Below are 55,851 nucleotides of genomic sequence, written 5' to 3' on the forward strand. Positions count from 1 at the left end.
GGAGATCCAATCGGTCCATTCTGAAGGAGATCAGCCCTGGGATTTCTTTGGAAGGAATGATGCTAAAGCTGAAGCTCCAGTAGTTTGGCCACCTCATGCGAAGAGTTGACTCATTGGAAAAGATTCTGATGCTGGGAGGGATTGGGGGCAGGAGGAGAAGGGACGACAGAGGATGAGATGGTTGGATGGCATCACAGACTCAATGGATGTGAGTCTGAGTGAACTCCGGGAGTTGGAGATGGACAGGGAGGCCTGGCATGCTGCGATTCATGGGGTCGCAAAGAGTCGGACACGACTGAGCGACTGAACTGAACTGAAAATTACTGAGACCCCTAGGTACTATGCTTCTTGTGCCCAGTGGATAAATCAGCCCAAATGATTAACACCATTAAAGGAATAACTGGAAAATTCTTCAAGAGATGGGAATACCACAGCACCTTACCTGCCTCCTGAGAAATCTGAATGCAGGTCAAGAAGCAATGGTTAGAAGCAGACATGGAACAACAGACTGGTTTCAAATTGGGAAAGGAGTACATCAAGGGTGTATATTGTCACCCTGCTTATTTAACTTATATGCAGAGTACATCATGCGATGTGCCAGGCTGGATGAAGCACAAGCTGGAATCAAGATTGCTGGGAGAAATATCAATAACCTCAGATATGCAGATGACATCAACCTTACGGCAGAAAGTAAAGAGGAACTGAAGAGCCTCTTGATGTAAGTGAAAGAGGAGTGTGAAAAAGCTGGCTTAAAACTCAACATTCAGAATACTAAAATCATGGCATCCAGTCCTATCACTTCATGGCAAATAGATGGGGAAACAAAATGGAAACAATGAGAGACTTTATTTTTCTGGGCTCCAAAATCACTGCAGATGGTAATTGCAGCCATGAAATTAAAAGACACTTACTCCTTGCAAAAAACGCTATGACCAACCTAGACAGCATATTAAAAAACAGAGACATTACTTTGCTGACTAGTCAAAACTATGGTTTTTCCAGTAGTCATGTATGCATATGAGAGCTGGACCATAAAGAAAGCTGAGCACAGAAGAATTGATGCTTTTGAACTGTGGTGTTGGAGAAGACTCTTGAGAGTCCCTTGGACTGCAAGGAGCTCAAACCAGTCAGTCCTAAAGGAAATCAGTCCTGAATATTCATTGGAAGGACTGATGCTGAAGCTGAAACTCCAATACTTTGGCCACCTGATGCAAAGAACTGACTCATTGGAAAATACTCTGATGTTAGGCAAGGATGAAGGCAGGAGAAGGAGACAACAGAGGATGAGATGGTTGGATGGCATCACCGACTCCATGGACGTGAGTTTGAGCAAGCTTCAGGAGACAGTGAAGGACAGGGAAGCCTGGCATGCTGCAGCCCATGGGGTCACAAAGAGTCAGACACAACTGAATGACTGAACTGAAAGGAACGGTTAACACCATTTTCAGAATATTTTTCTCTGGAAGGATGAGGAAAAGGGAGGCCACGGAGGAGGATCATACAGAGGGATACAGAGGGCTTCAAAAGTACTAAAATGTCCCATTAAACTAGCAGTGAGTATCTTCATTTTTACTCTGTAAACAATACATATATTTTTATATGTGTGTATATGTACATGGATATACGCAATATATTCTTCTATACATATAAGACATTTCACAGTAAAGATTTTACAACAAAAAATGTAAGGACAAGGACTTCCCTGGTGGTCCAGTGGCTAAGACTCCATGCTCCCAACGCAGGGGGCCTGGGTTCAATCCTTGGTCAGTGAACTGGATCCCACATGCCACAACTAAAAATCCCAAGTGTCACAAGTAAGACCCAGCACACCCAAATAAATAAATAAATAATTTTAAAACAATGTATGGACCAGGAGGGAGGGGGAGTCCGTCTTAAAGATCAGGGTAGGGCCTCGCCCACCACAGCACACAGAAATTCGCTCTGAATCATTTAACGACCATCTGGTTCTGGATGAAGACCCTCGTGCTCACACTGAAGCTCCAGCTCTGCCTGCCTGTCTGCCACAGCCCCCCACCATCACAGGCATGGCTGATGGAGGTTCTGGGGATCCTCCTCCAGGCTCCAGAAGGATGCAGGGTTGGCCCCAGCTGCTCAGCTGTAGGATGCTAAGGAACAAGGACTCTGCTAAGGGATGGATTCCCAGATCCAGAGGGATACAAGGGTCTGGCTCTGGGACAGAAAACCAGCCAGATCTTCTAGGGACCACAGTCAGAGGCTCTTTCCCAACCTCTTAGATAAGGGGTGAGGGTGTCAGTTCAGGCTTCCTGAACCCAGGAAAAGGATAGATCTAGGCCCTGGGTTCAAGGGGACAAGTGGCATTCAGAAGACTGGACCCCACACTGAATGTGCCGTAGAGGACCAAAGATTCTGCATGCCCAGCATGGCTGGCACTGAATGGCACAGTCCCTGACCTGATAGGGTCATGCTGGTCAGGTGACCAGGGAGGCCTGGTGACCAGACTGAAGGACCTTGTTCACGTCTGATTCTGTAATACCCCTGGGTCTTGGCCCAACCCTAAGTGCTGTTCTGTGTCGAGAGTCCAGCACTAATGGAAACTGGATTTCCCACCAGCTAGATGGCAGAAGAGCTCTGAGTGGGTTTTTGAAAAACAGCCTGTATCTTCCCTACCTGTCTGTGTGTGCCCATATTCATACTCACACCTGCTTCTGCCTTTTTTTCTCAGTTCTGTCTCTTTCTGACTCTCTCTGGGTCTGTCTCTATCTCCATTTCCAGGTCTTTCTCTGATTCTGCCTTCCCCTTCCCCAGCCTCCCACCTACTAGAGAGAGCTCTGGTTCCAAGAAAAGAAGCTTTTGCTGTGAGTGCATCAGATGCCAGGACCTCCCCTTGCCACTCCTTCCATCATTTCCATGCCCCCTTCCTGCTGTATCTGAGACCTGAACTCAGCAGCCACCCTCACCCCCACCGCCACCCCCAGACAAGCCGGACGGGAGGAAGAATAGAGCTCCGGCTGGACTGGATCGGCTTGGACGTGGGGCTGCCTTTCCTTTTGGAGGGGAGGCCAGAGCTCAGATGGCTCATGAATTATTGAGCTCCTGTGCTGGCGGCTCCACTTGGCAGAGTGCTGGGACACTCGCCACCAGTCTAGAAGAGTAGGACAAACTCAAGGTCATTCAGGCTGAGCTAGGCGAAGCACTAAGCTCCCAGCCTCCTTCCTATCCCCTCACCTGAGCCCCCAGGGCTAAACCTGGCAACTCCACCCTTACTCACTTTATAGGGAACCCAGCCTGGCCCTAGGATTGCCCTGGTGGCTCAGACCACAAAGAGTCTGCCTGCAATGCAGCAGACCCGAGTTCGATCCCTGGGTCGGGAAGACGCCCTAGAGAAGGAAATAGAAACCCACTCCAGTATTCTCGCCCGGGAAATCCCATGGATCATGGAGCCTGGTTGGGCTACAAGTCCATGGGCTCGCCAAGAGTCAGACATGACTTAGCGATTAAACAACAACAGCCCAGCCCTAGTCAGAAGTACCCCAAGCTCTCTCCCCTGGCCCTGACCTCTGACCTCCATACAACTCAGTCAGTTCAGCTCAGTTGTGTTCGACTTTTTGCGACCCCATGGACTACAGCACTCGGGCTTTCCCACGGACTACAGCACTCCAGGCTTCCCTGTCCATCGCCAACTCCCGGAGCTTGCTCAAACTCATGTCCATTGAGTCGGTGATGCCATCCAACCATCTCATCCTCTGTTGTCCCCACAATTACCCTCCATCTTTCATCCCTTAGACAGGGGCCCCTGAGAGTGGGACTCCACAGGAAGGGCCTGAGGGCCAGACGGCTCAGACTGGGGGCTTCAAGTCTGGATCTGGCCAACCCCCATCCGCGTCACCACTCCCCTTAATGTCTCCTCACAGGGCTCTGCCTTCCTTAGGGGAGGTGATACAGACCCAGGATCCAGGGAGGGGCGTTCCATCCACAGCAGCTCTCAGGCCAGCCCCAAGGCACATCCCTGCAAGGGAGAGAGAGAGCCCTCCCCTCCCCCACCGTCCCTATGATTTCAGCAAGAACTGAAGAGGGTGGAAAGAAGCCCAGGATGTGATGAGCTGGATCTGGCTTGAACAGCCTACCCACCCTGACTTTCAGTTTGCTCATCCATACAATGGGAAGAATAATGTCTGCAGCTGGTCTTCCCAGCACCTGCTGGTGGAGCTGCTTTCATCTCTGTGCTGTCAGGGCTGGAAGGCAGCTACAAGGCGCGGGCTGGGGCCCTGGCTGACCTCTACCTGCTCCAGCTCCACCCTCTTGTCTATTTACTCCCAAGTACTCCTCCCCTGGGGCCCCCCGAAGGCCCTGGACAACTTTCCACTGCAGCACTAAGCTGCCATCTCGCACACTGGGTTGGAACCTGTGGGTACGGTCTGTCTTCCTCAAACCCTTTGGGTCCCCCAAGGTCACACACCGAGTCTTCTTCCTCTCTGTGCTCTGCAGCAGTCAGACCAGGACCAGGCACAGAGGGGCTCAGTGAGGCTGCCAAATGAGGGGATGGCCTGGAGACTTCCCAGGACCTCTGCCTTGATTACTGCCTCCTACCCGCCCTCACCATACTTGCCAGGGACTTTGAGTGTTCACTGCTGCCGGTTCTCCCGAGCCTCCTCAGTGGCTCACTTGGAAAATCCAGGAGCAGGACACTGTACCACCACCCCACCACTTCCAGCAAACCCTGCTTTCTGCCTTCTACCCTTGAATTTCACCCATATCCTCAGACCACAGACCCAGGGGTTTGTGCTGAACTGTTATGCTGGCAGCCTCCAACGAAGCAGGCCTCCAGACATCCATGCCCCGTGCATCTCTTCCGTGCTGACTCTGGCCTTGGCTATACGACTTGCTCTCTCCAGTGGGATGTCAAGAAGTGTGAAGCAAGCAAAGGTTCAATAAGCACTTGCACAGTGGGCCCTGTCCTCTTGGAAGTCCGCTGCTTCGCTGTGAAGGTCAGCTAGACTCCTTTTTTTTAGTCTTTTTTTTTTTTTCCCTCTAATTTTATGAAAGAATTTTATTCCAAAGTGGCTCTAGTAGTACTGGAGACATTGATGTAGAGTTTGAATATTGTTTCAGGTAAAGTGAAAATGGGTAAAAGTAGTATTTCTAGTTAATATATTTTTAGATGATAGGATTTTCAATGTGTCAGTTATAATAAACATTAATGAACTTATTTATGAAACAGAAACAGACTCATGGACATAAAAAGCAAACCCATGATTACCAGAGGGGGAAAAAATCAGATAAACAAGGTCCTACCATATATTTAGCACAGGGTACTATATTCAATATTTTGAAGTAAATTATAATGGAAAAGAAAAAATGCAAAGAATATTAAGAATAGATGTTTTACTATTTTATGTATTTTGAAAGGTTTATATATTCAGAATTATAGGGGAGATTTTTTTTTTCCTTAAGGAGAACCGCTTTATATTGAATAGCAAACAAAACTCTATTTATGACATAGTAAACAAAATTTCCATCAACTTCTTCAGTTAAGTCCAAAGAACAAAACCTCTGGCTTAATCAGAATTTACATTTAACCTTAAATATTCTAAAATTCATCCATGTCAACTCTGGAATTTTGATCTCACCTAATACTATGAAATAGAGCAAACCTCAACCGATAGTCAAATTCCTAACTTTCTCCGTTTAGCCACTTTTTTGATCTTGCTTTCTGATTATATTCCACAGTGTTCAATGGATTTGTAATAAACTTCCAAGATGAAGGGGGATTTCTTGCTCGAAATCTTGACTTGTGTTCATCTTTTTAAACAAAAAATATGCTCCAGAAAATGGCCACGTGTTCACCTACTAAAACTTCTTTAAAGATGTTCTTTGCCAGTGGATCCATGCTATGGGCCATCCTGAGGCGGGTACTCACGAGGCTCTGCATCGAGACTTCTGAACGAGATGAGAGGCCACGTGGAGAGGGGCCCAGGGAGAGGGGACACCATCGAGATAATCCAGCCCCACTGCTCCCAGGTGAGTGCAGCCCCATGAGTGACACCAGGCAAAACCAGCAGAACTGGCCAACCGATGCCAGCTGAACCACAGAATTTCTAGAAATAATATGTCATTTTAAGCCACTACGTTTTGGGGTGGTTTGTTTCTCAGCAAGGGCTTCCCAGGTGGCTCAGAGGTAAAGAATCTGCCAATGCAGGAGACTCAGGTTTGATCCCTGGGTCAAGAAGATCCCCTAGAGAAGGAAATGGCAACCCACTCCAGTATTCTTGTCTGGGAAATCCCACGGACAGAGGAGCCTGGTAGGCTACAGTCCATGGGGTTGCAAGAGTCAGACACGACTTAGCAGCTAAACAATGATCATTTCTCAGCAAACGATAACTGAAATCATGGGCCGATCCCGAGTCCTCTCTGCCCACGTCTTGCATATCCAGTCTTGTGGGGTCCACTTCCAGAATATATCATGTTTCTGAGCACTTCTCTCATTCCCAGGCACCACTCTAGTCCAGGCCACCGTTCCCCCTCACCTGGATTATTCCCAAAGATCTCCTCACTGGACTCCCTGCCTCCACTCTTACTCTCCTGCACTCATCACACAGGGGCCAGAATGAAACTTTGAGGGTATTAGTCAGATCAAGTGACCCACCTGCTTAAGACCTTCCAGGTACCTCCTACATCACTTAGATTAAAAGAAAGACCCAGGAATTCTCTGGTGGTCTAGTGGTTAGAAGACCACCTGCAGGGGACCCGGGTTCTATTCTTGGTCTGGGAAGATTCCACATGCAGGGCAGGGGGGCAACTAAGCCCATGTGCCACAACTTCTGAGTTCACGCACCCTAAAGCCCACGCTCTCCAACAAGAGAAGCCACCACAAGGAGAAGCCCATGCACCACCGCTGAAGAGTAGCCACCACCTGCCGCAACTAGAGAAAGTCCACACACAGCAACCAAGACCCGGCGCAGCCATACATAATTAATAAAATAAACCCCAGACTCCTTGAGGCCCTGTGCAGCCCAGGGCCTGCACATCTCCACCCCCACCTCCAGTCACCCATTGCTCAGTGCGCTCCAGCCATGCTGGTTTCCTTTCTGTTTCTTGAACACGCCAGGCTTATCTCCATCTTGGGGCCTTCGCATCAGTTCTTTACTCTGCCCAGAAGACTCTTCCTCTAGGTCTTTCCATCTAAGTCTTCCAGTTCTCAGCTTACATGTCCCCTCCCCTAAAAGGCTATTTACAGAAGAGAGGACTGAGGCTTGGAGAAGTGAGGTCATTTCCCAAGTACACACAATTAGGGAGAGTCTGGGCTGAGTTTTCACCCTAGGTTTGTGTGAGTCCCCCCTCCAGGGCTCTTTCTGCCACATCAGTGGTTTGGGAAAGTGAAGGACATGGGCTTCTAAAAAGGAGAGGGGTTGGAGGGGCTTCTTTCACTGACTCCTTCCACAAACACTCCCAGCTGTAGCCTTTGGACCCTGCCCTGGGCTGAGTGCTGGGGACTCAGAGAGATGAATTGGACTAGATTTTTCTCTCTGGGAGCTCCAGTCTAGGGACAGGGAAAGAAGCAGAGGAGGTCAAGGCCATCAGAGGGGCTCAGACAGCCTTTTGGGAAGGCATCCCATGGAGTATGAGGCTGGCTGGGGGGAAGGGCATGGGGGACAGAAAGTGGGGGTGTTTTTTCAGGGGTCAGAGCTGCCTATTGTCCCCTGCAAGTGACCAGGAGACTTAGCATCAGACATGTGTGTCCAAGCTGCTGTGAGTGTGTGTGTGTGTGTGCGTGTATAAGAGAGTAAGGGAGAGTACGAGGGGTAAGGTGGACTTTAGGCAGGAGAAAGCTGAATGAACAGAATTTACTGATGTGGAATCTAAAGCCCAGAAAGGCTGAGTCACTTGCCCAGTTCACCATAAAGGCAGAATTTGAACCAAGCCTATCCTGACACCACCTCCTCCAGGGCCCACTGCTTCTTCACTATGTGACCTCAGCTAAAGCCATTCTCCTCAGGGGCCTTATTTCCTCATCAGTAAACTGAAGGAGTTGGATCAAGTTTCCTTCAGCATGAAGATTCTGCAGAAAATATCACTACTAGAACTTGGAACCAAATTCAGAACCTGCCTCAACCAGTACAGGATGGTTTCTCAGCCTGCAGCTCCCTCCAGGCCTAAACTGGGCGTCATACAAGCTAAAGTCAGGGAGCCCCAGTAATTGCCCCTGTGTCAGACCCCCTGGGGTCTCTCTTTCAACAGCCCAATCTACAGTTCCAGAATCCATACAGCCCAGCTCCTTAGAGTTCCGGAGCTCCTAGTACACCTCGACTTCATTATTAGCCCAGCCTGGATCCCAGCTTATCCGTCCACCATTCTCCAGGGTAACTCTGGGACTCCCCTGGTTCTCTCCAGCCTCCAGGAAACACCATCCTTTAGCCAATGAAGGAAAGGGGATAGGCAGCTCTAAATGATCATTGGCCCATTGTCTGACCAATAGATAGACCTGACCAATCAGAAGAACCAGTTCAGTTCAGTCGCTCAGTCGTGTCCAACTGTTTGCGACCCCATGGACTGCAGCATGCCAGGCTTCCCTGTCCATCGCCAACACCCCGAGTTTACTCAAACTCATATCCATTGTGTCAGTGATGCCATCCAACCCTCTCATCTTCTGTCGTCCCCTTCTCCTCCTGCCCTCAATCTTTCCCAGCATAAAGGTCTTTTCAAATGATGTTCTTCACATGATGTGGCCAAAGTATTGGAGTTTCAGCTTCAGCATCAGTCCTTCCAATGAATATTCAGGACTGATTTCCTTTAGGATGGACTGGTTGGATCCAAGATAGCCTCAACTTCCATGTTCCAGTTCTGCTCATCCTCCACCATTCTGTGCCCACAGGGTTCCCTTTCAGGTGGTTCCATCCCATTTACTACATTCAGAATTCCAGGAAATTATATCTGGGAAAGAGAAGTATGGTGAGTAGGATTAGAGCTGATTACAGCAGGAGGATTCCCCCATTCTGCTGCAGCCTGGGGCATCCTCTGGGGCCAGGTTTCAGTGGTACCCAGAGGAGCCACTGCAAAGAGCTCAGGCTCTGAATAGGAGGAACTTGGGCTCAGTTCCGGGCTTTGCCCCTTACTAGTTGCGTGACTTTGGGCAAGAGTCTTAAATCTCTAAACCTCTGTTTTCTTAGCTACAAAATAAGGATTTGGGATCTATTCACTGAATTACTGTGAGGATTATATGGGAATAAGGCTCATAATATATCTAAGACATAGTAGGTGATCATAGTAGTCATAGCAATTTGTTCTGCTTATTCTCAGAGGCAGTGATCTGGCCTCTAAGAGTCCTGGCCTCATAATGGGGGGGGGGGGGGGGGGAGGGTAGAGAAGGGGCAAGAAGAAGAGGTTAAAATAAAATAGCCACCATCTAACTACCATGTGCCAGCCCCTGTAGTGATCACCGTATGAAACTATTACTAATTTAACTTTATGAACAAGGCGCGTCCGAAGCACAAAGAAGTTCTGTAACTTGGCCAAAGTCACACAGCTAGTAAGTGGCAGAGTTGGGGCATAAATTCAGGCTCTCTTGCTCCAGAGTTCAAACTCTGAACCACTGCTCTATCCTACCTCATGTTAATCCCATTTTAGGATGAGAAAGGCTGAGGTTCAGAGAAATAAGTTCTTGATGCTGCTCAACAGGGGTGCATTTGGGACTTCATTTGATTAATAGATGGATCCTGTGACTCGGAGAAGGCAATGGCAACCCACTCCAGTATTCTTGCCTGGAAAATCCCATGGGCGGAGGAGCCTGGTAGGCTGCATTCCATGGGGTCGCAAAGAGTCGGACACGACTGAGCGACTTCACTTTCACTTTTCACTTTCATGCATTGGAGAAGGAAATGGCAACCCACTCCAGTGTTCTTGCCTGGAGAATCCCAGGGACGGGGGAGCCTGGTGGGCTGCCCTCTATGGGGTCGCACAGAGTGGGACACGACTGAAGCGACTTAGCAGCAGCAGCAGCAGTGACTCAAGTTCTGGCAATTTCTGCTGTTGAGTGCTGCCCTCTAGTGCCCTCCATGGGAGAAGCACACCAGAGGCAAGCCGCAGATACCACGGACCCACAGTCCATTGCCCACACTCCTCTGAACCACTGCTTCTCCCCACCCCCAGAGCTGCAGGTCTTAAGAGCCTCTAAATATCATTCTGAACGTCATCCATATATACAATCGTGACATTTCTTGGTTGTCTCACAAATCCTTAAATTCAACTGATCCAGTATTCTTGCCTGGAGAATCCCGTGGACAGAGGAGCCTGGCAGGCTACTGTCCAAGGGGTCGCAAGAGTCGGACACGACTTAGCGACTAAGGAGAGAGACAATACCAAGTTTACACTTTCATACCCCAAACCTGCCCTGCCCAGTCATTTCCATCCATCCCAGCAGCACAAGCCAGAACCCCAGCCGTCCTCGACACCTCCCTCTCCTCATTCTGTCTCCATCCCAGGGACAAAATGGCGGCCGAGGAAGCAGACCCGGAAAATAAACATCAATCAGAACAGAGCAAAGATGTGGAAGCGGAATCAGAACAACGGTCTCCTATTGTGGCCAAGAGGAAAAACTGAGCTCAGGTGGTTAGAGAGAAAGCAGTGGCACCCCACTCCAGTACTCTTGCCTGGAAAATCTCATGGATGGAGGAGCCTGGTGGGCTGCAGTCCATGCGGTCGCGAAGAGTCGGACACGACTGAGCGACTTCACTTTCACTTTTCACTTTCATGCATTGGAGAAGGAAACGGCAACCCCCTCCAGTGTTCTTGCCTGGAGAATCCCAGGGACGGCGGAGCCTGGTGGGCTGCCGTCTATGGGGTCGCACAGGGTCGGACACGACTGACACGACTTGCAGCAGCAGCAGGTGGTTAGAAAGGCACAGAAAGAAGCCCGAACACAGCTTTAAGGGCCAGAAGAATGGCACAGTAAGAAACTGTGCAAGAAAAGAAGAGAAAGTGAAGTCGCTCAGTCGTGTCTGACTCGGCAAGTCCATGGACTCTAGCCCACCAGGCTCCTCTGCCCGTGGAGTTTTTCAGGCAAGAGTACTGGAGTGGGTTGCCATTTGAGCCAAAAGGACTGGATTCCTACCTAGCTCCACTATTTAGTGACAGTATGGCCTTGGGTCCTTGATGTGCCTCGGTTCCCCCATCTGCAAAATGAATATGACCACGGTTATGTCTAGTACTTCTGTAAGGATCAAATTTAAGTGTTTGCTTTGTAAACTGCACAGCAGAAGTGGGTTATTATCTGGAAATTTCATTCCAATAGACTTCTCTCTCCTTTGTTATATTGAATGCTGGACCTGTACGGTGACTTGTTTTGTTTTCAAAGAATGTCATCAGCTTGAGGGTTTTTTAATTGTGGTTTATATATATATATATAAAATATATATGATTTTTAAATTGTGGTATATATATATATATATATACACACACACACAGAAAATTTGCCATTTTATCTATTTGTAAGTTACAGTTCAGCACCATTATTTACATTCACACAATTGTGCAACCATCACCATTATCTAGTTCCAAAATTTTTCATCATTCCAAATAGAAACTCTGTACCCATTAACCAGTAACTCCCAACTCCTCCCTCTCTCCAGCCCCTGGAAACCTCTAATCCCTGTCTCTGTGAATTTGTTTGTTCTGAATATAAGTGGAATCACAATATTTGTTCTTCTGTGTCTGGCTTGTTTTACTTAGCATGATGTCTTCAAGGTTCATCTATGTTGTAGCATGTATCACAAAAATTTCATTCTTTTCATGGCTAAATAACACTCCATTGTGCATATATACCATATTTTGTTTATCCATTCATCTGTTGATAGACGCTTGAGTTTTCCACGTTTCTGCTCTTGTGAATAGTGCTGCAATGAATACTGGTGTATAAGTACCTATTTGAGTCCCTGATTTCAATTTGGGGGGTATATATTAATATCTATAATGTCATCAGTTTTTGACAAAGTTTTTCAGTATGCACTGCGGCAGGGGAATGGGCCCTTGGGAACAGGGCCCAGTGTGTTTGAGTGTGGGAGGGAGAAGGGCAGAAGACGAGAGAGGTTTCAGTGTGGCCATGCTTCCCAGGTGGCGCAGTAGTAAAGAATCTGCCTGCCAGTGCAGAGATGCAAGAGACACGGGTTTGATCCCTGGATCAGGAAGATTCCCTGAAAGAGGAAATGGCAACCCACTCTAGTATTCTTGCTTGCCTGGAAAATCCCAGGTAAGAATTTTCCTGGAATGGAAAATTCCATGGACAGAGGGGCCTGGCAGGCTTTAGTCCACGGGGTTGCAAAGAATTGGACACAACTGAACACATACACACACATGATTAGAATGCCAGCTAACTTGTGCTTTTTGCAAAGTACTCCACAAAACACACTAGAGGAAGAAATCTTATCATCTCCATTTTACAGATGAGGAGAAGGGAAGTGGCTTCTCCAGGGCCACACAGCTGGTGAAAGGCAGGACCTCCAGAGAAAGGATCCCCTCACACATCAGAGAATGCGGCCAGAGGTTCAGAGATTATATTTTCCTTCCTTCCCTCCCTGCTTTTTCCCTTTCTAGGCAGAGAAGGTAGTTCTGAGCTGCTTCAATCTTCATGTTGCTACTTATTAATCTGCCGTGTTTTAGGTACGACAGAATCAGAATTTTGTAGTGCACATTTACTAAACATGTTCTGGAAAAAGCAAAACTATGGAGACAGAAAAAAGATCAGTGGTTGCCAAGGGCTGAGATGGGGGGAGGAACAGCTTGCAGAAAAGTTTAGGGAAATTTGCGGGGGGTGGTGGTGATGAAACTGATCTAAATTTTGATTGTGGTGGTGGTTATGCCAATGTATGTATTTTTCAAAATTCACAGAGCTGTACACTAAAATGGATAAATTTCACTGTATGTAAATTATACCTTAATCTTTGAATGAATAAACAAATGGGGGAAAACTGAATAAGATTCTAGACTCTTAGATTTTTTGGTACCTTGAAATCTTGGCAAGGGACTTCCCTGGTAGTCCAGTGGTTAAGACTGCCTTCCAATTCAGGAGGCATGGGTTTGACCCCTGATTGAGGAAGTAAGGTCCCATGTGCTACCTGGGGTATGGCTAAAAATCATTTTTTAAAAAAGAAAGAAAACTTGACAAGTAACAATGTCCTTAATCATTTAGTTACAGCATAAATTGCTATTTTTTTCATGTACTCATTCATTTATGATAAAAATGAAAGCCCTAGAATCCAACCCAAGAATCAGAACACCACTAAAAGTGAAGTCTGCTTATGGATTTCCCTATCATTTCTTTTTTTTTCCCCAAGACTTTATTTAGTCAAGTAAATATTTATTTCATCATGCATAGAAATAAGAGCAATATGCAGTATTGTTTAGTTGCTAGATGGCGTCCAACTGTTTTGCTACCCCATGGATTGTGGCCCGCCAGGCTTCTCTGTCCATGGGATTTCCCAGGCAAGAACACTAGAGGGGATTGCCATTTCCTTCTCCAGGGTCCCTGTCATTTCTGATCCCTCCACTACCCCACCCCCAGATAATCATTATTCTGAATTTTGTGTTCCTCATTATCTTGCTTTTTTAAAAAAAAATTTTTTTTTCCACACATAAATTAGGCTGAAAGTGAAAGTTACTCAGTCGTGTTCAACTCTTTGTCACCCCAAGGACTGTAGCCTACCAGGCTCCTCTGTCCATGGGCTTAACCTTATGAACTATATATATATATATATATATATATATATATATATATATATATATATATATGTGTGTATATATATATATTAGATCAAAAGGGGCTTCCCCGGCGGTCCAGTGGTTAAGAATTCGCCTTACAATGCAGGGGACATGAGTTCAGTCCTCAGTCCAGGAAGATCCCATATGCCAGGGGGCAGCTAAGCCCATGCACCACAACAGGGTTCTGGAGCCTGTGTTCTGCAACAGTAGAAGCCACCACAAGGAGAAGGCTGAACACCACACCTAGAGAATAGCCCCTGCTCTCTGCAGCTAGAGAAAGCCCAGGCAGCAATAAAGCTCCAGCAGAGCCAAAAGTTAATCAATCAACTAATTTTTAAAAACTGGTCAAAAAATAGCTATGCAACATTGTTCAACTCAATATTATGCCTAAATATAGTACTTGCAGTTGTATTTGAACTTTATGAAAAGGATACCATTCCACATGCACTCTTCTCTGACTTGCAGTTTTTTCACTCAGTATTATATCACTGTGATCTAGCCATACTGCTATTTTCCATTCATTTTCTACTGCTATATAATTATTTCACATTTCTTTATCTCCTATCAACAGCATTTAGATGTTTTTGGTTTGAAGTAGCTGTGAACAATGTTTCTGCCACTGTTCTTGTACATGTCTCTTGGTATATATGTGAAATTCTCGTGACTGTATCCCAGAAATATACTTATTGGGTCTTACAGTACACAGATGTTCAACTGTACACGATATGACTCACTTTCTGAGGTCCAAATGAAGTTACAGTGGCCACTTGCCCCAGGTGAGAATGTGGACAAGATGTACTGAGAAGGACTGTCATGGAGGGTCTGTGGTGGACATTGAGCAACTACTCTCTGCACATGGCAGGGCACCTACAGAATAGACCACGGTGCCCTGAGAGGTGAGACAGGGAAGGAAACCCCCTCCCAGTCACCATGCTTCCAAGGAGTGTCTCTCCTGGCTGGGGAAGAGGAGGACTTGGCAAACCGAAGCGGGCAGACAAAGGGTTCTCTCCTAATTGGCGGTATCTCCATCTGGGATTAGGAGGTTGTGTATCTTTGGTGTATCTGGAGAGGAAGGGACTCAGTGGTACTGAATTCCACTTACTCATCCTACCTCAGTGGTCTCTTCCCATATCCTTTATCTCACTTTGCATCTGTACCCTTTTGAAATTCTCCCAGTTGGAGAGAGCTACTATTATTTCCACAGATGAGGTTTGGAGAAGGAAGTCTTGCCCGAAGTTACACCATTTGGGTCAAATGCCTGAGCAAATAATTTCCCCTTCCTAAGCCACAGTTTCCTCACTTGTAAAATGAAAATGATAACACCTGAGGTGTTATTCTCAGGTGGAAGGATTAAATAATACTATGCAAGTAAAGGGTTAAGCATGGATCCTGGAGATGCTCCCTAAAAGTCACTTGTTCACTGCTGCTATTGTTGCTATGAAGTTGGTATTAAGAGGAGTAGGAACCTAGAATAATCCGACCCCTGACATCTGCTGCCCAATGACATTGCCTCTTACAGAGACCCCGTGGGATGCAGTGATCATGGCCCATTTTGGCCACTTCTGCTCATCTGGGATGTATTTCATGACTGCACAGCCCAGCCTGCTCTTCCACCCTGCTCCTAGGCCCCAGAGCAGAGGCCCTTGTCTTCCTCTGCAGATTTCCTGGAACAGAGAAAGTGAACTGATCAGAACAGGCGAACCAGGCCCCCTCAGGACAAAGGGAGACATCAGAGCCCAGCGGTTCACTCAGCAGAGAATATCTGCTGAAAGTGTAAGTCACTCAGTCATGTCCAACTCTTTGCAACCCCATGGACTGTCCGTGGAATTCTCCAGGCCAGAATACTGGAGTAGGTAGCCTTTCCCTTCTCCAGGGGATCTTCCCAACCCAGGGATCGAGCACAGGTCTCCAGCACTGAGGGCAGATTCTTTACCAGTTGAGCCACAAGGGAAGCCCCTAATATCTGCTCAGCATCTACTATGTATCCGGTCCTGCTCTGGACACCCAGAACATTGGGGATCAGGACTATATGCTAGTCAGAGGCTAAAGGAGGAGACAGAAGAGAATAGTGTGCTGAATATTTTGATAAGGACTGCAGAGAACTGCTCTATATAACAGAAAACCAGACGGGCATAGCTGTAAAAGAGGAGGCTTCCCAGGTGGCCAGAGTGGTAAAGAACACGCATGCCAATGCAGGAGACATAAAAGATGTGGGTTCGATTCCTGGGTTGGGAAGATCCCCTGAAAAAGCGCATGACAACCCACTCCAGTATTCTTGCCTGGAGAATCCCATTTTCAGATGAGCCTGGCGGGGCTATAGTACACTGGGTTGCAGAGTTGGACACTGAAGCGAGTTAGCACGCAGGCCAAAAGGAAGGCGTCTTTGGAGACATGCCCTTTGGGCTGAGCCTTTAAGGCCTGGCAGGCGCTAGAGACTGCTAGGCCCATCTGCCCATTTAACAGAAAAGAAGACTGAGCCCAGCGTCTGTCCACGGTGCCCTCCAGGCCTCATTTAACCGGAGTAGGCCGAGCGCTGCTCTCCGAGACCGCAGGTCGAGCGCCAGAGCCCGACCAACTTGCCCGCCCAGCTCCCGGGGCGGGGCCTCGGCCCAGGTGCGCCGCGGAGACGCTTCGCGGAGGCAGGAAGTGTGTCCCCAGCGGCGGCCCGTGCAGCGCTCCCGCGAGACGCTCACCTGCGCCCCAGGTGAGCAGCGAGGGGGGGCGGGGGGAGGGGCTGAGCTGGAGGCGGCTCACCTGGCGGGACAGGTAAGCCCCGCGCGGGCCCGAGGGGGCGCGAATCAGGGCGGCCCCAGTGTGGGAAGACCCCCTCCCGAGGCTACGGCCGGGCGGGCGAGGGTCCCGGGGCCGGTTCCTCCGGGGCCACCCTCCCACTTCCGGGGTGCGCGGGCCGGGCCCGGCCAGGGAGCGGCCTGAGCGGGCGCCTAGGCTGGGCGGGCAGACTAGGGGGTGAGGGGGCCGGGTTCGCCCTTAGGGTGGCGCTGGCTTGAGGTGGGAGCCGTGCTTGCTGTGGAGGCGGGGGCGGGCGGGGAGCGGGGGCCATGCACACCCCAAGGGGCCCTGTCTATAGGCTGGATCCTCCCGCGGGCGGAGGGCCCCTGCAGCCGGAGAGTGTGGTGCTTGCCCCGAGGGCACCGCTGGTGTAGGGGCTGTGCTAGCCCGAGCGGCAGAGCCGGGATCTGGTTCTCCCTTGCCCCCAGGACTAGGTGCGGGAGTCGGGGGCTGAGACTTTGGGGCCGGAGATCAAGGGTGCACGGATGCCCGGGCACGCGAGTCGACGGCTGTTTTGGTGAGCAGGGTTGGGGAGACCCTCTCGGCCGGTTGGGTGTGCCAGACGAAGCTGGGCTGGTGCGGCCGGGCCTCTCCTGGTCACCTTCGGAGGAAGGGGATGGAACAGAGAGAGACCTCCGATGTGTGTGTTCTCAAGGATTAAGGGGGAGTGGGAGAGCCCCAGTTAGAAGTTTGGGGAGGGCGTGCCAGGGTCTGGGGGCTTCTGACCCTGAGGACGATCCCTGCAGTGCCTGGAGGTGCCCAGAGACCCAGCCCCTCCCAGGTGCCAGGCACAAACTCTAAGGCCCCTGAACGCAATATCTCATTTAAACCTGAAGGTGGCCCCTGAAGGTATTCTTCTCTCCCCTTGATAAAGATGAGAAAACAGGCCAGAAGCCTTACCCCAGGCACAGCAGGAACTCCTACTGAAGCAAGAGACTGCTGTTCCTAGGATTTTGGAGGTGGGGGCGAAAGCAGCAAGGGGGAAATAGAGCCAGGACGAAACGGCCTGAGATTGACTTCAGGAGGGTTCAGGGTCTAGAAAGAAGTGGGAAACTGAAGCCAGGCACTGTCCTTACCCCAGGTCTTGTCCCCTTTCCTCCATCCCACCCTCCCTTCTAGATGTGTGGTGTAGAACAAACTACAGGGGCTCCAGAGTCTGAGAGACCACAGTACAAATCCAGCTCCATCCCCTCCCTGGTCTCTGGGAAAGTCACTTCACCTCTCTAAGCTTCAGAGTCCTGATCTATAAAGTGGAGATATAATACTTACAGGGCAATTATGAGCACTTAAAGAAAGCAGAAATCCTCTTGAGCTGGAGCCTGTTTCTGGCCCATTTAGCCCAGCATTGGGCACATGGTAGGTGCTCAGTAAATATTTGTTGGATGAATTTGATGAATGGTGGTGGTGCTGTTCAGTCGCTCAGTCATGGCCAGCTCTTTGCAATCCCATGGACTGCATCACGCCAGGCTCCCCTGTCCTTCATGATCTCCTGGAGCTTGCTCAAACCCATGTCCATTGAGTCGGCGATGCCATCCAACCATCTCACCCTCTGTCGTCTCCTTCTCCTCCCCTCAATCTTTCCCAGCATCAGAGTGTTTTCCACTGAGTTGGCTCTTCGAATCAGATGGCCAAAGTATTGGAGCTTCAGTTTCACCATCAGTCCTTCCAGTGAATATTCAAGGTTGATTTCCCATAGGATTGATTGGTTTGATCTTGCTGTCCAAGGGATTCTCAAGAGTCTCCTCCAACACCATAACTCAAAAGCATCGATTGTTCAGCAATCATCCTTCTTTATGGTCCAACTCTCACATCCATACATGACTAGTGGAAAAGCCATAGTGTTGACTATACGGACCTTTGCTGGCAAAGTGATGTCTCTGCTTTTTAATATGCAGTCTAGGTTTGTCGTAGCTTTCCTTCCAAGAAGCAAGCGTCTTTTAATTTCATGGCTGCGGTCACTGTCCACAGTGATTTTGGAGACCAGGAAAATAGAGTCTGTCACTGTTTCCATTTTTTCCCCCATCTATTTGCTATGAAGTGATAGGACCAAATGCCATGATCTTAGTTTCGTGAATGTTGAGTGGGTTTTGTTTTGTTTTTTTGTCTTTATTGAATTTGTTACAATATTGTTTATGTTTTATGGTTTGGTTTTTTGAGGCATGAGGGATCTTAGCTCCCTGACCAGGGATGCGACCCACACCCCCTGTACTGGAAGGTGAAGTCTTAACTACTAGACTGCCAGGGAATTCATGGGTCTGGAGAATGTTGACTTTTAAGCCAAATTTTTTACTCTCCTCTTTCACCTTCATCAAGAGGCTCTTTTGTTCCTCTGCTTTCTTCCATACCAGTGGTGTCATCTACATATCTGAGATTATTGACATTTCTCTCTGCAGTCTTGATTCCAGCTTGAACTTTATCCAGCCTAGTATTTTACATGATGTACTCTGCATCTAAGTTAAATAAGCAGGGTGACAATATACATCCTTGACGATCTCCTTTCCCAATTTGGAACCAGTTTGTTGTTCCATGTCCAGTTTTAACTGTTGTTTCTTGACCTGCATACAGATTTCTCAGGAGGCAGGTAAAGTGGTCTGGTATTCCCATCTCTTTAAGAATTTTCCACAGTTTGTTGTGATCCACACAGTCAAAGGTTTTAGCATAGTCAATGAAGGATAAGTAGATGCTTTTCTGGAATTCCCTTGCTTTTTTTATGATCCAATGGATGTTGGCAATTTGATCTCTTGTTCCTCTGCCTTTTCCAAGCCCAGCTTGTACATCTGGAAGTTCTCAGTTCATATACTGTTGAAGCCTAGCCTAAGGATTTTGAGCTTTACCTTGCTAGCATGTGAAATGAGTGCAATTGTGCAGTAGTTTGAACATTCTTTGGCATTGTCCTTCTTTGGGATTCAAATGAAAACTGACCTTTTCCAGTCCCATGGCCTCTGCTGAGTTTTCCAAATTTGTTGCCATACCAAGTGCAGCACTTTCACAGCAGCATCTTTTAGGATTTGAAATAGCTCAGCTGGAATTCCATCACTTCCACTAGCTCTGACAACTCCTAAAACCTTGGAGGTAGAGGAAAAGACAGTAACCGAAACCATGAATAGAAACCTCTTGTTCTTACAAATCCTGGGTACCCCAGAGCTCAGTGTAGTTCAAACAGGGTAGATATGCCTACCCTCTTGATCCAAGGGCTAAGCCCAAGACTCAAGGCTCTCCCCATGCAAGCACTCCTTGGGCACAGGTTCATCCATAGAATTGGCAGCTGACCACTTTGACTGCCCCTTTCCTCTCAAATAATAGATGGGGTGGCATATGAATTGAAGTGGGCCACCTGCGTTCAAACAGATGTGTGGCTTTGACAATTTATTTAACCTCTCTTTAGCCTCAGTATAACGACAACAATAATACCTACAAATAGGGTTCTGAGAATTAATTGGTTGAGTACATTTAAGCATTGAGAACAAGGTAAGCTACAATAATTAACTCTTTCACTAGAATCAAACTCCTGAGGTTTGGAAATTTTGTCTGTTTTACCACTTCATCCACAGAATTTAGAATTGTCTGCCATACAGTAGGCTCTCAGTAAATATTCATTAATTGAGTGAATGAATAAATCCATACCCACCCCAGAATTGCTCAAACCAAGGCAGAGGGTTTTTAACCACTTGCCTCTCTGGACTGTGAGGGACTTTCAAGCCACCTATTACAGTTTCAGTTTGGGAACCTTTGGAGGGGGACTTCACCTTATTGTCACCAGACTGCTGTTTCCCCCACTCCGGTCAGCCTGGAGCCCAAGCCCTTTCTCTTTCTACCTAATGGACTTGGTTCTACTCAGAGGTCATGCAGAATGTATCAGTCTCCTGAAGTACTTACTGTGCCAACCCTGTTCTGGACACTGATGCGGAAAGGAGTCAGACACAGTCCCTGTCCCCTTGGGTCATATAGGCTTATCTTCAAACAATGGGTTCAAGGCCAACTCAGCTGACTCAGAGCCAAGCAGAATGCTGTGCGGGGAGGGGCTCCCATCTGACTTGAGGTTCTGGAGAGTCCTTGGAGAAGGAGCGCTGAGTGGAGCTGGGGGAATGGGTTGAAGAGTTGCAGGAATAAAGAACTGCTGTATCCTGCTCATCCGCATTCATCACACCTAACGTTCCCTCCCTTTCTCTGTCTACGCATACCTTTCCTTTTGGGAGGAACCCTTTGAGATTAGGTTGCAGACACCATGCGTCTTTATCCCTAAATGCTTCAGTGTACACTGCCTAAGAATCAGAACACTGTCTTATTTCACAGTGAATTTAACATTGGTGATTTAACATTGACATAATGGTATTAAATAATATGCAGTCTAGTTTTAAATTTTACCGATTATCTAGATTGAATCCAAGATTCAATCCAGGATTGCACATTCCATTTATTTATCATGTCTCTTAATTTGGGCTTGTCTGATGTCTTTTCATGACTAGATTCAGGTTATACATTTTTGGCAGGAATACTCCATAAGCGATGCTGTATCCTTTAACCGACAGGAGACACATCCTGTTGGTTTGTCCCATTATTAATAATGTTAACTTTGATCACTTGATTAAAGTGGTGTCTGCCTAGTTCCTCCAGATTCATGATTGTTGATCATTGTTGCTGCTTTTTAAATTGTCACTGGCTGCAGTGAGTAGAAGGGAATAGAGGTGGCCAGAATGGGGGCCTTGATAGTATCTGGGTGAGAGATGATGGCAGCTGTGTGTAGGGAGGTAGCATTGATCTGCCCAAAAAACATCACCTGTTAAAGCCAGAATTGGGACTTGAATACAGATAGCCTGAGATTCAGTCCCAGGTTCCCTTCACATCACCAGTTCTAGGACATTAGTAAAAGATTAATGTCTCAGAAAATCTAGGCCAAGGATAGTTACTGCCCAGCAAACCCTTCCATGTGATCAGAGAGAAAGAAAGGACGTGAAGTCACTCAGTCATGTCCAACTCTTTGCGATCCCATGGACTGTAGCCTACAATGCTCCTCCATCCATGGGATTTTCCAGGCAAGAGTACTGGAGTAGGTTGCCATTTCTTTCTCCAGATCTTCCTGATCCAGGGATTGAACCTGGGTCTCCCGCATTGTAGGTGGACGCTTTACTGTCTAAGCCACCAGGGAAGTCCTCCATGTGATCAGTTCAGTTCAGTTCAGTCGCTCAGTCATGTCCGACTCTTTGCGACCCCATGAATCGCAGCACGCCCGGCCTCCCTGTCCATCACCAACTCCAGGAGTTCACTCAGACTCATGTCCATCAAGTCGGTGATGCCATCCAACCATCTCATCCTCTGTCGTCCCCTTCTCCTCCTGCCCCCAATCTCTCCCAGCATCAGAGTCTTTTGCAATGGGTCAACTCTTCGTGTGAGGTGGCCAAAATATTGGAGTTTCAGCTTTAGCATCAGTCCTTCCAAAGAGCACACAGGACTGATCTCCTTTAGGATGGACTGGTTGGATCTCCTTGCAGTTCAAGGGACTCTCAAGAGTCTTCTCCAACACCACAGTTCAAAAGTATCAATTCTTCTGCGCTCAGCTCTCTTCACAGTCCAACTCTCACATCCATACATGACCACTGGAAAAACCATAGCCTTGACTAGACGGACCTTTGTTGGCAAAGTAATGTCTCTGCTTTTGAATATGCTATCTAGGTTGGTCATAACTTTCCTTCCAAGGAGTAAGCGTCTTTTAATTTCATGGCTGCAATCACCATCTGCCGTGATTTTGGAGCCCAAGAAAATAAAGTCTTGACACTGTTTCCACTGTTACCCCATCTAATTCCCATGAAGTGATGGGATCAGATGCCATGATCTTAGTTTTCTGAATGTTGAGCTTTAAGCCAACTTTTTCACTCTCCACTTTCACTTTCAAGAGGCTTTTTAGTTCCACTTCACTTTCTGCCATAAGGGTGGTGTTATCTGCATATCTGAGGTTATTGATATTTCTCCCGGCAATCTTGATTCCAGCCCAGCATTTCTCATGATGTACTCTGCATAGAAGTTAAATAAGCAGGGTGACAATATATAGCCTTGACAGACTCCTTTTCCTATTTGGAACCAGTCTGTTGTTCCATGTCCAGTTCTAACTGTTGCTTCCTGACCTGCATACAGATTTCTCAAGAGGCAGGTCAGGTGGTCTGGTATTCCCATCTCTTTCAGAATTTTCCATAGTTTATTGTGATCCACATAGTCAAAGGCTTTGGCATAGTCAATAAAGCAGAAATAGATGTTTTTCTGGAACTCTCTTGCTTTCTCCATGATCCAGAGAATGTTGGCAATTTGATCTCTGGTTCCTCTGCCTTTTCGAAAACCAGCTTCAACATCAGGAAGTTCATGGTTCACGTACTGCTGAAGCCTGGCTGGGAGAATTTTGAGCATTACTTTACTAGCGTGTGAGATGAGTGCAACTGTGCGGTAGTTTGAGCATTCTTTGGCATTGCCTTTCTTTGGGATTGGAATGAAAACTGACCTTTTCCAGTCCTGTGGGCACTGCTGAGTTTTCCAAATTTGCTGGCATATTGAGTGCAGCAGTTTCACAGCATCATCTTCCAGGATTTGAAATAGCTCAACTGGAATTCCATCACCTCCACTAGCTTTGTTCCTAGTGACGCTTTCTAAGGCCCACTTGGCTTCACATTCCAGGATGTCTGGCTCTAGGTGAGTGATCACACCATTATGATTATCTTGGTCGTGATAATCTTGGTGTGATCACTCACCTAGAGCCAGAAATGTGTTCAGGGACCTTCCCAAATACATCACGACATAATGTTCCCACAGACAGAGTTATTTTCTCCCATAATACTGCGTATATCCTATGTGTTCCAGCTTTTAAGCATCTGTTTTCCCTACAAAACATGTGTGAATTATAGGAATATCATCTATAGTTCATTCATTTTTGGTTCTATTGTGCCCAACACAGGGCCAGTTTCAGTGAAATATGAGCTTGCTAGCAACCAAGTCAAAACGGGAAAGAAGATGCATTTTGAGGCTTGCTTTCTTTTCTAATCAAAGGCAGCAAAACAGTGCTTGATGTTAAATGTTGATAGGAGAGCCAGCCTGAGTCATACTGAAACATGGACAGGGGACCTGTTGATTCCCAAGTCTGATCTGAAGGAGGAGGGGAAGAAAGGGAAAGTGGTGAGGATCAGGTTCTATAGCAAGTCAGATGGAAAGGCATTTGTTGAGCAGCCTCAGGCTCTGTGCTGGTGGGCTTACCAACAGTAGGAAGAAACTCAGGGAGACTGTTACCCCAAAAGTGAGATCCCAGGAGCTTTTTCTTTGTAAAATATATCTAAGATAAAATATGCCATTTTAATTTTTAAGTGGTTTTGATGTTACAGGCCTGTATGTGACATTAAATACATTTACATTGTTGTGTAATCATCACCACCGTCCATCTCCAGATGGATGGTTTCATTTTCCCAAACTGAAACTCTGCCCATTATATACTAACTTCCCACTCTTCCCCTGCCTCCAGCAACCACCAGTATACTTTTTTGCTATTCTGGATATTTCCTATAAGTGGGACCATAAAATGTTTGTCCTTTTGTGTCACGCTGATTTCACCTAGCATAATGTCTCAAGGCTCATCTACGTTATTTGCTGTTGAGTTGCTAAGTCATGTCTGACTCTTTGTGACCCTATGGACTGCAGTATTCCAGGCTCCCCTGTCCTTCACTATCTCCCAGAGTTTGCTCAGATTCATGTCCACTGAGTTGGTGATGCTATCTAACCATCTAACTTTCTGCAGCCCCTTTCTCCTTTTGCCTTCAGTCTTTCTCAGCATTAGGGTCTTTTCCAATGAGTTGGTTCTTCACATCAGGTGGCGAAAATATTGGAGCTTCAGCATCAGTCCTTCCAATGAATATTCAGGACTGATATTCTTTAGCATTGACTGGTTTGATCTCCTTGCCGTCCAAGGGACTCTCAAGAGTCTTCTCCAGCACCACAATTCGAAGGCATCAGTTCTTTGGCCCTCAGCTTTCTTTATGGTCCAACTCTCACATCCATACATGACTACTGCAAAGACCATAACTTTGACTGTACAGACCTTTGTCTGCAAAGTGATGTTTCTGCTTTTTAATATGCTGTCTAGGTTTGTCATAGCTTTCCTTCCAAGGAGCAAGCAACTTTTAATTTCATGGCTGCAGTCACTGTCCACAGTGCTTTTGGAGTTCAAGAAAATGAAATCTGTCACTGCTACTGCTGCTGCTGCTGCTAAGTCGCTTCAGTCATGTCCGACTCTGTGCGATCCCATAGACGGCAGCCTTCCAGGCTCCCCCGCCCCTGGGATTCTCCAGGCAAGAACACTGGAGTGGGTTGCCATTTCCTTCTCCAATGCAGGAAAGTGAAAAGTGAAAGTGAAGTCGCTCAGTCGTGTCCAACTCTTCGCGACCCCATGGACTGTAGTCCACCAGGCTCCTCCGTCCATGGGATTTTCCAGGCAAGAGTACTGGAGTGGGGTGCCATTGCCTTCTCCGAAATCTGTCACTGCTTCCACTTTTTCCCCTTCTATTTGCCATGAAGTGATGGGACTGGATGCTATGATCTTTGTGTTTTGAGTGTTGAGTTTTAAGCCAGCTTTTTCATTCTCCTCTTTCACCTTCATCAAGAGGCTCTTCGGTCCTTTTTCACTTTCTGCCATTAGAATGGTATCATCTGCATATCTGAGCTTGTTGATATTTCTCCCAGCAGTCTTGATTTCAGCTTGTTATTCATCCAGCCCAGCATTTTGCATGATGTACTCTACTGGTGCAATGGTAAAGAATCCACCTGCTAATGCAGGAGATGCAGGAGACAATTCAATCCCTGGGTCGAGAATATCCCCTGGAGGAGGCAATGGCAATCCACTCCAGTACTCTTGCTGGAAAAATTCTGTGGACAGAGGAGCCTGGCAGGCTACGGGGTGGTAAAGAGTCAGACACAACTGAGTGATTGAGCACACACACTCTGCATATAAGTTAAAGAAGCAGGGTGACAATATACAGTCTTGTTTTACTCTTTTCTCAGTTTTGAAGCAGTTGTTCCTTGTTATAGCATGTATCAGAATTTCATTCCTTTTCAGGGCTGAGTAATATTCTATTGTGTGTATACAGCTGCTTCTTTTTTTTTTTTTTAATTCATTCCTCCATCAATCGGCACTGGGTTGTTTCCATCTCTGCCTATTGTGAGTAATGCTGCTAGAACACTGGTATACAAATATCTGCTTGAGTGCCTGTTTTTCCATCCTTTTGGGTGTAACCCAGCTGGATTATATGATAATTTTATATTTAACTTTCCAAGGAAGTTCCATGCTGTTTTCCAGAGCAGCTGTGCCACTCTGCATTCCCACCAGCAATGCACAAAGGTTCCACCCTCTCCATATCTTCTCCAGGGCTTGTCATTTTCTGTTTTTAATAGTAGCCATCCCAATGGGTGTGAAATCCCAGGAGGTTTTGATATATAGGTTAGAGCCCAGAGAGAATTTCCTGTTTGGGGAAGCAAGGGGACAGGATTCGTGACCATACTTGGGCCCATCCACATCACAGACCTCAGAAGCCAGAAGTGGGAAGCTCCTCAGGTCTCAGCGCAGGCACGTGTCACAACCTCTGACCCTGTCTCCCTCCTGGCCTCTCCCTCACAGGCGTCTGGCTTCAGCAGACCATGCAGTGAGCCATGCCCCGCCCCGGACACCCCCGCCCATCATCCGGGCCCCCACGCTTGGGACCTTGGGAGCGGCCCACAGAACTATGCCTGGAGACCTACGATGAGCCACCCCGGGCCCCACCGAGCCGCCGCACCCGCAGACCAGACCCCAAGGACCCCGGGCACCACGGGCCCGAGAGCCTTACGTTTATCTCTGGCTCTGCCGAGCAGGCTCCCGAGGCCCCTGCCTGCTGCCTGCTCTGGCGACCGTGGGTATGGGACTGGTGCCGGGCGGCCTTCTGCTTCCGCCGCTGCCGGGACTGCCTCCAGCGCTGCGGGGCCTGTGCACGGGGCTGCAGCCCCTGCTTGTCCTCAGGGGACTCCCCTGAAGGGGCTGCCGAAGCCAACTGGGTCAAGGAGCACAACGGCGTGCCCCCCAGCCCTGACCGTGCACCTCCCAGCCGGCGGGATGGCCAGCGGCTCAAGTCGGCCATGGGGAGCAGCTTCAGCTACCCCGACGTCAAGCTCAAAGGCATCCCGGTGTACCCCTACCGCAGCACCACCTCCCCCGCCCCCGACGCGGACTCCTGCTGCAAGGAGCCACTGGCTGACCCCCCGCCCATGCGGCACAGCCTGCCCAGCACCCTCGCCAGCAGTCCCCGGGGCTCTGAGGAGTACTACTCCTTCCACGAGTCGGACCTGGACCTGCCTGAGATAGGCAGTGGCTCCATGTCCAGCCGAGAGATCGACGTGCTCATCTTCAAGAAGCTGACAGAGCTGTTCAGCGTACACCAGATCGACGAGCTGGCCAAGTGCACCTCAGACACTGTGTTCCTGGAGAAGACCAGTAAGATCTCGGACCTTATCAGCAGCATCACCCAGGACTACCACCTGGATGAGCAGGACGCTGAGGGCCGCCTGGTGCGCGGCATCATTCGCATCAGTACCCGCAAGAGCCGCGCCCGCCCACAGACGGCAGAGGGGCGCTCAAGCCGGGCGGCTGCCCCAGCTGCGGCTCCCCCAGACAGCGGCCACGAGACCATGGTGACCTCAGGGCTCAGCCAGGATGGTAGGTGGGGTGCACGGCCCAAGGGGCGGAGTGGAAGAGGCTTTCGCCAGGGAGGGTTACACTGGGCTCTTTGGCCACTGTGGATCCACCCCTCAGCTGGTCCCAGCTCTTTCTCCACCTGGTTCTCCAGCTCTCTACATTCCCTCACAGGCTCCTTCTGTCCCCCGCTGCTACCTGCCAGAGGGGCTTCCAGGCCTAGCCAGTTAGTCTGGTTAACAGGACCCAGGTATCCATATGAATTTGGACCTCTGACCTGTGCTGGCCTAACCAAACCCCCCATCCACCATTGTACAGACAGACAGACACACATACCCTCTGTGTCACTTTTTAAACATCATTTCTATACACACACACACACACACACACACACACGATGTTTCTCTAACCCAGCGCACATGCACACAAACACATACTCCGTGTCGTTTTTTTAAATGTTTTTCTACACACTCACACAGACACACACACGTTTCCCTAACCCAGCATGTGTGTGCGCACACGCACACACACGTACACAAAATGTTTCTCTAACCCAGCATGTGTGCACACACACACACTCCATGTTGCTTTTTAAACATCATTTCTCTACCTACACACAAACGATATACACACACCCTCCATGTCACTTTTTAAACATCATTTCTCTACACACACACATATGATGTTTCTCTGACCCAGCACACATACACACACACACACATGATGTTTCTCTGATCCAGTGCATGTACACACACACACACACACACACACACACACACACACACGATGTTTCTCTAGCCCAGCCCGGGGCTAAGAAGTGGGGAGTGAGATTGAAAGGACGTGGTAATGACCACTGCCCCTCGTGTTCCCTCCCTAGAACTCACGGTGCAGATCTCCCAGGAGACGACCGCAGATGCCATTGCCAGGAAGCTGAGACCCTATGGAGCCCCAGGTTTGGTCCTGACGTGATGAGGAGTGCAGAGAGGAGAGGGGACAGCCCTCGCGGCCCCCAACCTGCCCCTCTCCCAGCTTCCTCCTGGGGTGGGTGAGGATGGGATCAGAAAGGGAGGAGAGGCCCGAGCAGCCTCTTACCCTATCCCCGTCCTGCAGGCTGGCTCAAAGATTCCGCTGGGAGAGATTCAGGGGGATGCCCCTGAGCCAGGAGGCGGGCAGGTGCCCAGAGCCTGAATTGAAACCCCAGTCACTGGAGAGGAAAGTGGAGGGCAGGGGAGGCGGGCACCCACCGGTGCTGAAAAGGCACCCTGTGTGGTCCCTACTGCTATCTTCTTGGCTTTCACAAGCCCCTGGAAACGGGGTCATTCCCCTTTACAGAGAGCAAGACAGGTTGAGAGAGGTGAAGAAGCTGAGTGGCTCACCCAGCCAGAATGAGCCTGACCCAGGCTCAAGTCCCCCTCTGTTTCTTTTCAGCAGGTGTCCCCTGCCCGAGTGCTTTGCATGAGCTCCTCCCCATCTCTGAGCCCGTTTCCTCCTTCCTCCCCCCCCAGGATACCCTGCCAGCCACGACTCATCCTTCCAGGGCACCGACACAGACTCTTCAGGGGCACCCCTGCTCCAGGTGTACTGCTAACCCTCGCCAGGCCCAGTGCTGCCACCCCATCCGAGAGAAGTATAGTCTACAGCATGAAGAGAGGGACCAGAGCCCCGCTTTGTGGGAGGCAAGGCCGTGGGCCCGGAAGCAGTGCCCACTCTGGCTCCTCCCGCCTTGGCTGAATGGTTCCCGAGCCACATGCATTTCACTGGGCTGAGGTGTCCACGTTCCCCCGGGGTCCCCTGCTGGCCTGGCCCCTGCTTGGGCCTGTTCCTTCCTGCCCAGTCTTCAGGAGGCCTGGGTCATGGAAAGCAAAAGCTGAGGAGGGGACTTCTGGGATTGAATCCCGACTCCACCCCCATAACATGCTCCCCCTGTAACATACAACCCGTAATCTATCATGCAGTCCTCCCCGTCCCCAGGACAGAGTGGGTAACAGCTCAAAGAAGCTTGTCTTACATGTATTGGATTTGAGGGCAGGCAGGGCCTCTGTCTGGAACTCTGTGGGCAGTGCCCACTCCACGTTTTGTTCTGTTGAGCAGTTAGGTTCTTGGCTGGTTGTTCTACATACTAACGTGACCATAGTACAAACTTAATAGATATCTGTCTGCTCATCTTGGCCGTCATGCTGTCCTTTCTGTCGCCTTTGCCTGACTGCTGCCTGGAGCGGGCCACGCAGAGCATCCAGCCTGGCTTAGTACCGTGGGGCTGAGGTCAGAAGGCTAAACTGAGAGCGGTAAGGCCCACCTCTCAGACTTCTCACGGTGAGTTCCAGATCGAGACAAGTGCAGGGTCTGTACCTTAGAAGGATTTATCAAGTGGCTTCTGTCATGGTTGAGAGGTCCGTCTAGGCAGGCCTTTTGCCCCAGTTCACTGCCCACATGTGGCTGCTTCTGGCCATCCTTGCAGCTTCCTCAAACCCGGCCCCCACCCACCCCGCCTCAGGCCTGCGGCTCCCTCCACCTCTCCCTGGAGCCAACAGCACCGAGGATCCCTGGTGTCTTCTTAGGGTGGGGTCATTCTTTCACAGGGGCTGAGGCTCAGGTGCATTAAGGAGTTGAGAGGGTCACATACTAGTAACTGTGGCTCTGTACCCAGAAGCTGGCCTCTTGGCACTTTTGCCCCCAAGCTGGCAAACTGACCCACTTGGGGTAGAAGCCAGATCCCCTGTATGGACATCAGTGCTCAGCTGGGTTCAGAAAAGTGAAACTGAAAGTCGCTCAGTCGTGTCCGACTCTTTGGGACCTTGGCAGGCCAGAATACTGGAGTGGGTAGCCTTTCCCTTCTCCAGGAGATCTTCCCAACCCAGGGATCGAACCCAGGTCTCCCACACTGCAGGCGAATTCTTTACCAGCTGGGCCACAAGGGAAACCCAAGAATACTAGAGTGGGTAGCCTATCCCTTCTCCAGGGGAATCTTCCCAGCCCAGGGATCAAACCAGGGTCTCCTGCATTGCAGGCGGATTCTTTAGGCTCCTGCCACTCCTCACACACAGGGCTGTGTCTGTCCTCAGTGAGACCAGAGCAGGCCCGCCGGCCAAGTCTGACTGATAAAGCTAGGTGTCCAGGGCCCCTCTCTGCCCCACTTCACCTGCGGCCGCCCCCACCGCCCTTTCTCCTGTCCTCAGGGGCACCCTTGGAAGCTGACTAGACAAACTGTCTCTTCAGTTTCCTATTGGACACACTGGATGGTCCCTGTGGCCATGACCGCAGGCTCAGTACCAGTGACACAGCTGGCCCCCTCCTTAGGCTCTGCTGTTCCATCCAGGTTGTGGCCCTCTGTGATTGAAAATAACCACAGCCCAGGAATTCCCTGGCAGCCCAGTAGTTAGAACTCTGCACTTCCACTGCTTCCCTGGTGGCTGAACCTATCTGCAAAGCGGGAGACCCGGGTTCAATCCCTGAGTCAGGAAGATCCCCTGGAGAAGGGAAAGGCAACCCACTCCAGTATTCTTGCCTGGAGAATTCCATGGACAGAGGAGCCTGACGGGCTACAGTCCATGGGGTCACAGAGTCAGACATGCCGGAGCAACTTTCACTTTCACTACAAGGGGCACGGGTTAACCCCTGTCAGGGAGCTAAGATTCCACACGCCATGCTGCATAGTGTGGCCACCAAAACCAATTTTTTTTAATGGTGAGGAAAATGACTATGGGGCACTGGAGCCCAGGGATATCACTGGACAGAGCAGAGTCATGCTACAGCCCCTCCACCTTAGCCTTGGCCCTTACTGTCGTTCAGTGTCCGACGGTTTGCCACCCCGGACTGCAGCACGACAGGCCTCACTGTCCCTCACCATCTCCCAGTTGGCCCAAGTTCATGTCCATTGCATCGGTGACACCACCCATGTTGTCCCCTTCTCCTCCTGCCCTCAATCTTTCCCAGCATCAGGGTCTTTTCCAGTGAGTCAGCTGTTTACATCAGGTGGCCATAGTATTGCAGCTTCAGCATCAGTCCTTCCAGAGAATATTCAGGGTTGATTTCCCTTAAGATTGACTGTTTTGATCTCCTTGCTTTCCAAGGGACCTCTCAAGGGTTCTTTCCAGCACCTAAGTTTGGTTCTCTGCCTTTGTTATGGTGCCCCTCTCACATCCATACATGACTACTGGGAAGAACGTGGCCTTGACTGTACGGACCTTTGTCAGCAAAGTGATGCCTCTGCTCCTTAATACACTGTCTAGGTTTGTCACAGCTTTCCTGCCAAGAAGCAATCTGAGAGCTTAGAAAATGGGCCTCTGGGGCCAAAGTTTTTTTGAGCCCCATTATCCAAGCTCAGCCTTGGGAACCACTACTGGCATTCCCAGAAAAAGGGGTAAAGTTTCATAGACAAAGCCAAATACTGCATAGCTGAAGTCTTTAACAAGCTATTCTGATGCCAAAAGGACACATACGCTGTGTCCTAGAAATTCAGGGGTCACCCGTGGCTCATAGGGCATAGCACCCTGGGCAAGTGAACCCATTCATCTTGTTACCATAACCTCTATGGCACTCTGCACTGTGACCTGTACTTCCTGCCAAAGCGGGGCAAGGGTCAGCTCTGGTGGCTGGACTGGGGCAAAAGAGAACACCTCTCCAGCCTCAGTGGCTCACTCCTGAGAAGCCCTAAAATCTGCAAGGGTCCAGGTCAAAGACACCCAACAGGCTCCGCTGGGCTTCCCCCCGCCTTCCCAGCCAGATCCCCGCCACACAAAGCCCATCTGAGGCCTAGGCGGTGCCCCAGGCTTTGCTGCTTGCTCTCTGCCTCTGGGGAGTAGTGTACAGTTTTGGAAGCACTTGCTCCAGGACTAGAGGACAGACCCAGTGCAGTGGCAAATTGCCTCAGAGATGAAAATGGAAATCAAGTCAGGCTGGTCTGAAGTGCTGCTGAGTCATGGGCCCCTTGGAGAATCTGACATTGTTTGATGCCTATAACCAACCCCTTTTGTTCAAAATCATACACAGACTAAAAGCCTTGTCGGAATCCTCTATTTAAGTAATGAGAAACTGAGCCCAGGGAGAGGCAAGGACTTGCCCTAGATCACACGGCAGAGCCTGGGTGAGCAGTCAAGCCCCCAGGTCACAGCAGCAGTCCTAAGAGGCCTGAACCCCAGAGAAAGGCCAGAGGGAAGAGAAGACGTGAGTGGAATTGGGTAAATGGTTTTAATGTGTAACAGCAGGCCAGCTGGGGAGGACAAGACCCCCCCTCAAGGCCCCAGCCCTTCTCCCATGATGGCCTGGGACCTGTGTGTGCCAGCCAGCCCTGTGCCTGCCCTGGCCCTGCGGCCCACCAGTCCCAGGGAGGGTGGGAGAGGAAAGTGGGGAGCCGGGAGCTCAGCCTGGAGAGTTCAGGGGAGCAAACACAGGGGCTAGTTGAATCTGGCCTTGGAAAAGTCCATCTCTGGATGCTGATCCATGAACCTGCAGAGACAAAGCAGGAAGGTGAGACAGGCCATCCGTCTCCCTAAATCTGTCCCTTTCTCTCAGCCTCCAACATGAGATCTCATCTGTTTACAACTCTCAGCAACCCGGAGCCATGCCAGACAGGAGTGGGGCCCCCAAGGTCTCCCCAAGGCTGGATGCTGAGGTGCCAACACCGGCACTGCTTTTTCTGTTGGTGACTGTGACCGCCTGTTACCCTTTCCTATCCTGTGGTGGCCTTGCCCTCAAGATGACCTCAGTAAGTGATTAGGGGAGGCAAGCCAAGGCTATAAAGCCATAAACTTGGCTGGCTCATCCTGGAAGGGGCGGGGCAGCTCCTGTGTTCTGCTCAGTAAACAACTGCTGCTGTCACCCAGGTCCCAGCCGTAGACACCTTCCCCAAACCCCCATCTCTGCATCGCTCACTTCTTCAGAATCTCCTGTTTCTTCTGCTCATCAGAGGTAGGCAGCCCCATGGACTTCTGTCTCTGGTCGTACATCATCTTCTCCACCATGCTACGGGTCTCACTGTCCAGGTCTGACAGCTGGGGGCAGACAGTGACAGGGTGGGTGAAGGCCTGGGGCCACCCAGGCCCCAAACCTCCCAACCGCAGCTCCTCCAAGCAGCCTGGGCTCACCTTGGAGTTCTCGGGGTTGATCTTCTTAGTATTGATCTCGGGGTCACTGGATACCAAGCGGCTCCACCACTCCATCTTGTTAATCTGAGAGGAAGAGGAGGGCCACCCGGGGACAGGTGGTGGCTCACTCTGGACCCTGGTGACCACCCCCCAGCTCTTCCAGAACCAAACTCTCTCCCAGCCACATCCTGCATCAGGGACTTACGAGGCCTGAACTGGGACCTAGGGGCAGATAGGCAAGACCTCTGCCCTCCCCGGTGGCTGGGGGAGACAGACACGGAGACAGTCAGCATGATAACGAAAAGAATAAAGTACAGAGGGAGATACTCATCCAGGCGGAGGGAGAGGTTCGGATGACACACACGGGCTGGGCCCTAAATGACACGCGTGAGCCACATTAAAAAGCAGGGAAGGACGTTCCAGGTGGGAGGAATGCAAGGGCAAGGGCACAGAGGGGTGAGAGAGAGGCAGCCAAGGGGGTCAGGTAGGCTGGGCCAGGCAGTACATGCCATGGGACTCTTTCCTTGGACCCTGGCACTTCACAGAGCCCACGTTCACTTACTGGGGTCTGTATCCCAGTTCTCTGAGAGGGGAGAACGCGGGCTTCCCGAGGGGCATAGTTTTCTACATCTGGTTCACTGTTTTCCCTCCAGCACTTAGAACAGTCTCTGGCATGAGTAGATGTTCAAGTATTTGCTGAACTGAATGCTTGTATTGATACAAACCTAATGGAGGGACTTCCCTGGTGGGTCCAGTGGTTAAGATTCTGAACTCCCAAGGCAGGGGGCCCAGGTTCGATCCCTGGTCAGGGAACTAGGTCCAATGTGCTGCAACTAAAGATCCCACATGCCACAAAGAAGATCCCGCACATGGCAAGTAAGACCCATAATAAAAATTCAGACCCGAAATAAAAACCAGAAAAAAACCTAATGGACCTGGAGAAGGAAATGGCAACCCACCCCCGTATTCTTGCCTGGAAAAGTCCATGGACAGAGGAACCTGGTGGGCTGCAGTCCATGGGGTTACATGACTGAGCATGCGTGCATGAGGGTGGGGGGAGATGGGCTGGTAAGAATAAGCTGGTAGAACAACAACAAAAACCTAAGGGAAAGGAAAAGGCTTTGGTACTAAAGACAACCCTGATCCTTAACTCAACCCTCTTCTAGAGCAAAAGTTGGGCAGATCTCTTGGGCTGCCCTTTTTCTGATTCTAAAATGTGACAGACCTACTATCAAAGTCTTATTGTGGGGATGAAATAAGATATGCCCATCAGGCCCCCAGCAGGGCCCCCAAGTTCAGAAACAGCCAATCAGGACAGAGGGCAGGGGGCGGGGCCTTTCGCACCTTCTCCAGATGCACCGTCACCACCTTGCCGTCCTCGATGAGCCACGAGCTCTCCTCCACCTTCACCTCGTTGTAGAGCTCCCCGTCCACGATTGCTGGCTGTCCCTTGAGCCCCACCCGGAGATGCCGCCGCTGGATGTCCACCACCACGTCCTTCCCCTTCAGCCGGAAGTTCACGCAGAAGGGCACGGCCAGCTGCACGGGGCAGGAGCAGTCAGGGGACACCCCAGGCCAGCGCCCTCCCTGCCGCCCCAGCCCCCGAACTCACATCCAGCTCTGACAGGGTCTGGGTCCAGCGGTAACTGGGCAGGTCCGCCCCGTTGCCGAGGTTGGGCTTCAGTTTCCCTTTGTCCTTCTCATCCTCCTCCTCGTCCTCCTCGGCCTCCTGCTCACAATTGAGGAGCTCAGCTACTTCCCTGACAGACCCAGACTGAACCCCACTGGCTGGCACGGCACATACAGCCACAGACAACACAGCAGACCGGGTCCCTGCCCAGCCCACGGCCCACTGCGAGGCAGAGGTAAACCTGTCGGGCTCTCTGCCGGCTCTGCTGAGAGGGGCTCAGATGGGGAGAGTGTGGGGCAGCTGAGGGGAGGCGGCAGTCAAGAGACAGACCCCAGGGACCCAGCCAAGAGACCTGGGAAGGAAGCCCAGCCCAGAGCAGGTCAGCAGGCGGCCGCCAGCAGAGCTGCTCTAAAGGAAAACCAGCCTGCCAAATGGTCAGCTTCGTTCTTCCCTGTCCGGAAGGAGGGGACCCAGCCTCAGACTAGAACTTCTGAAGAGCTGAAGGAATGCCCCCAAGGATTACGTGGGAGCAGGAGGAGCCCTGAGGAGAACATGCCCTGGGTGTGTCAGAGAAACCCACCGCAGACCCGAGCCCACCCTCATGGTGTCCGTGCAGCGCTGCCCATCTCTGTCTCTCTGGCTTTCCTGCCAAGGCTTAAATTAAGCCAGTGAGCTTTGGAGTCTTTTTTTTAACCCCCTTTGGTCCAATGTGGGATCCTGGAGTATGAGGAGGATTCCCAAAGCTAAGGGAACGGTGGGGTGGGCCTTCCAGAGAAAGGGAGTGGGTGAAGAGCTCCAGAACCCCTCCAGTCCATCTCACCTGCTTCCCTGGTGAGCCAAGACTTCCATTCTTGAGCTGGGCCTCCTGATTCTCGGCATCCTTTTTCTGTGGCAAACGGGAAAACAGCTGGCAAGAGGGGCCCCAATTCTAGTGTCCATGGGAGTCAGGGGGCAGGGGAGGGAAACCCATTCCTACCTGGTCAATTTCCAGCTGTAGCCTCTCAGCCTCCTCATCAGTCAGTTCCTTGATCTGGGGCCCGGAGGTCTCTGACTTGGCCTCCTTGGCCAACCTGGCTGCCCGCTCCGCCTTCTCCCGCCGCTCAGTCTCCTGCCGAGCTCGCTTCTCCCGCCGGGCCTTCTGTGCCAGCTGGTTGTGGTGGTTGAAGGTCTGTGTGATAAGCTGAGGAAGGAAGAGAAGGCTAAGAGGCATCGGGGGAGAAGACACGTTCCAAGACATGAAGCCAGTCCCATCTCTGAGTGCCTGGGCAAGGCACTGCACTTAGAACCTCAGTTTCCACATCTTTAAAATGGGATTTAATACACATCTATCTCATTGAGTTGTAATGAGAATACCTGCAAAATATCTGCTTCAATAAATAGCAATCACTTAAAAAAAAAAGGCAGTCCAGGGAATAAGACCCAACACTGAAGTTGGACAACCTGCATTCTAATCCAGGCTTTGTCACACACTTGCTGTTTTATTTTTGGCAAATTACTTAACCTATTAATGGTGTTAATGGGCTTCCCTGGTGGCTCAGTGGTTAAACAATCCACCTGCCACTGTAGGGGATGCAGGTTCGATCCCTGGGTTGGGAAGATCCCCGGAAAGCTTCAGAGTCCTTATCAGCGAGGGTGAGTCCCTACCTCGCAGGAATGTCGGGCAGACCAAATGATAAGTGCTTTGAAAGTCCTTCATAGCAGAGTGAAGCTGTCAGGAGAACTCCAGCCTCAACCCCTCTGAGAAGCTTTTCCTCAGCTCTCAGGCCAGAAAGAACGTTCTGGAGGGAAAAGGTCAGCGTCTTCCTCCCCTCGGCCTGTAAGCTATCAATTTCAAATCCATCCTCTCCCATGACGCCTTCCTAGGATGCTTCGAACCTGCTTCGTGCTAGCTGCCCGCCTCTGCGGCCCAAAAGTGACCCCAATACTGTTACCACAGGGTCTGGCTCTGTGGCCTTGGACAAGGAAACAACTTTGACCTTTCTAAGCCTCAGTTTCATCAGCTGTCACGAAGACTGCATATGACACTTGTCAAGAGATTGGCACAGTCCTAGCCACAAACCAACTGCACATGAACTGCTGGCTTCCCAACACCCCCTGCCTGGTGGAGGCTAACCCAGGGTCAACTGGTGGAGAAGCACCTTCTCTGCTATGAAGATAATGACAGGAAGAATGGTTACACCTCATGTTTTACATCAGAAACTCCTGAAGTGTGGTTCCCTGATCCCTAGAATATGTTGGCATCACCCAGAATTTGTTAGAAATGCTGACTCTCAGGCTCTACTCCAGGCCTACTGAATCAGAAATCCCAGGGGTGTGGCCCAGCAATTTGCACTTTTGACAGGCCCTCCTGGCCAATTCTCATGCATACTTGAGTCACATCTACATCTGAGATCCTGGCCTACTCCTTCTGCCTGTGCGACCCTGAGGTCATCTCTCTGTGCTTCTATCATATTATTTCTAAAAGCAGTCTTACATAGCTGTTCTTTGCCTAGAATATCCTTGCCTCTACTCTCAGGTCACCTCACAAACAGCTTCTTATCCTCCAGGACCAGCTCAAGTGTCTGTTCAATTTCACCTCTTCTCCTTTGGCAGACTCAGGAATTTACCCAACTTAAGAAACCCAACTCTGTGTCAACGCACACACCTGGAGGAGCCCTCACAGGACACCCGCCACATGATCAGTGGTCAACAAACCATCATTCAAGAATCTCTGAGCCAGAGCTAGAGGGAAATGGATCTGCAAGAGTTGAGGGGAACCACGTGGGGCCAGGGTCACCGAAGTCAGCCATGGGCTCCTAGGCCTAGGGTTCTGCGAAATGCCCTGCGGCCTCTCATTCACTGGGTGCCAATGCTTCCTGTTACCCTCAAACCTCCAACTTCACGCCACATTACAGCAGCTCCATACTCTTCGAGGCTAAAGGGTACCAAAAGCACCCCGAAACCAAATGGGTTAGCAAAATGAGGTGTGTATAAGAAAGAAATGAGCCACCTGAAGGCCACTGTGCTGTCAACAGAAGGGGTTGGTCATGGCCCAATTGCGCCAGCAGAGGCTGTTCCACTCTAATCAGGGAGACCTTGAACTCAGGCCACCTGCTAACCAGTGGCCAAGGGAGGCAGCAGCAGGCCGCCCCCTCTCCCAGCTCCAGTGGACCACGTCCCATTCGTCCTGTTCCTTCCCAGCTCCTGGAGGGCAGATGAGGGCAGAGCTGAACCACCAGGCAGGGTCAAGGCCAGTCACAGGAGCCTCTGACCCCTCTTCCCAGTCTCCTCTCACCGGCTTTACCCGGGCCCAGGCCCAGGCAGAGAACCCCACGAGACTGTAGCCTACTCAGGGTGCCAACTGGCAGGCTGTCAGAGTCAAGCTTCTGTCACTGGACATGTCTTTGGGAAGCAGAGCCCAGCAGAGTGAGGAAGGGGTGAGGAGGGCTGGGAGGCCCCCAGAGTGTTCGGTGGGCATACCTGAACACAGCTTTCCCTGACCTAGCCTGGGTGACAGGAGAGTAAAGAGTGGGTCCCACCAGACTGGCCAAGGAAGACTCTTGAGAGATATTTAAGTTAAACCCAAAGGCACGAGGTCCTGGACCTGACCATGGAGTGGGGGGAACACGTCTGAGGGAGAAGACCCATTCCTGTTCTAGAACTTCATATAAATGTCTAACTCAGTATGTGCTCTTGTCTGTCTTCCTTTAGGAGGCTGAATAATATGTATGTATGTGTGTGCTCAGTCGTGCCCAACTCTGCAACTCCATGGACTGTAGCCCGCCAGACTCCTCTGTCCTTGGAATTTTCCAGGCAAGAACACTGGAGTGGGTCGCCACTTCCTCCTCCAGGGGATCTTCCTGACCCAGGGATTGAACCTGCATCTCCTGTGTCTCCTGCAGATTCTTTACCTGCTGAGCCATCGGGGAAGCCCAAATATTATACTACAAGGATATATGACATTTTGTTGATTCATCTATCAATGAATGCTTGGACTGCTTCCAGTTTTCGGCTCTTTTGAACAGTGCTGCTATGGGTGTGCAAATCTCTCTTCAAGATCCTACTTCCAGGGCTTCCCTGCTGGCTCAGTGGTAAAGAACCCACCTGCCAATGCAGGAGACACAGGTTTGACCCCTGATCCAAGAAGATCCCACATGCCGCGTAGCAACTCAGGCCATGCACCACAACCACTGAGCCTGGGCGCCAGAGCCTGGGCGCCACAATTACTGAGCCCACGTGCTGCAACTATTGAAGCCCACTTGTCCTAGAGACCACGCTCCGCAGAAAGAAAAGCCCCCACCAAGAGAAGCCCATGCTCCACAACTAGAGAGTAGCCCCCACTCGCCGAACGAGAAGAAAGTCCACGTAGTAATTAAGACCCAGCACAGCCAAAAATTTAAAAAAAAAAAAGAGATCTTGCCTCTGATTTCAGGGGGTAATGGGATTGCTGGATCACATGGTAGCTCTGTTTTTCAATTTTCTGAGGCACTGCCATACCGTTTTCCACAGCAGCTGCACTATTTTAAATTCCCACTGGTAGTGCACACAAGTCCCAATTTCTCTACAACCTTATCCAACACTTGGTGTTTCTGGGGGTTTCCAACAAAATCCATCCTAGTGAGTGTGAGGTGACAACATTTCACTGTGGTTTTTATTTGCCTTTCTCTAATGACAAGTGATATGGAGCATCTTTTATAACAAAAAAGAACTATAATTCACTTTTACCAGCAATGTCTGAAGAGTACCCTTTTTTTCCCCACATCCCTGTAAGCAATTAAAAATACATATTTTGTCAGTTTGACCAGAAAAAAAGGGCATCTTACTGTTTAGTTCATCTACATTCATTCATTACTACTGAATGTAAGCATCTTTTCATATGCTCCTCGTGGAATGGCCCATTTTTCCATTTATCCTTTTTCTGTCAACTTACAAGAGTTCCTGCATATTAAACTGACTCCTAAATTTTATCTGTCCTCTGCATTGCATTTTCCCCAGATCTATTGTTTTTCAAATGACTCTATGTCATTGCGTCTCTTCTGCCACATTTTCTATATCTGAAGAGACAGACAGCTATCTTTTATTCTATAGCTTCCAGGTTTCTATCCTTGCTAGGTCTCTTCCACACAAGGTTATACAGTTTCCTAGCTTTCCTTACTAAGCTCTTCTTGATCTGCCAATTTATTTTTAGATACGAGTACAACAGGCTTCCCAGGTGGCACTAGTTGGCAAAACAGGAGACGTAAGACACACAGGTTCTATCTCTGAGCCAGGAAGATCCCTTGGAGGAGGGCATGGCAACCCACTCCAGGATTGGTGCCTGGAGAATCCCATGGACAGAGGAGCCTAGCAGACTACAGTCCATAGGGTCGCAAAGAGTCAGACACAACTGAAGTGACTTCGCAAGCATGCACATATGAAAGAAACAGATGGTTTTACACTTTTGGTGCTTTACAAAGAGCCAGTTGTAATAGCACAACTTATTAGATCATCCTTTGCCTATGAACTGAATTGCCATACTGGACACATCTTAAAGTTAGACTTTTTCTGGGTTCCCTGTTTCACTAGTCTATTTGTCTCTTCCTATGTCAATAACATATTGATTTGATCATTATGGCCTCTATGCAAATCCATAATGCCTAGCTTCAAAAGCTATAAAAACTAGTGTTTTTGTGTTTCTCTAAGTTTGAAGCATGAAGGTATTTACAGTCTTCCTATCTTGGCATAAACATGGATATACACTTCTCTGCAGAAATATCAATGTTTCATTACATTATGCTGCTCCTGACCCCTGGACTGGAGTAGAGTATATTATATACAGTTTATGCACTGTGAAAGTGTTAGTCACTCAGTGGTGTCTGACTCTTTGCAATCCCATGGACTGTAACCCACCAGGTTCCTCTGTCCATGGAATTCTCCAGGCAAGAATACTGGAGGTAGTGGGTAGTGATTCCCTTTTCTGAGGGATCTTCCAGACCAGGGATCCAACCCAGGGTGTCCTGCATTACAGGCAGATTATTTATCATCTGAGCCACCAGGGAAGCCCAAGAATTCAAGTTCACAGTCCCTTTTTTGAACCTACTGGGGCCAGATGTGTTTTGGGGATTAGAATTCTTTTGGATTTTAGGAGGCAATACAGTGCATATTTAACCGTAACTCTTTTTATCCTCACAACAGCCTTGTGAGAGAAAGATTATCCCCTCTTCCGGGGGTGGCAGAGGGGAATGAGGCTCAGAATGTGATTCATCCAAAGCAGCTGTCAAGCAGGGAGAGGGGCACACCAGGATTCAGCCACATCTGCCTAGCTCCAGAGAACATGCTCTCAACCAACACACTTGGAAAGGATTCATCTGGTAGCCCAGTGCACAGCAGGTCAACACAAAGGAGTTACTGGTGTTACAACTGGAGACCAGTTGGGAGGGCTGGATAGATTTCTGCCTGCCTGAGAGTCCAACCAACCTCTTGGGAAAGAGCTGACTAAGGGAACAAAGAGGCAAGGAGCATAACAGAGGAACCAGCAGACGTCCAATACAGAATAGCTACCATCATCCTTGTGATACGCCCGAGACACCACTGCTCAATATTGTTCATCTCTCTCCCTTCTGCCTGCTACCTCACTCAACCCTCATACTGCAGGCATCTCTTCCTCAGCGTCTTCCCTGAGTGCTCAACCTAGGTTAGTCACCATTTTATGCTCCTAGGACTTCTACCCAAACACCCACCACTTCCTCACAGTCTTATACATATTAATTAAATGAATGAATGCTGATATTTTATGGTGAAGTCTGGCCCACAGAAAAACAGGAGGTGCTAGCGCTAATACAGAAAGCATATTTGAGCCAAAAAGGGTCCTAAAGGTCAGTGAGTCCACCTGCTTCTGCTTGATGGGTGTGAAGATGAAAAGGACCAGAGAATTGGTGGGAAATCAGCCAGGCCCCACAACTAGACCAAAAACCCAGGACTCCTACTCCAGGACCATGTCCTTACTACAGAGTAGCCTCAGATGAGGCATATTATCAAGCATTTCAGCTGGTTAGAACTCTGAGGCCATAGAAAGCAGTTTGTAAAATGTCTCCTTTTGGTTATTATGTCTCCTGTTTAACTGAAAACAACTGTCAGTTTTCACAGTTCAGTGAAATGACATCTTCTTCATTATTTATGAATCTTCAAAAATATAATTACAACCTAGGGAATCAGAAGACATTCAGACTCTCGGAACCTGTACCATAAAGCACAATCCTCAGGGATCACCTAACAGCAGTCAGAATGGCTACCATCAAAAAGTCTACAAATAATAAATGCTGGAGAGGATGTGGAGAAAAGGGAACCCTCCAACACTGCTGATGCAAACGTAAATTGGCGCAGCCACCGTGAAGAACAGTATGGGGGTTCCTTAGAAAACTAAAAGTAGAGCTACCATATGATCCAGCCATCCCACTCCTAGGCATGTATCCAGAAAAGACAAAGATTCTAATTTGAAAAAACATGTGCACTCCAATGTTCACAACAGCACTACTTACAATAGCTAACACATGAAAGCAATCTAAATGTCCAACGACAGATGAATGCACAAAGATGTGGTGTACGTGTACATACACACACACACACACACACACACACAGGAACATTACTCAGCTATTTAAAAAAATGAAATAATACCATTTGCAACAACATGGATGGACCTGGAGGTTATCATACTAAGTGAAGTAAGTCAGAGAAAGACAAATATTGTATGATATCACTTATATGTGGAATCTAAAAAAAAAAATAATACAAGTGAATTTATTTACAAAACAGAACTAGATTCACAAACATAGAAAATAAACTTATGGTTACCAAGGTGGGGGGGTAAATTGGGAATTCGGGATTAACAGATACACACTACTATATACAAAATACAAAAAACAAAAAAACAAGGACCTACTGTATAGCACAGGGGACTATATTCAGTTTCTTATAATAACCTATAATGGAAAAGAACCTAGAAAAGATACATACATACATACATATATATATATATGTGTGTATATATATATATATATATGAGATAGACAATTAAAAAAAAAACCACCACCACTATTCTCAAATATGACCCTGAACTTTGGGTCACAGAATCCAAGACTAGGATTGGCTGGCTTTGAGTTTTCCTATACCTCTGTCTTTTAAGCTCAATTTCTAACATTTGCCTACTCCCATCTCTCAGTGAGGTAATTAGATAAAACCTGGGCTTCCCTGGTGGCTCACACAGTAAAGAATCTGCCTGCAATGCAGGAGACCGGGGTTCGATCCCTGGGTTGGGAAGATCCCCTGGAGAAGGGAATGGCTACCCACTCCAGTATGCTCGCCTGGAGAATTTCATGGACAGAGGAGCCCCGAGGGCTACAGTCCATGGGGTTGCAAAGAGTTGGACACAACTGACAGACCAACGCTTTCACTTTCCTCAATGGAGAAAAGGAACCAAGAAGCGTTGTGTAAGGGGCAGAAAGCAGTTTTACAAGAGACTCTGGTTCCAACCCTGGCTCTCCCATAACTCAGCTCAAGAATCTGGACAACCCTGGCTTTCCTATAACTCACACCAATTTTCTGATTTGTAAATGGGGACAGTAACATCTGCCCCTCAAACAGTTAAAGGACCATGGGGAATAGGGTAGGTAATGCAGTTGGCGAGGTGAGGGGCTTTAATAAAGGATGGCTTGCTTCCCTTCCCCGACTCTTTGCCCCTGGCATTTTACTTCTGCTAACAGTTATTAGTATGCCAAAGAAAGCCAGGTCAGCTCTTCTGGAGAAACAGAGCTGCCCAAAGGACACTGGCCCCCATCACTCACCTTTTCCGCCATGCCTTCTTCTCCTCCAACAAAGAAGTCTGTTTTGCGTCGAAGGAAGCTGAAGAAAGTGTTCACCAGCTGAAAGGAGACAAAGACAGAGGCTGGAGAGATGCCATATTGGGGGCCCTTCAACTGCACAGAAGCGAACTCTCTTAGGCTAGGAGGGAACCTGGGACTAGACTGTTTCACCCCCGGCCTCTCAACTGAGGACACATCCCCCTACAGGCCCGGGCTTTGTCACTCCTGCCAGGAAGCCTAAACTAACTTTACCCAGATCACTTGAAAGGCAGATTTCTCATTTCTTTTTATTTTTGGCTGCACAGGGTCTTCGTTGTGACACACAGGCTTTCTCCAAGCTGTGGTGAGCAAGGGCTGCTCTTCATTGTGGTGCACAGGCTTCTCACTGCAGCAGCTTCTATTGGGGAGCATGGACTCTCAGGCATGGACTCAGCAGCTGTGGCACACAGGCTTAACCTTAGGCACTCCATGACACGTGGGGCCTTCCCAGACAAGGGATCGAATCCGTGTCCTCTGCACTGGCAGGCCGATTCTTAACCACTGGACCACCAGGAAGTCCCAGATTTCTCACTGTCTTGTGTGCACCTGTATATATACTTCACATTTTTTTGTGGTGCCAGAGGCAGCCTGAGGATATGGGCATCTAGGGTTTGAAACACTTGGGGCCCACCTTTCCTCTTCACATGGTAAAAAACCCATCCAGAGTGGCACTGGCTGAGTTACTAGGGCAGAGCTAGAAGAAAGGGAACAAATGAAGCCATCTGAAAGAAAGTTCAGACCAACTAATTATGGCTGGGTAGCCAAGTGGTTTAAGAACATCAGTCTGGGTATCAAGACTGATAGACATGAGCTCTGTGACCTTAGGAAAGTTTCTTAACTTCACAAAGGAGAAACAGCAGCAGGACCTATTTCCAGGGATATACGTGAGGATCCTTTGTGAGAACCAAAGGAAGTAAAGAGGGTAAGGTCCCTAGCAGTGTCTGGTCCAGAGCAACAGACACTCTGTGGGAGAGTGAAGTACACACTGCATGCACCATGAACATCCTCAACGCCCAGCACCAGACCTGACTCCGAGTACATGCTCAATAAACATTCTGACGAACGAAACGATCTAGTGGTGACCTAAGGTTAGCATCTACAACTAAGCCCTTTTATTTGCCCAAGAGAGTAGTTCTAAATCCGATGCTAGATTTTATCTCAATGGTTTCAATTCCTGCTTCTAAACAATTTTTTCAGTTTGCTCAAAAATGAATACACTCCAAATCCAGTTGTGTCAACAATTTGGGGAGGGGCAGGGAGAGGGAGCCTTTCACATCCTCAAATTAATAGTACTCTTCTGACCTCAAAGGGCTCAGCAGTCCTTGGTCACCATGGGTACCCACCTGAATGAGAACCAGAATGGCAAGCTCCAAACTTTTATCCCCAGAGAGACACAGAACCTGAAATGGTCTGTGGAAAGCACACACTGGCCTAAGGATGCTGGTCCCCTCCAGGTCAGGAGCCTGTTGGATGATCTTGGGCAAGTTCCTTCAGTGTCTTTAATAAGAAGACAGATCTTGACAGGCTTTTCTACCTTTTGAACTTTTCCATGGTTCAAAACAATTCCAGGACCTCTTCTAAGTTGGTCCTTATCCTTTATCCACTCTGTGTTACTGGGTCTGGTCACTATACAAGAAATTATGTTCCTGCACACATCAATCATTCGAACAAATACGTGTTGACTGCCCAAGCCTGGTTACTGAGAATTCCTCACTGTCCCTCCCTTCAAGACACTACTCTCCTACAAATTCAGGAAATATAAGGATTCCTAGCTGTGTCTCAAATAAAGAAACTGAGGCTGGGAGACGTCGAAGGGTCCCAAGTTGGTAGGTGCGCTGTAGAACAATCGTGAACATAGGCCTCTTGTTCCCCCATTCAAAGACCACGTGTTAATATCGCCTCCCACTCTCACATTCTTTCGCTAGCTCCAAGTCTCCGTACAGGCAAGTCGTAACGTTTAGAAAGATTCATCCCAAGGGATGCTCTTCGGGGGCGGCCACCAACGAAGAAACGGAGCCGAAAGCATGTGGCGGGGGCGAGGTGGGTGGTGGATAGGGGGGTAAATCCCCAAACTCTGGGGCTTTTCCGGAGGCGGGTGCAGCGACGCCGGAGCTGCAAAGGCAGAAACTACTGAGAGGTCTCAGGGGGGACCAGGCCTGGTACGAGTGAAAGCCCTGGTACGACTAGGCCAGACCGGAAGCTCGAGTGCAGTAAGAATGTGGAGGGGAATCCCAGAGCCCGCGAGGCCCAGGGGTGTATCTCGGCTTCTCGAAGGCAGAGAAGGACGGAGAGAGCGTGGCTGGGGCCTTCCCCCGGATAGACCGGGCCCAGCCAAGTCCGCGCGGGCCGTTACCTCCTGCACGCCGCCCTCGTGCTGCTGCGCCATGGCCAGCAACATGCCGTCGAACCGATCTTCCTCCTGCTCCCCGCCCATCGTGCCAGCTGCTAACCACGCTGCGAAACCCGAGCTCCGCACTGGCGTCCCGCGCTCCCCGACCCTTCGGATCGCGTCCGGTCCAACGGCTCCAGTCCTCCGCCTTCCGCAGCGGAGCCGGAAACACGCAGGCGCCGCGCCGCCCAGGCCCACCCGCTCACTCTCACGTCCCGCCCCGCTTCGAGCCTGCGGCCATTGACCACGGCGCAGATAGCCCGCTTTGTCGGCCATTGGTCGACCTGCTGAGCCAATCAAAGAGCGCGTTCCTGAAGCGGTGGGCGGAACGGAAGGCCCCAGAGTTTGGTGTGAGTTGCTATGGTTACCAGACGCTTTTTGGAGCCTTCCAGAAAGGTCTGGGCACAAATCCGGCTAGGTTGGAACTGAAAAAAAGGCACAGACTTTGTTCTTACGCCTTGGCCGTGACTTCCCAGCTTGTAGAAGGGTGAAGTGGGAAATGTTCTTAGTTATCTGCTCTAACGCTCCCATGGGTCAATCGAGACCCCAAAAAAGGAGAATGGACTCGCGCAGAGAGCGGTCTACCTCCGTCATCATCACATGCTCTGTATAAACTGTGCAGTCGCAGGGGCCCCGGACTTAGAAGGACTCTTGTGATTGGATTAATCCTCTTCTGCTGCAGTCTGAAATTTTTGAACAAGAGAGCCCACATTGTCATTTTGCACTGGTCCCCGCAAATTATGTAATGAATGATGGTTCAACCTCACTTCTGTTAATGTGTGGGACAGGTGCCAGTCATCAAAGGCCAACCACTTTACTTTTTCATTGAATTTCATCTTCTCAGTCTCTTCAGGGATTCTACTCTTGTTATTATTCTTTTCTAAATCTCCGGAATCACAGTTTTCTTTCTTCTGGATTATCCCCTTCAACTTACATTTAACTCCACTTCTATTGTATGCTCCCACTTTCGCTTCCTACTACCCCAATTTTCAATTCTCTTTCACACCAAAACTTGAAAAGATTGCTATACGTGTTTCTCCACTTGATCGCTTTCCATGACTTGCCAGGGGCGGTGGCCGGGAGGAGCAACCCCACGTCCAAGGAGCGGTGGCTGCTCTGGCACAGGAAGGCCTAGAGGAGCTATTCCACCTTCAAGGTCAGGAGGGGCAGCGGTGAGGAGATACCCCTTGTCCAAGGTAAACAGCAGATGCTGCGCTTTGCTGGAGCAGCCATGAAGAGATACCCCACGTCCAAGGTAAGAGAAACCCAAGTAAGCTGGTAGGTGTTGCAAGAGGGCATCAGAGGGCAAACACACTGAAACCATAATCACAGAAAACTAGTCAATCTAATAACACTAGGACCACAGCCTTATCTAACTCAATGAAACTAAGCCATGCCCATGGGGCCACCCAAGACGGGCAGGTCATGGTGGAGAGGTCTGACAGAATGTGGTCCACTGGAGAAGGGAATGGCAAACCACTTCAGTATTCTTGCCTTGAGAACCCCATGAACAGTATGAAAAGGCAAAATGATAGGATACTAAAAGAGGTACTCCCCAGGTCAGTAGGTGCCCAATATGCTACTGGAGATCCGTGGAGAAATAACTCCAGAAAGAATGAAGGGATGGAGCCAAAGCAAAAACAATACCCAGCTGTGGATGTGACTGTTGATAGAAGCAAGGTCCGATGCTGTAAAGAGCAATATTGCATAGGAACCTGGAATGTCACGTCCATGAATCAAGGCAAATTGGAAGTGGTCAAACAGGAGATGGCAAGAGTGAACGTCGACATTCTAGGAATCAGCGAACTAAAATGGACTGGAATGGGTGAATTTAACTCAGATGACCATTATATCTACTACTGTGGGCAGGAATCCCTCAGAAGAAATGGAGTAGCCATCATGGTCAACAAAAGAGTCCAAAATGCAGTACTTGGATGCAATCTCAAAAACGACAGAATGATCTCTGTTCGTTTCCAAGGCAAACCATTCAATATCACGGTAATCCAAGTCTATGCCCCAACCAGTAACGCTGAAGAAGCTGAAGTTGAACGGTTCTATGAAGACTTACAGGACCTTTTAGAACTAACACCCAAAAAAGATGTCCTTTTCATTATAGGAGACTGGAATGCAAAAGTAGGAAGTCAAGAAACACCTGGAGTAACAGGCAAATTTGGCCTTGGAATGCAGAATGAAGCAGGGCAAAGACGAATAGAGTTTTGCCAAGAAAATGCACTGGTCATAGCAAACACCCTCTTCCAACAACACAAGAGAAGACTCTACACATGGACATCACCAGATGGTCAACACCGAAATCAGATTGATTATATTCTTTGCAGCCAAAGATGGAGAAGCTCTATACAGTAAACAAAAACAAGACCAGGAGCTGACTGTGACTCAGATCATGAACTCCTTATTACCAAATTCAGACTTAAATTGAAGAAAGTAGGGAAAACCACTAGACCATTCAGGTATGACCTAAATCAAATCCCTTATGATTATACAGTGGAAGTGAGAAATAGATTTAAGGGCCTAGATCTGATAGATTGAGTGCCTGATGAATTATGCATGGAGGTTCATGACATTGTACAGGAGACAGGGATCAAGACCATCCCCATGGAAAAGAAATGCAAAAAAGCAAAATGGCTGTCTGAGGAGGCCTTACAAATAGCTGTGAAAAGAAGCGAAGTGAAAAGCAAAGGAGAAAAGGAAAGATATAAGCATCTGAATGTAGAGTTCCAAAGAATAGCAAGAAGAGAGAAGAAAGCCTTCCTCAGCGATCAATGCAAAGAAATAGAGGCAAACAACAGAATGGGAAAGACTAGAGAGCTCTTCAAGAAAATTAGAGATACCAAGGGTACATTTCATGCAAAGATGGGCTCGATAAAGGACAGAAGTGATATGGGCCTAACAGAAGCAGAAGATATTAAGAAGAGGTGGCAAGAATACACAGAAGAACTGTACAAAAAAGATCTTCACGACCCAGATAATCATGATGGTGTGATCACTCACCTCGAGCCAGACATCCTGGAATGTGAAGTCAAGTGGGCCTTAGAAAGCATCACTACGAACAAAGCTAGTGGAGGTGATGGAATTCCAGTTGAGCTATTTCAAATCCTGAAAGATGATGCTGTGAAAGTGCTGCACTCAATATGCCAGCAAATTTGGAAAACTCAGCAGTGCCCACAGGACTGGAAAAGGTCAGCTTTCATTCCAATCCCAAAGAAAGGCAATGCCAAAGAATGCTCAAACTACTGCACAGTTGCACTCATCTCACACGCTAGTAAAGTAATGCTCAAAATTCTCCAAGCCAGGCTTCAGCAGTATGTGAACCGTGAACTTCCAGATGTTCAAGCTGGTTTTCGAAAAGGCAGAGGAACCAGAGATCAAATTGCCAACATCCGCTGGATCATGGGAAAAGCAAGAGAGTTCCAGAAAAACATCTATTTCTGTTTTATTGACTATGCTAAAGCCTTTGACTGTGTGGATCACAATAAACTGTGGAAAATTCTTCAAGAGATGGAAATACCAGACCACCTGACCTACCTCTTGAGAAACCTGTATGCAGGTCAGGGGGCAACAATTAGAACTGGACATGGAACAGCAGACTGTTCCAAATAGGAAAAGGAATCTGTCAAGGCTGTATATTGTCACCCTTGCTTATTTAAGTTATATGCAGAGTACATCATGAGAAACGCTGGGCTGGAAGAAGCACAAGCTGGAATCTAGATTGCCAGGAGAAATATCAATAACCTCAGATATGCAAATGACACCACCCTTATGGCAGAAAGTGAAAAGGAACTAAAAAGCCTCTTGATGTAGGTGAAAGTGGAGAGTGAAAAAGTTGGCTTAAAGCTCAACATTCAGAAAATGAAGATCATGGCATCCGGTCCCATTCCTTCATGGGAAATAGATGGGGAAACAGTGGAAACAGTGTCAGACTTTATTTTTTGGGGCTCCAAAATCACTGCAGATGGTGACTGCAGCCATGAAACTAAAAGATGCTTATGCCTTGGAAGAAAAGTTATGACCAACCTAGATAGCATGTTGATAAGCAGAGACATTACTTTGGTAACAAAGGTCCGTCTAGTCAAGGCTATGGTTTTTCCAGTTGTAATGTATGCATATGAGAGTTGGACTGTGAAGAAAGCTGAGTGCCGAAGAATTGATGCTTTTGAACTGTGGTGTTGGAGAAGACTCTTGAGAGTCCCTTGGACTGCAAGGAGATCCAACCAGTCCATTCTGAAGGAGATCAACCCTGGGATTTCTTTGGAAGGAATAATGCTAAAGCTGAAACTCTAGTAATTTGGCCACCTCAAGTGAAGAGTTGACTCATTGGAAAAGACTCTGATGCTGGGAGGGATTGGGGCAGGAGAAGAAGGGGACAACAGAGGATGAGATGGCTGGATGGCATCACTGACTTGATGGACATGAGTCTGAGTGAACTCCGGGAGTTGGTGGTGGACAAGGAGGCCTGGCGTGCTGCGATTCATGGGGTCACGAACCATCGGACACGACTGAGCGACTGAATGAATGATGATTTCTTTTCTATATGTTATTTTATTTAATTTTGGCTGGACCAGATCTGCTTTGCTGAGTGGGCTTTTCTCTAGTTGTGGAGAGCAGGGGCTACTCTCTAGTGGCGGTGCATGAGCTTCTCCTTGCAGAACACAGACTCTAGGGCGTGTGGGCTCAGTAGTTGTAGCCTGTGGCTCAGTAGTTGCGTTTCCCCACTCTCGAGTTGCAGTTGCCAGGTTCTCGCACCCAGGTTCAGTATTCACGGTACCCAGACTTAGTTGCTCCATGGCATGTGGGATCTTCTGGGACCAAGGATAGAACCCATGTCTTCTGCATTGGCAAGAGGATTCTTTACTACTGAGCCACCAGGGAAGCCCTAATTAGTCTTTTCTTAATACTCTGACCAAGGTTACAATGACCTATTTATTGCCAAAGCCAGTAGACCACTATTGTCTTACTCACCTTCTCAGCTGCATTTGACACAGCTGACCCCTTCCACTTTCTGGAAGCAATTTTTTCCCATAGGCTTCTCTTGTGGACGGAATTTCATCCCCCTCCCCAAATTTTTGTTGACACTCTTAACTCCCAATGTAACTATTTTTAGTGATAAGGCTATTTAAAGAGGTAATTAAGGTTAAGGGAATTCATAAGGATGGGGCCCTAATCCAATATGACTTGTGTCCTTATTGGAAGAGGAAGACACCACAGAGACTCCTAAGCAAGCCGAGGAAAGGCTGTATGAGGCAGCTATCAGCAAGCCAAAGAGAGAAGCTTCTGGAGAAAACAAACCTGCCAACACCTTGATCTTGGACTTCTACCCTTCAGAATTATAAGAAAATAAATTTCTGTTGTTTAAGTCACTCAGTCTGTAATAGCTTATTATAGCAGATGTAGAAAACTAATAGGGCTTCCATATATCACACATATCTGCTTTTTCTTCCCACCTTACTAACACTCTTTCTAAGTGTCCACATTCATAAATATTGGGGGCTCTGTCCATACCTTCTCTTCTTCTCTCTCTATACTTTCTCTATAGGTGATCTCATGATGCCTCTGGCCCATATCAATCCTGAGCTCCTGGACAACCCCACTTGGGTTTTACAGGTTTTTTTCCCTTATTGTTGTTGTTCAGTTGCTAAATCGGGTCCGACTCTTGGAACCCCATGGGCTGTAGACCGCCAGGCTCCTTCCTCCATGGGACTTCCCAGGCAAGAATAATGGAGTGGGTTGCCATTTCCTTCTCCAGGGGATCTTCCTGACCCAGGGACTGAACCCAAGTCTCCTGCATTGCACTTGGGTTGACTAGCTGATATCGCAAAACTCACGTGGCTGGTGATGGGTGCTGGGGATGGTTGCATAACAACGTAAGTGTGCTTAATGCCAGTGAACTGTACACTTAAAAATGGCTAAAATGGCAAATGCAATCTTAGGTGTATTTTACCACCGTAAGAAGTTTTATAACTTTATGAGACAATTTGAAATCTGAACTCTTTACTCTATTATTATTTTCAAGAATTATTATTTTTAAAAACCAACATGGCCAATACTGATGCTCCCAAACACACAAATTAATTCTTCCCAGCATCTTCCCCATTAAACTAAATGGCCCCTTCAAGCACCGATTTGCAAAAACCCAAACTTACTCATCCACCAATTTTGACCAGTCAAAATCTGACCTCATCTAGTCCATTCAGTTCAGTTCATTTCAGTCGCTCAGTCGTGTCTGACTCTGATCCATTAGTAAGTCCTGTTAGCTCTCCCTCCAAAATACATCCTGATTCTCTTTCTCACCTTGCTGTGTGAAGCAAGATGCTATTACTAGTCTAAACCAGCATTCGTCTCTTGCTTGACATCTACTATATCCAACTTCCTCACTGGTCTCCTTACTTCCTTTTTTGTCACTTTGTAGTCAATCCCAGTTTGGAACCAGTTTGGAACTATTTCAAATCCTAAAGGATGATGCTGTTAAAGTGCTGCACTCAATATGCCAACAAATTAAGAAAACTCAGCAGTGGTTCATCCAGCCAGCATCTGTTTACAATGCGGGAGACCCAGGTTCGATCCCTGGGTTGGGAAGATCCCCTGGAGAAGGAAATGGCAATCCACTCCAGGACTATTGCCTGGAAAATCCCATGGACAAGAGGAGCCTGGTAGACTACAGTCCATGGGGTCGCAAAGAGTCGGACACGACTGAGCGACTTCACTTCACTTCACTTTACCTGTCTCCTGAGAAATCTGTATGCAAGTCAAGAAGCAACAGTTAGAACCAGACATGGAACAACAGACTGGTTCTAAATCAGGAAAGGAGTACATCAAGGCTGTATATTGCCACCTGCTTATTTAACTTATATGCAGAGTACATCATGTGAAATGCCTGGCTGGATGAAGCACAAGCTGGAATCAAGATTGCATGAGAAATGTGAATAACCTGATACACAGATGACAGCACCCTTATGGCAGAAAGCAAAGAAGAACTAAAGAGGCTCTTGATGAAAGTGAAAAAAGAGAGTGAAAGAGTTGGCTTAAAATTCAACATTCAGAAAACTAAGATCATGGCATGAGGTCCCATCAATTCATGGCAAATAGATGGGGAAACGATGGAAACAGTGAGAGACTTCATTTGGGGGGGGCTCCAGAATCACTGCAGATGGTGACTGCAGCCATGAAATTAAAAGACGCTTGCTCCTTGGAAGGAAAGCTATGACCAACCTAGATAGCATATTAAGAAGCAGAGACATTACTTTGCCAACAAAGGTCCGTCTAGTCAAAGCTATGGGTTTTCCAGTGGTCATGTATGGATGTGAGAGTTGGACCATAAGAAAGCTGAGAAAACTGAGTCCTGAAGAATTGATGCTTTTGAACTGTGGTGTTGGAGGCTCTTGAGAGTCCCTTGGACTGCAAGGAGATCAAACCAGTCAATCCTAAAGGAAATCAGTCCTGAATATTCATTGCAGAACTGATGCTGAACCTGAAACTCCAATACTTTGGCCACCTGATGTGAATAACTGACTCATTTGAAAAGACCTGGATGCTGGGAAGGATTGAAGACAGGAGGAGAAGGGGATGACAGAGGATAAGATGGTTGGATGGCATCACCGACCTGATGAACATGAGTTTGGGTGAATTCCGGGAGTTGGTGATAGACAGGGAAGCCTGGCGTGCTGCAGTCTATGGAGTTGCAAAGAGTTTGACACGACTGAGCAACTGAATTGAGTTGAGCAGCCAGAGCAATTACTCTTAAGGATAAGCCAGGTCTTGTTACTCCCTTGTCTGAAAGTAGCCCTTCATGGATCGCCACTGTATTCAGGATAAATTCCAAGCTCCCAACCACGGCCTTTGAGAAGCAGCAACATCAGGGCCCTGCCTACCTGGCCAGCCTCGTCTTGTCTCACACTCTCATTCACACACCAGAATCTCTCCTCACTGGCTGCTTTCACTTCCTCAGATGCCCTGTGCTAATTCCAAGGCCTTTGCCAGCAACTCCTTTTTACCTATCAGGTCTCACCCCAAATGCCACTTCGTCTGTGAAATTTTGTGCTTAGGTGCTCAATCGTGTCTGACTTTTTGAGACCCCATGGACTGTAGTCTGCCAGGCTCCTCTGTCCACTGGGGATTCTCCAGGCAAGAGTACTGGAGTGGGTTGCCATGCCCTTCTCCAGGGGATCTTCCCAACCCAGGGATCGAACCCAGGTCTCGTGCACTGCAGGCGGATTCTTTACCAGCTGAGCCACCAGGAAGGTGACCGCAATAGATGGTCTCTATCTCCGTGACTTTCACTGATCCTCTGTAATTACTTGCCACAGTTGAAATACACAATTAAGAAAGTTTGGTTCTATATCCATTCCCTGTCCCTGGAATATAAACTTCATGAAAGACAGAACCTGTCTGATTTATCTGAGCATTCAGCACAGAGCCTCAAACATGGTAGAACCTCAATAAATATTTGAGGAATGAATAAATGGTCTTTGCCTGATACTATTGACTTTCATTATAAAACTTATCAATAAATATTGGTAAAGTTTATTTTACAAATTTTAAAATTTATTGTTAAAATTTATTGAGCACCCAGTACTGTGCCAAATGCTTTATCAACATTATTTGATCTAACATAATGCTCTCTTTAGGGCTTCCCTGATAGCTCAGTTGGTAAAGAATCCACCTACAATGCAGGAGACCTGGGTTCAATCCCTGGATTGGAAAGATCCCCTGGAGAAGAGAAAAGCTACCCACTCCAGTATTCTGGCCTGGAGAAGTCTATGAGCTGTATAGTCCATGGGGTCGCAAAGAGCTGGACATGACCGAGCAACTTTCACTTCACTTCACTTCAGTGCTCCATTTAGTGGAGAGAAAACAGGGACAGAGAAGTGAAGTCATGTGCCCAGGGCCACACAGCTGAAAGGGAAGAGCCAAGATTCAACCCCATGCAGCCTGACTCCAGAGGTCTTAGAGTTCTACCTCCCTGAATTGGCATTCTGATTTTAGAATTCAGACCCAGGTTCTTATTTGATGTAACTGCGTCCTGGGAGACCAAGGCCTGATCTTGGATCCTGCTAATTCACTGAAATAATAAACATTGCCCAGGAAAGTCTCTTGGTGATAAGTCACCTCCCCTATTGGTCTCTGACCCCATCTACATTTGAACACCACCAGCAGCAGGTAAATGGGTGATTACATCACTCACTAAGTGCTCCATTAGGACTAGACAGCCGCGGGGATCTAAGGGAGGAAACAATTTATTCTTCCAAAGAGGCAGAGAGGGAAAACCCGTGAAGCCTGTGCTAGACCATAAAGGGTGACCCGGGAGCTTACCAAGGAGACAGGGTAATGGAAACACAGCCCAGGCACGGGGAACAGCTTGGAGGCACAGAGTTGCAGGACGCACTCAGAGCATGCAAAGGCACCTAGTCCTCACTCTCTACTTCGCAGTTCCAGCCCTTAACCCGGGCCCTCTGCTGCCCCGGGTCTCCCAGCTGTACTGTCAAGTAGTCTGAGGCCTCTGTACAGAACGAGAGCAAACATGCGCACCCTGGTCATAGGACTGCAGAGTATGTGGTCTCACAGGGTACGCCTTAATTTCCAAATGGTGCCCAGCCCAGTGCCTGACCTGGGCAGTGGGCGCTCAGTGTCACTGGTAACGATGATGATGATCGTTGTCCCTGCTTGGATAGTAA

At 48.7% G+C, this 55,851-nt stretch overlaps 2 protein-coding genes across 2 annotated transcripts; one reads left to right on the forward strand and one right to left on the reverse strand.

Moving 5' to 3' along the window:
* Positions 1–26,190: 26,190 nt before the first annotated feature.
* Positions 26,191–28,793, forward strand: KDF1 (keratinocyte differentiation factor 1). The gene is made up of 3 exons (XM_052636268.1): positions 26,191–27,229; positions 28,083–28,157; positions 28,711–28,793. The coding sequence occupies exons 1-3, from the start codon at positions 26,191–26,193 to the stop codon at positions 28,791–28,793; spliced, it is 1,197 nt and encodes a 398-aa protein (XP_052492228.1).
* A 3,549-nt stretch (positions 28,794–32,342) lies between these two features.
* NUDC (nuclear distribution C, dynein complex regulator) lies at positions 32,343–46,315 on the reverse strand. Its single transcript, XM_052660828.1, has 9 exons — positions 46,130–46,315; positions 43,720–43,797; positions 35,895–36,098; positions 35,739–35,804; positions 34,901–35,017; positions 34,633–34,827; positions 33,289–33,372; positions 33,077–33,195; positions 32,343–32,650 (listed from the first exon to the last, which is right to left on the reverse strand). Exons 1-9 carry the CDS (start codon positions 46,208–46,210, stop codon positions 32,599–32,601), a joined length of 996 nt encoding a protein of 331 aa, XP_052516788.1. The 5' UTR covers positions 46,211–46,315; the 3' UTR covers positions 32,343–32,598.
* Positions 46,316–55,851: the final 9,536 nt, after the last annotated feature.

Source organism: Budorcas taxicolor, chromosome 2 (assembly GCF_023091745.1).
Source record: "Budorcas taxicolor isolate Tak-1 chromosome 2, Takin1.1, whole genome shotgun sequence".
In the NCBI taxonomy this organism is placed as follows: domain Eukaryota; kingdom Metazoa; phylum Chordata; class Mammalia; order Artiodactyla; family Bovidae; genus Budorcas; species Budorcas taxicolor.

What these genes read in the sequence shown, in the direction of transcription:
- NUDC (XM_052660828.1), bottom strand. Translation starts at nt 46,210, where the DNA reads ATGGGCGGGGAGCAGGAGGAAGATCGGTTCGACGGCATGTTGCTGGCC. An exon ending in TACAGCTGGAAATTGACCAG is followed by an intron (nt 35,805 to 35,894) that starts GTAGGAATGGGT and finishes CGTTTGCCACAG; the next exon opens with AAAAAGGATGCCGAGAATCA. An exon ending in TGACGGTGCATCTGGAGAAG is followed by an intron (nt 33,373 to 34,632) that starts GTGCGAAAGGCC and finishes TCTTCCTCTCAG; the next exon opens with ATTAACAAGATGGAGTGGTG.
- KDF1 (XM_052636268.1), top strand. Translation starts at nt 26,191, where the DNA reads ATGCCCCGCCCCGGACACCCCCGCCCATCATCCGGGCCCCCACGCTTG. An exon ending in CTCAGGGCTCAGCCAGGATG is followed by an intron (nt 27,230 to 28,082) that starts GTAGGTGGGGTG and finishes TTCCCTCCCTAG; the next exon opens with AACTCACGGTGCAGATCTCC. An exon ending in GAGACCCTATGGAGCCCCAG is followed by an intron (nt 28,158 to 28,710) that starts GTTTGGTCCTGA and finishes CTCCCCCCCCAG; the next exon opens with GATACCCTGCCAGCCACGAC.